The sequence below is a fragment of the Python bivittatus genome, unplaced genomic scaffold (genome assembly GCF_059951505.1).
Source record: "Python bivittatus isolate LINGU-HERP-01145 unplaced genomic scaffold, Pbiv_v1 ctg000700_np1212, whole genome shotgun sequence".
NCBI lineage: Eukaryota > Metazoa > Chordata > Lepidosauria > Squamata > Pythonidae > Python > Python bivittatus.
Window position 1 is genome coordinate 91,315,386 of NW_028277098.1, and position 72,089 is coordinate 91,387,474.

The 72,089-nt window shown below is 42.3% G+C and overlaps 1 protein-coding gene across 1 annotated transcript; it reads left to right on the forward strand.

Moving 5' to 3' along the window:
- The first annotated feature begins 2,811 nt into the window (after positions 1-2,811).
- RBM38 (RNA binding motif protein 38) lies at positions 2,812-38,938 on the forward strand. Its single transcript, XM_007428289.4, has 4 exons — positions 2,812-3,475; positions 10,335-10,458; positions 15,225-15,279; positions 37,509-38,938. Exons 1-4 carry the CDS (start codon positions 3,308-3,310, stop codon positions 37,810-37,812), a joined length of 651 nt encoding a protein of 216 aa, XP_007428351.1. The 5' UTR covers positions 2,812-3,307; the 3' UTR covers positions 37,813-38,938.
- Positions 38,939-72,089: the final 33,151 nt, after the last annotated feature.

The following is a 72,089-nucleotide window of genomic DNA, read 5'->3' on the forward strand; positions in this document are numbered from 1 at the left end:
GTGGTATACTATAATAAGTTTATAAATAGTTCCGGGTTCTCCAGAATCAAACCCTCTATGAGACGCTTCGGGCAGCTCCTCCCTTTCCCTCCCGGCTTTGCAACAATTAATTTGCAGCTAACGAGGCACGTCCAACAGAAAAGGCGGCGGGAGGCAGCCCCTCCACGCGACCCCCGCCCCGCCAAAATCTGCCCGTTGACCTTCTCCAAATGCCCGCGCTCTGCTTTGTTTGCAATTGTTCAGCGCCGCGGTTCCCGCAAAGATTCCCCCCCGTCCTTCGCCCGCTTCATCCCTTTTTTTGGTTTATTTGTTTTCAAACAAAGCCTCTCGCAAGGCGGTTTCCTCCGGCGGGCTTCTCGACACACGTATTTGCTTTGCAAAATACGCGTTTCTTAGTCAAATTAGGCGCTCCTGCCCCCGTCTTCTTCCCCCGCCTCCGCCCCGAATGCAAATCGCTCGCCCGCTTTCTTTGCCTGCAAAGCGGCAACATTATTCGCGAAGGGGGAAGGAGAAGAGAAGGGGTCTCCCGCGGTGGCTGCTGGGGAATGTAGTTTCAGCGGGAGAGTCAAGGATCCCGCACGCGCAAAATTCCAGCTGGGTTCAAAACGTTTCCAGCGTTAGGCTGTAGATTGGGAGAATCTTTCCCTGCCATTGAGTGTGCGGGTATCTGGCATACTTATAAAGGAAATGACCTCCTATTTTCTCTATTCACATGCCCTTGTCCCGCAAAAGGGGGGCCCTTTTAAGCTCTATAAAATGTGTAACTCTACACGTGTCTGCTCAGAAGGATCTTCTCAAGACCACTTCCTCCACCACCTCCTTAACCAACCATGTGAAGAAGGGGAGGCTCAAACAGTACAGGGTGAAGTTTTGGGGGAGCGAAGGGGAAATGATGTGAAATGGCCAAACCTGGCTTAAGTTTTCAGTTTTTTCCTGTTTTATTTCTCTTCCATTTTTTTCTATCAGTTCTATTGTAGAGCATATGGGTTGATTTACCACGGATCTTCTGCCTTAAATTGTTATTAACTTGGGGAAGCCCGGGGCAGAGGTTTCTCACTCCTGGGTTGAGACAATGATCCAACCAATCATGCTGAATGGATATTGGAATTCAGGCTCTGCTCCCTGATTTTTATTTGTTAGATTTATATCCTGCCTTTCCTCAGGACCAGAAAGCAGTTTGCAGGAACATCTCTCCTCGTTTCATCTCCAGAGCAACAACCCTGTGAGGGAGGCTGGGCTGAGTGTTGACTGGCCCAAAGTCTCCTAGTAAGTAGCACAACTGCAAGGTTGGAAAGTACTTTGGAGATGATGTAATCCAGCCCCCCACCCACCCACCCACGACATCTATTACTACAACATCCAGCCTCTGTTTTAACACCTCCAGTGTAGGACAGTCCACCATCTCCTGAGACAGGCAGTTCCGCTGTTAAACATTAGGAAATGCTTGTCCTAACTGTCAAACCATTAGGAAATTTCCTCACTGTTAAACCATCAGGAAATGCTTTCCGGATTTCTGAATTCTAAATCCTTGCAGTTTAAACCCATTATTTCTTCTGAAACTAAAACAATGGAGCCTCCTCAGTTACAGTCCAACACCTAGCCACAGTACTTCATTATCTATCATTAATACCAGTATTTTTCAACCTCAGCAACTTTAAGATGGGTGGACTTCAACTCCCAGAATTCCCCAGCCAGCCATGCTGGCTGGGGAATTCTGGGAGTTGAAGTCCATTCATCTTAAAGTGGCTAAGGTTGAGAAACACTGATTAATACACTTGCCCTGCTTACTGAAATAACCCATCTTCTGGGTTTGTGCACTACATTGAAACATAAGCATCTAAATAAGGTGTTTTGCACATCAGACTAAGCCATAACCGACCCATCGAACTTAAAGCTCACCAAACTTAGCGCATAGGGCAAATGGAGTCTTTCTTTTTTTTTTTTTTAATTCACCTGGTTAAGCATGTTGGGAAATCCAGCTGCTGGCTTTCCATGAAAATTCTTGGGATTGCACTAAACCCAAAATAGCTGACTCCTTTACAAAATAAACCTCTCCTACTGATAACACACACTCAGGTGGTACGGGCAACAGCCCTGGAGCCAACATGAAGCTAAAGAGATGCAAGAAAAGCAGGATACATCAGCATGCCCAAGGGAACCCCAAATTTGCCAGAACAGTTGGCTGCCTCTGATCATGGGGGCTCCACTTTGCCGTCCTCACAAAGAGGCTGGATTCTGAAGCGCAAGAATAAGCCAACGAATACTTAGCATATAGCTTCTGCACAAAAGAAATTCGGGAGAGGCATAAAATATTCCATCTCATAGTGTTTTTCAAGCTTGGCAACTTTAAGTTGGGTGGACTTCAACTCCCAGAATTCCCCAGCCAGCCATGCTGGCTGGGGAATTCTGGGAGTTGAAGTCCACCCTTCTTAAAGTTGCCACGGTTGAGAAACACTGGTTTAATACGCAGCACTGCAGCCGCGGGGAATGTGCTCAGCGAGAAACAATCGCCCGTCCCCTTTGAGCAGATCCCTTAGAAAGCCCGTTCCCGTGTTCTGAGAACTCCAACAGGCTCCGGAGCTGGGCAGATGCCCCCGAGCCCACCTGGGGGACCCCCTTCTCCCCCGGGAGGGAACGGGGCCGCCGTCTAGAGCGACTCCCTGAAGCCCGAAAGGACCCTGCTCCGCGCGCCGCCCGCTTCATCAGCCCAGCCAGGAGAATTTGGGACTCCAGAACCCCCCACCTCTGACCCACGGGGGCGGGGAACTACGAAGCCCAGGGGCCTCTGCGGCTGCCCCTCCACCCGGCCAGAGCCGGGGGAGGCGTGGTTGGAGCTCGGGCTGGAAGCGGGCGGGGGGCGGGCGAGAAGACGGATGGGTACAAAGCCCGGTGGCTGCGCCCGCCAGCAGCCACTTTCGTCCTCGGCGGCTCGGAGCGGCGACCTTGGCACGCGAGCGGTGCGCTTCTCCAACGGGCGTCGATGCCGCCGCCGCCCCCGCCGCCGGAGCCCGTGCATGGGACGCGGGGCTGCAGGTCCGCCCCGTAAGCCGCGCGCCCGGTCGCCCGGGGGAGCAGGTTTGCCCTCCGCGCCGTGGCCCGCGCGCCAGGGAGCCGCCAGCCGCGCTGCGTAGCGCCCCTCCGCCCTGGAACTTTTCCCTCGCGCCTCGGCTCCCCCGCGCCTCTCTTGGATGCTTTTGCCAGCCTCCCCCCTTCCCCAGCACCCGCCGCCGGCGCTTCTTCCTCCCAGAGCAACAGCCTCTGCTGCTGCCGCCGCCGCCGCCGGGGTTGCTCCGCCAGAGGCAGCGCCATGCACACGGTGCAAAAGGACACTACCTTCACCAAGATCTTCGTCGGGGGGCTGCCCTACCACACCACGGACTCCTCGCTAAGGAAGTACTTCGAGGTGTTCGGGGACATCGAGGAAGCCGTGGTCATCACGGACCGGCAGACGGGCAAATCCCGAGGATATGGCTTTGTAAGTGCGCGGGGCGGAGGGTGGACCAGGGTCGCTCGCGAGCCGCCTTGCCCGGAGCCCGGAGCCGTCGGACTGGCTGGCCCTGCAGTTGCCAGACAGGTCTAACAAAGGGTCCGGCGGAGCCTGTGCCGGGACTCCAGGATCGCCTTTCCCCTCCGGGCCCTCTCTGGATGATTTGGGCTCTAACCCATAATCTCCAGCTTCTCCAGGAAGGGGGTGCATATCAGGCTGGTGCCCGCTGAAAAGACATCCAATTCTTTTACATTTCTGTACAATCTTGCCCTGAAAAAAAAAAACAGTTCAAGAAGGATCAGTCCAGAATGTTGCAGAAAATGCCCTTTCTGAGTCTCCTCTTCTCCTCCCATCTGGCTTAAAGCAACTGCTTTCTTCCTCCTTTACCCCAGCTTGGCTCCCCTGTTTATGTTTATACAGTTTAGGAAAACCTAACTCTGTTTCTTCTTCCCCTCCTCCATCCCCGGTTTGAAGCAAACAGCGTTTTCATTGTGACAGGCTGGTTCAAGGGACCCCCTAGCTGCCACAGCTTAACAACTTCACCGGAGCACATGTTCAGCTCAATTAAGGCTGATCTTGTTCTGGTTTTTTTGTGGCTTAGTTGTGTGTTTTTTGTGGCTTAGTTGTGTGAACCTACCCATTCTGTAGGAACTTGGTGAATTTGATCTGTCCTCAGATTAAACATATTGTCTGAACACAGACACTCTCTGGTACATCTCTTTGTACCCTGACTGTGTTGTGTTTCCTGTCCTGGACTTTAAAACAGGTGGGAAGGATCTGGGGAGGGTGTCCAAAGAGGCAGGGATGGAACGTGAGCCATGAGAAGGAATACATCATGCATTAACATCCTCAGAGCTGCAACAGTCCTTTTCAAGTTTTCTAAAACAGATGGAGGTGAATCTCTAGAGAATGAGTTTCAAAAGTGCCTGTGGTTGGCAGAACAGAGGTAGGATGAATCACTGATGTCGGGTGGGGTGGAGGAGAGAACTGGTGAAGATAGTTGACTGCCCATTTTAAACAGAATAGAAAGTGAACAGTTGGATTCGACAATTGCTGTTCTTGAAAGTTCCTTGGTGTTCAGAGATGGAACTGAAGACTTGAGTTCAAAATGCTGCTTATAGTCCTGCCAGGTTCCCTTTAATTGAAGATCAGTATTATTGTCCGTAATAACAGAAAGGAGACTTGGAGACAGTGTGGGGCAATTTGCTTGTCTAGTAAGTCTCTGAATAAATAGAAATATTTGGTTGGTTGTTGTATCTTCTAAAGTCTGTATATGCAGCTGAGGAGCGCTCTCTATCCCCTGTTGGGAAGGTTGTCTTCTGAAATAGGGTCTCATGAAGAAGTTTAATGTTTCCAAGGAGTGATAGCAACTGAACTCATTTTGCAGAGTGGTAGGATGATGGATCTATGGCCCCCAGTGTAATATATCTCTTGGACAAAGAGATGGGAATAACACCAAGCCTGTATCCTCTGTGATGGCATTCTCCATATAGTTCTTGAAACTTGGTACATTCTTTCACTTCAAAGATGGAGATGCAACAGTAAATTGGTGGTTACTTTCCCTGACCTCTGAACAATAGAAAGGCATGTTTTGTGAGACAGGGATGACTTTATATCCTCCCTGTTGCAATTACATTCCAGTTTTGTAAGCATTGGTGGTGCTGTTCTTCCATTTCCCACAACTGTCAACTCTAAGCCATGTTGTTTTTGTGGGTACAACACTACGTTGGAGATTAGTTCCTTGGCTGTAATTTCTGTTACCATTTTCCACCACTGCTTCAAGAAATTAACAGAGGGATAGGAAAGAATAAACTCTTTCTCCAAAATGACTTCCAAACTATTCAAAACGGTAGAGAGAACTGACTGCAACTGCTCATGTTATTGTCCTATCTCTGCATTGTTGAACTGCCAAGTAATTAATAACAGGAAGGTATTTAGAAGCAATGGTGAGAGAGACACTCAGAATGCCACGAGATGTTAATTTTGGTAAGGAGGTATGTCTATCCATTCAGATACAAGCAGATACAGGAAAGTCTTCTTTGAAGAAAGTTCTCCTGGGGATTACAAGCACAGTCCATATAGTTATCTTGGTGAAAAACACAGAAGTGGTTTCCCATTGCTGTTTTCTGGGATATATTTTCACTTTCTCAGAAGAATCTACAGCTCTGAGATTTCCTAGCAGTCTCCCACCCAAGTACCACCCAAATCCAATTCTCCTTAGCTTTTTGAGGTTGGCCAAGATAGCCAGGTGTTCTCACTTAGCTGGGCAATAAGCAGAGTGGACACTTAATAGCCACTGAATGTTAGAACAAAAGTTCCTGACAGTAGCTTCTCTCTCCTTCTCTCAGGGAAGAAGGAAACAGAAATAGCCAACAGTTGTGGACCTTCAGAAGGGAGGAAGATGCAAAGCATGATTAGTAGAGAAGGAGGAAGCATAGGAAACCATGAACAGCCAATAACAAAGGTTTGCTAGAGAGGGAGGAACATATACTGTACTTATATTTAATTCCAAAGAAACAGTAACAATGGCAATTGTAACAATTTTTTGATAATTAAAGAGTGACTAAGGAAGCACTTGAGATACCCTAAAATCAATTTGCAGATGAAAACACATCACAAATAGGCATGAACACATACAGAATACATTGGGATCGTTTAAGCTCTTTGTTTCCCTTAAATTCACTGTATAAAAGTATTGCAATCAGCCAGCACAGATACTGTCACTTATTGTTGATCCAATCCAGGATAGAAAGTATAGAGCAATTAAATGAAAAGTAGCCATATTACAAAAGTCAGCCTCTAGTACCATCTTCATTTACAAGAATCCTGCTGGAATTCCCCTAAGCGTTCCTAGAAAATAAAAAAAAAAAGAGTTAGGAGGTTTTCTTTGCCCTGTGATTTCTTTGGAAGGGTGCCCATGTGGCCAAGACAAAAAGATCACGGTAAGATTAGGTAGTAAAGAGAATGGCAGGAAGTAAGTTTGCCAGTTTACCTTCTTGATAAATCAGTGTTTTGTGACTGGACATGTCCACCATGATAGCCATTTTGTAAATAGGCAGGCCCCTGCAGCAGCCATTTTGTGAGCACACCCATAGCATTCTCTCAGACTTCCAAATCTGCCCACAGAAATGGCCACACAGTCAAAATTCACCCTTCCCTCTCCCCTGATCAGATGTAAGTCTATAGCTCCATCCTTTATTTCACCTACTTCTTCCTTGGCATAATAATACCTGAAACCTCAGACCTTAGATGATATTGCTGTCATAATGTCTCCATGTAATTATTAGCAGTGAACAGACTTCTCTTTATTGTGAGTATTGTAGCCAAAAGGCCATGCAAAAGAGAGTCTTACTGACAGCCTTACAGGGATGTGGAAATCAGAAATTAAAAGCTCCAGAACATGGAGTTTGATAGGAGTCCCAAATTGTCCAATGGGCTACATGTGCTGAGTGCTGACTGAGTGTCTGGGGAAAACTCAAAAGCATGAAGGCATGAAATGAGTGATGGAGTGGAATATCCTAGGATAGAACAGCAATATTTCACAAGCATCACTTGCAAAAACTGTGTTCCTCCGTGCCCTGTTGTGGCTGTCCCTGGAATCTTTTTACATAGCCAATACTCTCAGTCGGTCATCAGTATCAAAGGGCAAGAGACAGGTTCTTCCATGGAGTTTTGAACTATCGGAGGGTACAAATTATGATGATGTGTTATCCCAGGTTCAAAAATAGCACACCTATGGGCATGAGAAGTTTTGCAAGTGCAGCAGGAGACAAAACATAGCCTTGGGTGCTACTTTTGGGCTTCTCAGAGACGTGCATTGGTTATTACTGGAAAGAAGATGCAGCCCTAGATGAGCCTGGTTCAAGAAAGTATGCTGAGTTAGGAAGATGGAGCAGACTGCAACATCCTTTTTGATCAGTGTCCCATTTTGCTCAGTATTTTCTCTATTAATCTTGTCCACACAGTATGATTAACTCGGTCAGTGAGTAACTTGGTCAAATGTTCTTAAGTTCTGCAGCATTCAGCCCCAGTAACTGGGTCAAAAGTTGACATTTTGGGACCACAGAGCCTTCATCTGTTTTCTCCAGGAAATGACTGGTAGCCTGTCTGATGTTGTGCTTGGACATTATTGGCAAGGTTGCGTTACTCTTCATCAATCACCCCTTCCCTGTGAGGCAGACAGCAGTAGGCATGGCTTGACCATGGGAGTCAATGAATGCTTCAGAAGAGTGTTCCGGGCTGCTCTCTGGCCTCTAACATAAAAGCTTGTTTGTATTCGGCCAGTCCATATTGCCAACTTTTTCTCTTAGAGCAATGTTTCTCAACCTTGGCAACTTTAAGATGCGTGGACTTCAGCTCCCAGGATTCCCCAGCCAGCATGCTGGCTGGGGAATCCTGGGAGTTGAAGTCCACGCATCTTAAAGTTGCCAAGGTTGAGAAACACTGTCTTAGAGAAATGACTGGATGAGGGGTAGAAAGTAGCCCACTTTCGACTGAATAATAATATCCACACAGCATAGGTGACCAGATGAAGGTAGCTTAACCCTGACAAACTCAGGGCTGCTTGGGATTAAAATGAACTCTCTCCTACCCCACTCCTGACTGAGGTTCAGTGATTGTGTGACTCCTCCTGCAACTGATCTGGTTAAGTGTGCTCTGCAGAGAGAGCCAATTTGCTGGGAATTCAGAAAGGAGCATTTTTTTCCACACCCCTTCCTAAAGATGCTAGGGATTGGAAGTGCAAGCGTTTGTACAATTCATCCCTTTCCTGTGCTTGGGTTGTGTTCTTAAAACTCCAGAAAAAGAGGAAATCTTCTGTTGTTAGGAGCAACAGGTGAGGCTCAATTTCCTGACCAGCAAGTGAACTCTTACCTCACCCCTGATGCAACTGTGAAGTTCCACCAAATAAAGTTTCACTTTCTTTTCTTGCTAAGGGACTTGTATTTTGGAGTGAACAATGAAGTGATTTGGTGTTCTTCAAGCCTACCCAATGGAGGATACGTAATCTACAGTACTAATTTTTGGGGGAAGAGTGTTTTGACTCTGTGTTAATTCCTGGTGGCTGCCTGGACAAAGCCCTGCAGTTTTCTTGGCAAGATTTTTGGAAGTGGTTTTCCCTTGCCGCCTTCTTCCTGAGGTTGAGAGAGAGGGACTAGAAGCCCAAGGTGGGACTAGAACTCAGAGTCTCCTGGTTTCTAGCCTGGTGCCTTAACCATTGCATCAAATTGGCTGTCATACATAAACCAATTAGCTGGTTTTAAATTCAAATAAAAGGGCAGAACATCTAACCACCAATGTCAATGTCTTACTGATATAATTTGCATTTCAACAAGAACTTATGAGGTCTGGTTGATGCAGGACTAGCCATAAATCAGGGTTTACAAATGTAATGGTTGGCTTACCCATTGTGCTAAGCTCAGATCAGTGATACACACATTGGAGCAATGTGGGAACCCAGCCAATGTCGTATTGTGCTTTAAATGTCCCTTTTAATTCTCAGTTCTAGGAGCAGACCAAATGATTTTAACTTCTAATTTATTAAAATGTTACTTGGATTTCTCAAGAACAAATTTTGTCAGACTAACCTTACCTGATTTGCTTCATCAGCATCTTTCCTTAGTATATTATAAAATCTTACAGACATAGTATATCTTGATTTCCACAAACTATTTGACAGAGTACTCCATGACATTCCGATTAGCAAGCTAGTTAAATTGTTAAGGCCGAATGGCTTAATTAAATGGATATATACTTGGCTTTAAAAGTATATTCAGAGAGGACTTATTAATGGTTCCTCATCAAACTGGGCCAAAGTACTGACTGGTGCCACAAGATACTAATAAGGTCTGACCCCAGTTAGCTTTTTCAGATCAGCCAAATTAGGCTCAAAATAAGCCATTGAAAATATGTTTGAATTGTTTTAGTAAATCATAGTTTAGCCACCATAGTTGAAGGTTTGGAAATCATTTTGAGCTGGGTAATAAATTCAGTAGGGCAAACCAAAATAGTACAAAAGGGTATACAGGTTTTCAAGTCACAAAATGATATTATGAGTAATTAAAAATGGAGAGAAAAGCTTTTACTTTCTTTACTGAATCAGAGAACCTGAACTGCATTAAATGGTTACTGGTAAACTCTGCCCAACCCCAGCCAATATTTACATGCATGGGGGATAATCAGGTTAGATAGATTTTTTTAAAAACCAAACTGGTGTGATGGGTGTATGGAGACACATCTGATTACTGTACTCTGTCAAGAGGGAGGCACAATGTACCATTCTGTTGACTGTCTTTGATCTTGGCATGGTTTTTGAAACTGACTCCTTGCCACTACAGTGAATAGGTAAGCATGGCTCTTATCTGTAGGTTCTCTCCAGGAGTGTCCTGAGGAGGTCCAAAAAGTCAAGGTGGCGGGTGTAAAAATGGGCAGGGCTTTGATTGTGCAATTGTACCCATCACCTTGGCTTTAAATGTATTTATTATATTTACATGGCCATCCAATTTGGAAGGCATACGGCCATGCATACCCCTCCCGTGGACTCCTCTGGTTCCATCTTATTCCATGGGAGGTACACCTGTGCCACACTATATTCTTTGTGCTGCCACGTTAAAACTTTGCTTGCATTTTACGTTTATCTCATTTAAAACCAGTTTTTAAGGTGATATGTGTAATTTTCATGCTCCTGATTATGCCTGAATTTTAAGGTGGTTTTTCCTGCATCTCGTTTTTAATCCTTGCGTATATCACTGCCAGATCCTTTTGGGGTGAAGCTGTATTAGGTATTTCTGAAATAAAATCTGTGCTTGATCTTGTATCTCTACAAAGGAAATGGTGTGCTTCTTCCCAGGTCACCATGACTGACAGAGCTGCAGCTGAAAGAGCTTGTAAAGATCCCAATCCCATCATTGATGGGCGGAAAGCAAACGTCAACCTAGCGTATCTGGGAGCAAAGCCAAGGAGTATTCAAACTGGTAAGGCCAATAGCTCTTCTCTTACCCCCTGCTCCTTCCATCTCCCTCACTTAAGCTACTTCATGTTCTGTGCAGACTTCAGCTGAGACAATCCAGTACAGAGCTCTAAATGAATATTCCACCTTATGCAGCTTTCAAGTAAATCCTGCAGTCTTTCCTACCACATTTTCCACTGCTAAGCTTGGAGTACTCAAAGCCATAGACAGTCTCTTGGCTATCAGTGGAGACACTGTGAGGCAGGTGTGCTGTGGCAGAATCAGGGAGACCTGATAAATAGCTACAGATTGGGTTCACACATTGCACTACACCAGTGTTTCTCAACCTCAGCAACTTTAAGCTGTGTGGACTTCAACTCCCAAAATTCCCCAGCCAGCATGAATTCCACACAGCTTAAAGTGCTGAGGTTGAGAAATACTGCACTAAATCATCATGGGGTTTCCCTGTTTCTGGCCCAGATTTATTTATTTATTCAAAATATTTATAAGCTGCCATTCTATGTAAAAGACTTTCAAAGTGACATACAAGAGAATTCAAAATGCAACCTTTGTCTACAACCACAGTTAGGAAAATACAGTGTATATATTTGAAACATTTACCAGTTTGTGTGATGCAGACCCTTGTGGTTTGTTCAATAAACCATGATTAATCTTGGTTTAGCATTGTGCACCACTGGCTGGGTTTGCACACTGTCCTAAGCAGTGGCTTAAATAATCCAGAGTAACTGGATCCTCACATTACAGTAAGTCATAAACCGTAGGCCACAAGCCATAGTGATTAGATGTACATGGCAGTAAGCCAAAGTTAACCATAGTTCTTTATTGTTTTGTGTAGATGAAGCCAGTGTATATACGTACATACCCATTGTTCTGCTCCTTATGGGTTAAGTAACATTATTCAATGCATAGAAAAAAGAGTAAAAAGTAATAAAACAACATAAATTAAAGGCAAGAAATAAAAGAAAAAGAAAAAGTAACTAAATCTAAATGCATCTTTATATTTTCCTATTCTTGCAAGCCATGCTTACATCCCTCATATCTATATATTGACTTTTGTTCTTTAAACTTTTCAATTCTGTCTTTTTGAGGATCTTATCATCTCCATCCAACCACAACTTTCTCCATCTTCCCCTTCATCTTGACTCATTAATTCTTCCTTCATATATTTGTTTTGCAGTTTGATCCTTATGCATTTTTCCTGTAGTACCACTTTTCATGCCCTTCATGATGGGATATGTGCAACAGTATGTTGGCTTGTAAGGTAGTCTCTGGCTGAGAGATTCTAGCTTACATACAATAGTATGAGCATGTTTGGGATAAAATTGGGCATTGCTTGCACTCGTGGCATTCTGGGCAAAACTGACACGCACTGTCCTTACTGTTAGTAGGGAATGTTGCATGTTGTAAGGAATGAAGTTGGTAAGGCAGTTCCCAGGTTAGAGAAGCAGTTCTCAGATGACAACATAGATCAGGAGCTTTCCAGGCCATCAAGAGAGCAGCCAGTATCTGTTGGATCAGAAAATTTGGACTTCTGAGTCCTGAAGTGGACAGAGCTTCTCTGTGTATGTGGCTTTATTCTTATTGAAAAAGAGACTAATTCATCCAAATCGTGTCTGAGTACCTTCTGCTGAATAAGCTGTTTCCTGAATAAGAGGTTACCTATCTGGAGATCTGAGATTTACAGTTGAGCCTGGTATGAAGCTTAACAGATGTGGGACAGGAATGACTAAGGCTGGTAACCTAGTATGTATCTTCTCTATTTTACTAATAACCATTATATGAAAGCACAATTGACGAAAACCATGATTGGGGATAAAGATCAATATTCACACAACCAACGTCTGGAATTTATATTTAAGTATAAAAGCTGGGCAAGCTTTTGTAGCAGTTGACCAGGGTCAGGCAGTAGAAGGGATGTGAAAGTTCTCCTCTTTATTCTTATCCAAGGTTTCTCCTTTCATTGTTTGCCTGAATCATAATTGGTCATGATACCCAAAATGGGCACATCCAAAGCAAAGCAAGAATTGGGAGAAGGAATTTGTGCATCATCCCCATGACCTCATCAATTGTATGCTTTAAAATATTTGCATTTTCTTGCTAGGTATAGGCAAACATTTCAAATTTAAAACACATCTTTTTTTTTAAGTATAAATCAGTTGTTTCAGGGGTGTCCCAAAACTGTTTTTTGAGCCCTTTGGACATGTGTCAAGATTGACTGTTTTGAGTGTGAAACTCTGTTGCAAGCTTGAAGCATTTCCATAATACTTGAAAGGGTTGTTTTGTGCTCAAAACAGGGTGTTTTCAATTTGGGATAGTCCAGTTTGAAGTGTTTTGCATATCCCTAATTTGCTGTTCAAAAGAAATTAAAAATCCCTTAAAATTCCATTTAGATACATATTTTAAAATATGCATGTATTGTTCAGTTTTCCCCAACTGTGTGCAGATTTGAAATTGTGAGAGCATGTCACAAGCACTTTCACAAAATGGCTGCCACGATGAGTGTGACCAGTCACCTAACACCCATTAACTGGAAGGCAAACTGGTAAGATTGCTTCCCACCAACTTGTCTAACTTCCCAGAATCCTTTGTCCCACCTCTTCTTCTGTATTCTTTCTCCTGGTAGGGAGAGTAGGCACATTTCCAAATAGAAGACTGCCTGAAAGTCCTCTCATTTTGTTTTTCCAAGAAAGCTTCTGAGCCCAGAAACATTCTTGGAAATAACGATAATGCTTGAGCTGGCATTTTGCTTTGATGCATGTTAGCTTCTCACTTAATTTCTTAAAATTAAAACAATCTTACTGTTGACTTTTCCCCCGCCGGGTAGATGAACACACTTCCAAACATGGTCTTGGGCTGCAACCATGCCACCATTTTAATTTCTCAGAATGCCTCTTGTGGGGGTGGGGGCTTATATGGGCTCTGGTTGTACTTCACTACACAGCCTATTGGCATTAAGGTGCGAACCAACAGGCACCAGTTTGGGAATTGAAGGAACTGGGTATGTTTAGCCTCAAGAGTAAGGGGGGACATGAATGCACTCTTCAAATACCCGAGTGGATGTTATACAGAAGAAAGTCAGAACCTGTTTTTTGTTGTTTCAGATGCAGGACACAGAATAATAGATTTAAGTTTCAGGGGTATAACCTGAAGGTTAGAAAAAACTTCCTTGGAGTAAGAGCAGTGGAACCAGTGACCCAGAGAGGTGCTGGCTTCTCTTCCTTGGTGTGATCATTGAGACTTTAATTTGGATCCTTGCATGAAAGAGGGTTAGATTCAGTGGATTCAATAGCCAGTCCCTTCCAACTCTGTGATTCTGTGTCCCATTGTGTATATGCAGCTGTATTGCTGCTTCATTAATAAAGAAAGTTTCCCCTATGTAGAGTGCCAAATTGTGAGGTTCCTGAAGACAACAGGATTACTGGTAGTTTCACACTTGTAAATAAAGCCAAAGTGAAGGGAAACCATAGAATTTCACACATGCAGATGGAAATAAGCCAAAGAAATCTTGGGCTCTGTACTTCAATTTACATTCTGCTTCATCAGTTTCTAGAACTGTATAAGTTATGAAATAGAAACTATAATGATATAAGCTGAAGATCTTAATTTTTTTTAAGTAAAACAAAATAGAAAACGTATTCAAATATATTGTAGTGTGTACATAAATCTGCAGTTTTGAGCATGCATTAAAAATGTTCTGTAGAAAGAGAAGGAAATTGCACAAAGATGAAAGTGATTTGAATTTGTATACAGAGTTGAAAAATTGCAGCCAAATATTTGCAATTAGGGAGGAGTGGATTTGTATAAATCAGGTCCATGTCAATGCTGCATTTATCTACCAAAGGGTCATTTATCTGAGTATTATTCTGTTCTGTGCAATTTCTTGTTTAATCGTCTTTTTAAAAAACTTCCAGAAAAAAAATAGCATTATGCAGATTTTGAACATGGCTTTCTGCAATATACGGATTTTTCTACAAAAGCTATGCAGCTCCTCTTATGGTACACTCTAGTTCAGTTCACAAAACATATTGAACCTGATTACTGAATTAAACGATTTTCTTGGTGTGCACAGTTTACAGAACTGTGAGCTAACTCAGTGGTCTGGGTTCACAGCATGGTAAATGATTAAGGAAAACCTAACCAAGATTAATGCTAATAAAGCTTAGGATGTGGTTTAAATGCATCTACTGCAGTAGGTATTACTTGACCTAGGAACCATATTTTTGGAACTTTCCTTGCCAAAAATAGAGACCACCAAGGAGACCCTATTTTGAGTTAAAACACTCTTCAATAGATCATACTGAAGTTATTTTTTTTTTAATATTTATTGCTCTGCTTCCAGAAGTTGTACCAAAAGGAAAAAAAATGTAAATGTATTACAATCTCAGGATGAACATTAAGAGAATTGCATTTAATCATAGTCTAAATAAATAAATAAACTGTAGGCACTTGAGTAGAAAGCAGTAAAAGATGTGAACGTGTGTGTTAATATAGATGTCTGGGGAGGCGTGACTGTCAGCGGTAAAATTAGTCTACCCAAGGGTCATGTGGCTAAAAAAAGTTGGTGTGTAAGAGAGGGTTGAAAGTTTTAAAGAAACGGAAGACTTGCAATATCATAAACCATTCTAGCGCAGTCCAAAATAGCCCAGCGTATACTAAAAATTGAAAAATGTGAAAGTGATAAGATGCACGGGCCTATCATTGAATTGCACTGTTGAATAAGCAACATGTTGCATAATCTAGTTTAACTCTGCTTCAACCATTTTTCTCTAGGTTTTACCTTAGGGGTGCAGCAGTTACATCCGGCTCTTATTCAGAGACCCTATGGGTAAGTGGAACTTTTCTTTTTAACTGTGTTCACAGCCAATCTGAAGACAAATTAATAAAGCATCACAGAATGAGGAAATAAGCTCTGAGTTACAGAACTAGATAGCTATAGCATCTGAGACAAGATTTTCCGGTCCTTGCTTAAGATATGAAGCAAAGGTTTTTGAAAAGTTGCCACTTCTACGAATATTGGATTGGGTCATTCATTCATTCGTTCAGTTTGTTTGGCTGCCCATCTCAGTAAGTGACTCTGGGCAGTGAACCATCTTAAAATAAACGAAAAACACATTTGCATCCTGATACAGCTCAAGGAAACCATTTCTATTTCTCTGGTCCTCTTATTATGCCCCGGAGTAGTTAGGGGGATGGATCATCTGTGAGCTTGTTTCATGATCTCCACTTTTGCGAAGTCAACTTCCTCTATTTCGCAAATGCAGGTGGAAAGTTAAAACAGGGCAGTGGTTCTTACCATATCCTGGGAGGGAGAGAGCAGCTAGGTTCATACATACATTATGCTGAACTCAAATGGGGTTGGGTAGTCTTAACATGTTTTGTGAGTCAGGCCATGATATTAAGCTGTGAAATAGTTTATTATTTATTTGGGCATACTGTGTTATATATACTCAACAATTGTGTGACTTACGTTTAAGATTTAATGGGTTGTATGAACCCAGCCAATCTGCTTATAATAATGTTTCCCATACTACGAGTCTAAGACTGGGTTTGGTCAGTGCATTAAGTCATTGTTTGTTTAACTATTGTTTATTTGAATGAGCCACGGTTGGCTGGATTTATACAGAAAAAATAAATAAAGCCATTCACATTGTGGCTTAGCATAATGTATGAATACAGCCTTTATGCTTACATATCTCATGCAAAATGATTTCATTCACATAAAATGCTAACCTGTAATGTGGGTTGCTCTGCTTTAGATTAGCACACTATGTCCTCCCAACATGAAAACTAAACCAGTTGATATTTTTTCGGCCAACCCATGGCTTAGCCTGACATGCGAACTCACGCATGTGGGCCTCTTTCTTATTCTAGGAGTTGAAACAGTCCTTCATATGATTCTCTGAGATTGTGTTTTCCATGGAGAATAAGACATTAGACAGGTGTCCTGCACAAGGTTCTTGCCCTGTAGGACCGTGGTCTTTCTGGGCTCGAGACACCTAAGGACCTCTTATTAGGACATGCCGTACGAGTTCTATAAAATCCAAGAAAGGCTTCATTTGTTTGTTTGAGTTCTAATTTAAATGGGGCCGATGCAGGAGGCCTTGGCAGCGGGTTGCAGCTCGTTGCTTTGGGCCCCAAGTGGCAATTCCAGGCCAGAGAACAAATTGCATTTGGATAGTAAATCTAATATTCAGTGAAAGAAACATTAAGTCAAAAATTGATTCTGGGCAGATGTTATACAGGACTTGAGGAGTTTATAGAAGTCCGCTATTGTCTCCACTTTTCAATAGTCTATCCCAACCCGCTTTGGTCTAAAACATCCTCTTTTTATACATCTAATAGGATCTGGCAGCTGCTTTGGAAAAGCCAAGAGTGCTTAAAGACAACAATAGTAACTGTCATCCTAACTTCATTTAACTGTTTAATGATTGATGTAATTCTTTGGGTCTTTCTCTTTCGCTCTTAGGCACTGCTTTCTGAAAATGGAAGCTTGTGTGTATATGGTGTGTGTTTTAAAAAATTTGGGAAAAGTCGGTTCTCTTTGGGGGGGAAAAAACTTTGGAAAGCTGATGGCTTTAAGAAACAATGCACCATTTTTTTCTTTGCCAAGAAGAATTAATATTTAATCTCACCCCCCCACCCCACCCAGTGGTCCACACATAGACTGTCTTTCTTTACATCCCCCCCCCTCCAACCTTCCTGCTCTGGATTGCTCAACTCTCCGAGTTTATGATGCCAAAGGTGGTGGTATTTTTTCCCCCTTGCTGCTCTGGTAGTGTCATAGTAGGGAAATCACATCTGTATGGTTTGTATAGAGGGTTGAAACATGTTTTTCCACACCACTCTTTAATGCTCATTTTGAAATGCTCATTTTCTTTTGGAAGAGAAGAAATCCTTGTTTTTAATCTTAATAGCCAGCGAAAAAATAATCACATTTGTGATATGCCTCTTATCATCATATCACCATCACCAGCAGCAGCAGCAGCAGCATTTTCTTTAAGTGAAGTCTGTTATGGTGAAAACGTTGCTGAAAATGATAACAAGAGTCCTGTTCAGTTCATTTGGTGCTTTTTGTAGCTGCATTTTTGATAGTAACATTTCTCAATTGTTAGTGTTTCCTAATTCCGCAGTTCCTCTGAAGAAGCCCAGAATTTGCAGAATTAATTTCAGACATTGAATCCTGATATGTGTATGAGTATGTGTTTTTAAATTTACAGCGCCCAGGGAAAAGGAGGAACAGTAAGAGGCTATGAATATTAAACTTGCACTTGTTTAAAAATTCATTTTTAGAACAGCTTTTTATAGCATGTTTGGTGCTGCATAATAATAAGAATTGGCTCGGTCCCAATTTTGAGGACTTTGGGTATATGGCTGATGAAGCAGCAGTGGCAAGAAGGAAGTGCAGAGTAAGAATTGTAGTAAGAGGAGGAAAGACATGCCAAAAGTCACTGTAATTTCCAGTCTACCCTGACATCATCTAGAAATCAGATGCTGCAGGTGGATTTGTTGGTGGGCAAACAGCAAAGAGCTGAAAAAGTCTTTGATGTTGGTGAGCAAAAGTGCTTACAGAGGTAGCTTGCATGACCAGAAAAACCTGGAGAATACTTTAGAGGACCTAACTCTGTTTAATGAAAATAGTGTAAATCTACTTGCAATCAGTAGGAGTGGGATGAATGGGATAGCCTTCCCCTCCTTGTATGACCTCCATGGGTAAGAGGCAAAGGTACACTGTGAGAGCTTCTTAACAGTGAAGGCTGAAGACTCATCCCCTCCAATCCCATTGAGAGTCTCTAGAGCAGTGTTGTCCAAACTTGGCCACTTTAAGATGAGTGGACTTCAACTCCCAGAATTCCCCAGCCAGCCATGCTGGCTGGGGAGTTCTGGGAGTTGAAGTCCACTCAAAGTGGCCAAGTTTGGACAACACTGCTCTAGAGTTAGCAAAGAAGGTACCATGCTTGCCCTTGGTCCCCCTGGATCTGAGAGCTTCTATAACTTGGCAGTCTGGATGTCATTTGCAAATTGCCTTGTCTTTCCCTTCCTGCAAGAATTCCCAATCTGTTTGGTGGGCCTGTGTATGTGTGTTTGTATGTATGTGCAATGCATTGGCACTCTGTGTTCAGTTTCCCTCCAGTGTTCCTGAGACTTCTTTGTTTCCTTTTTGGTTTTTTCCGCCCTCACCTGGCTTTCTGTGGCTTTGCTTATTCCCATATTCCAGCCTTACCCTTTATATATTTTTGCTACTTATCCCAGGATGCATTTAAAAAAAGAGTCTGTATGTTGCCTCTTCCATCAGGCCTTAGCAAAATCAGTATTGTACTTGGTTGTAATTATAGTGCATGTAACTTGGCCTGTCAGTTCTTTGAGCTGCACTCTTCCATGTACTTTGTAGAACACTGTGCACACCAATCTCAGTGTAGAACTCCATGTTATGTATTATGATAGGTTTAAGATGTGGTCATTTGCGAGAGTCCAAGAGGATCAAGTTCTAGCTTCCTAGCAAGTTTCCACATTTAACTGTACTGTATAGATACTTCAATTGGATGGCTTGTGTGGTGAATAGCTCTACCACTGCTCCTTGTTCCTAGTGATTAATGGTATGACAATGTGATAAGGGTGACTCTGAGCAAAAGAGCAGGTGTTACCATTATGGAAATCTCTCATAACAATCGTTTCTTTCAACAGCAGCTTTAATTGGCTCCAACATATACTTTGAATGTAAATAAATAAAGCATAATCAAGCGTTCTTTACGACACAGCGGGAAACAGAATCACCCAATCGTGTAATCCCTGTCCCATCAAATCAATGATATGATATCCCAGGGAGCCAATTCATAATTAGTCTTCCTGCATATTGGGTGATCCTTGTGGACCCTTTCAGTTCTATAACTATAGGCATCTTCAAAATGCCAAGAGTGTGTTGAATGTGATTTAATTTGTCACATTTCTGGGCCACCCAACTCTCAAACAACCCTTCCTTGGAAGCTTTAAAAGTACAGGCTCCTATACCTTAGTGGCCACCCCAAAGGGTGAAATAACAGGGCAGCCAATCTAAGCTATCCTTGCAGCAGGCTTCTTGCCATGGACCTGCAAGGATGATTCAGATCAACAAGGATGACAAGGAGAAAGCGATTGGATATGGTGTAGGCTTTGGAAGAAGTAGCTGCATTGAACCCCTGCAGATTGACTGGGCTGCCCTGACAGATGGTTTTTCCCACCTCCACTTTCGGGTAAGAAGAACCATTTTAGTTGAGCGCAGAGAAGGAACAGCTGAGAGGAAGTACTTACATAAGAAGAATGTGACAAGTAACCACCAATAGCTTTATCCTCCCTGAAATTTGTCTTATACTTCTTTAAAGTTGTCCTAGCTTTTAAGTATTGTATATAGTAGTAAATAGGATCGCGTGGTGCTTCAGATTCATTTCCAAAACGGTGCTTTGGAGCATGTGGGGACACAAAGGTAGTACCTGTCTGCATCTTCTTAAGTCAGCTATGGGATTGCCCAGCTGCCATGTGATCCAGGAAAAAAGCACAGCTGCTGAAGCAAGCTGCAGACAGATACTCCATTTGCATTCCTGTGCAGTTCAAAACATCTTTATGGGATTGAGTCTGAAACATGGCAAAGCCATAGTAGCAAGTACCATAGTATATTTATGCACTGTAGAAAGATATCTTGAGTTTTCCACCCTTCACTGGATGATCCAGGATGACAATTCATGACTTGATACATGTTTTATTATATCCAACTATGGGGAAACGCTCCATGTAATGAAACTTAGGAAATTGTTCTAGTCCCTTGATCTTTTTTCCCAGCTTCTTCTTCAGCCTCTTTGTCCCTACTCCCAAGCACCATTTGGCTTCAAATGCGGGTAGACCCAGTAAGTTCTAAAGCGGCCGCCAGGATACCCTTGCACATGATTGCACAGATTGTTCAGTGTGAGCCTCCGTCAGCCTAAATAAGGCAATCCTTGAACATGCTGAGAATTCACACGTAGTTGCAAACAGATCTCTGCCACCAGATCTTTCTGCTCAGAGGTTCAAGATTAAGATTGAGGAGAGGAACAATTGTCCATTGAAGGAAAAGTAAAATTGCCTTCAGTTGAGCTTGTCTCCTGATGACTTGCATGGACATATTCTTGCAGGGGGGTTGACATGTTGTAGAAGTGATTTGTGACTTCCTTCTTGTGGGATGTGTTTTTGAATTTCCAGTTTAGAAATTTAGCCAACAGGATTGGGATTCCCAGGCGATCTTCTTTTCAAGTACTAACTGGGGTCACCACTGCTTCTTTTTCTAGATCAGGCAGCATTAGCTAAATATGGCCACCTTCTGAAACACATTTGTCCATTTATACACATATAAATTTACTGTCCAAGCTACATGTAGCATGTCATTAGGGGTTTTTGCACACTTTCTTCTAGCCTTGTATGCAGAAAAGTTTAGCACATGAATAAGAACTGTTCAAGTGTGTATGTGTGTGTGCATAGGGGCATGCCCACAGACACGCATACATATATATTTAGCAATTACCTTTCCAGTTTTCAGACATTCACTTCCCCAGTAAAAACCATTCCAGCTACCCTTGATACACTTGACGGTGTTTGTTATAAATTATGTATTGGTTGCTGAGAGATGAGTGGAGGCAAGAAAGGGAGGATATATCATTAGTATATATCATTTGCATCAGTAAACAAGAATTTCACCACATTCTGTTCCAGCAGTGGTTTAATTGTGAGAAATACAGATTGGCAAGACCCATGCCATTTGCTTGAGCAATCTTGGTTACTATGGTGCCCTTTTTCCTAGCAAAGCATCAAACACTCTCCTAGCAACATAGACTTGGCAACTGGCTCTATTCTTGTCCAGTTGGAACAATCGGTAATGTAGGCTTCAACATTAAACCAACATTCCTTGAACACCCAAGGCTTCTTCAGTCTAGGGGAAAAAAGACTAAAATTTCTAAGCATTGTGTAGCTACAGATCTTTTAAAAGAGTGGTTAAGACAAATTTGCTGAAGCAATGCTTTTCTTTTATGGGGAAGGTCAAAAGAACAAGATTTTGTCTCTTTGGAGCATACTTACCGATCCCATTAAACTGTCTTAAATGGTATGTATGTAATATATGTGCATATATTTCCTTTTCTCTTTTGTGAGTCCCTCTGGTGCTTGTTTTAAGACAAGGGCTCAACGGATTCATGATTCCAAAGAAGTAAAAATGCATGTGAAGACAGACAGCTCAATTGACAGAGCAGGGCGGACACAACTCCTGGATCTTTTGTCAGTTGGTAGATTTATTTGCTGCATAAATGATACTGTTTGGGTTGTTTTATCAATAATCAGTGGGAAATAGAAATACTGGAAATTGAGCTCTTAACTAAATAAGCTTAATTCTTAGGAGAGAAGAAAGTTGATCCGATAGCAGTTTTCAAACGCTTATTAGCTCCTAGTAGATTCTGGTTAAATGTTAGGAAAAACTTACTGATGATAAGAATAGTTTGACAGTGAAGCCAATTACTAAGAATGGTGCCAATGTTTCTTTCACTACATAACTTCAAGCAAAGGCTGTACAGTCATTTTCCAGAGATGCTTTCATTTCATCAGAGATGCTTTCATTCCTGTACTGAACAGGGACTTGGACTTGATGACCTTACTAGATTATTCCAGCTATGATTCCACAAAAACCAAATATTTTAACTTGCTTTTCCCAATCTTCACATATGTTGGGCTATATCTTTCCATTTTCCCTGCTAGAATATTCACTGGTTGTGTTGCTTGAGAGGTTGTGAGTGTTGTTGTCCAATACTTTGGAAAGCATTGCTAATGTAGCTTCTCTAGAGCGTATTACTCATAATGCTAACTCCTTAGTGTCGTACATTCAAAGGAAAGTTTGCTACCAACATTGTTGACTGAACTCTGAGGTTAAGTTGAATTTTTTGGTTGTCATTCTAATGTGAAAGTTCACAAGACATACAATAATGGGTGAACATCTGCTTTTTGCTATTGTGTACAGTATATATAAACTGTAGAAGGGGCCGTAGCTCTGCGGCAGTGCATGTATAAAATAATAGATTTAATCTCTGAAGAACTCTAGGAAGTAGTGTGAGATCACATAGAGTTATTACCAGTCAGAACAAGAGATCAGTGGTCCATTACCTTGTGAAGCCAGTGGGCACATCTGGAATTTTCAGAAAATATTGTGGGTCTGTTCCTAAAGTGGTTGCTGTAGATGGCTTGGCTCTTTATAAAATTACTGCATAGTGCTCTGGTTCATATTTTAATTCTTATTCTTATATCTAAATGCAGTACAAGACCCCCATAACACCATCCTAGTGAGGTGGGTTGGGCTGTGGGAGTGTAAAGTCAGAGAGAAATTAGTAAGCTAAAAGAAAATTGACTTGCTAGGACCCTAAGCACAACACCTTCAAAATGCAAAATAATTCTTTTGATCTCTTATGCCTCCTTTTTGCCCTTCAATTTCAAGAAGAGAGACAAATTCTCAGAGGTTCAGAGTAAGCCCAAGAAGCAGCCACGAATACCAACTGTTTGCCTCAACACATTTCCCATTTGCCAGAAAATGGAAAAATACTAAAAGTACTAATACCTCTAACAGTGCACATGTACAGATATTCGCACAAGTTATACACTCATCTAATTCTCTCCTTAGCAAGGAATCAGTCCATGATTGTAAATAGGAAGGGTATTGCCGATGATAATAAATGTGTCCACACCAAAGCAGGGGAACCACTAAGTGTCTTGTTTAAGGCCTTTTCAAACCTTGGAATTGGTATTGTACTTGACCACACATGCATATTTTGAAGGTGTTCCATGTGAATGAATGTATGAATCGTGTTACTTCTTCCCATTCCTGTAGGTGGAAGAATCACATAATCTTGTCCTTGTCCTCCTAATGTAGAGCCATATAACTCTACATATGGAGAACATGTCCATACATGTACTGGAGACTCTATGGCTCAGGTGAACAAAAGAACCACCACCTTCTTCTTAGATGATAATGCATGCAAAGAGGCAGCTGGGAACCATTATGGCATTGTAGATACATTTGGGGGAGTTAGATGTTGGAGGCTTCCTCTCCAGTTGGTCTCACCATTCTTTTAACCTATGACTTCACTGAAATTTTCATACCGCCTGGCTTGTTTCATGGGGTTTTAAGGATTAAAGGTCTATAGTAAAGTCTTTAGAAACGTGGTAGAGTAAAATTGTATGAAATCAAACTAATTATGGCTACCTCTTGGCACTTTGCAAAGTGGTTTGTGACTCAGAGAAGCATCTTTTGTGAAATCTCATACCACTAAGAGAAGTGATGGAAGCTCAGTCATGCTTTACTAGAGATACAGCATTAGCCAATACCTAGCTTTCAGATAAAAATGGATCACAAAAAACTGGTGGCATAATGGAGCGTTGGCAGCTTAAGAGAAGATGAATGGTTTACTGTTTCATACAAGCAGGCACATCCCCAGTTCCTTGTTCAATGGTATGAGCATATGGTTTGGGCCCATCTGGTTATAAAAAAGCTTGGGGGAAAGGGCACAGGAATGTACCCACAGGAAGGTCCACTGGTTCCTGTCAGGCACTGTGACCTACCTGACTTAAAATATTTTAGATGTTTCTAATGTTAATGAAATCAATAAAGAAGCCGGCATGCTATAAAGTGCTAGCATCATCCTTATTTCCATAAACATCTCTTGGCCTTATGGCTAAACTATCTTAAACTAGTATTTTGAAGATGATTCTTTAAAGATTTTTTTATCTCGCCTTTTATTATTTTAAATAACTCAAGGTGGCGAACATACCTAATACTCCTTCCTCCTCCTATTTTCAAAGGTAATATTATTCATACAATTATGCTTATCATTTAATGACTCTGATGGTTGAAACAATTACTTGTTACCACGACAGCAAATTAAATCCTTTAGTTTGCCATTCCAAGTTGCTCATGCTTAAACTTAAGGAGTCAAATTTTCTTTAGTTGAATTACCATCAAACATACAGTTGGTTCAGCATCATTTATTTCCATGCCATTGAAAGAAAGGTTTTAACTGATTGTCTCAACACAGGATTGCTTTGTAATGGCCAGCTTCCACAGTTTTGTAGCCAGTACATTCTGCATTGCAAGTACTAATTTGGAAGCCTCTTGCAGAACTTTCCAGAAAAGATCTCTGGATCAAGCTGAAGATTCAACTGGTCCACGATCAGTCAGATGCTACTGAGAAAACCAAAAACCCAGCTCCACAGCTTGGAGGCAATATCTCATTATCTTAGAGGCAGCTCAACTTAGAGGTGTTGCCTCTACCTTGAGCTGCAGAAGGAAAAGTGGAATACAAATCAAATGGGAGGGAGGGAGGGAGGGAATGATGGCTAATGTAATTCAGTGCTTTGTTTGGAAGTCTGCCCATTTTCCCACTCTTGGGATTGTAGGAGGAGGAACCTTACCTACAGTATTTACCTTCTGGCAAATGGGTGTTTTGTCCAGATATATGCCTCCCTGCCCTAACCCTAAACCTAACCCAGAAAAAAGTGTATCATTTGAACAGATACCTTTTCCTCACATCCCACATGAACCATTTTGTTACATGACAGATAACATGTTCTCAACATTCAAAAAAGGATTGTTGCCTCCCCAGAAGATCCAATAGTACTAAATGTTCAACAGAACCCTAACCTTAGAAATGGAAGAGGGGACTGTCCTACAAACACAAGTTCATAATTGTTTTGAAAGAAGCTGTAGCAACCATCAAGACAATGCACAATGAACCCAGGTAAAACATCATAAAACATAAAGAACTTGCTAGCCAGCTAACATAAAGTATTACAATAGCAATTAAACCACTAAAAGCTATTAAAAGATGCATTCCTAATGCCCTTTCCGAAAACCAAGAGAAAGTCTTTCTGATGAAGACTTCTCGTGCTTTCATTTTCAAAGCCAACCATGGGGAGCTCTAATGCAGATGCTGACCCATCAAACTAACTATGAGGGAGAAAATAAAAGTTGCAGAATTGGAAGAGTTGGTCCAGTCTGGGGATATGTTGGATCTTCTGTCAGAGTGGCCAGTTGCAGAAAGGTATAAGCTATTACATCTGGAGCCCACCAGTTTAGGAAAGCTAAATGGGGTTGGCTGGCCCCTTAGCAGCCCAGTGTGGCCTCTATCGGCCTCTCGGATTTTTTAGCCTTTTTATCTTTCTCTTTGTAGCTTTGGTTTTATAATCTTTTAATTATGTATTGCCAATTTTAGTTTGTTGTAAGCCGCCCAGAGTCCCCCGTTGTGGGGAGATGGGCGGGGACAAGTCAAAATAATAATAATAATAATAATATCACTTCTACAACTTACACAGGAGCTCTCCAAAGGATAGAGATTGACTCCAGCTTCTCATAGATCAGAGTGTACAACTTTTTTTCAGACCCAATGCCTTACTGGGCCTTTAGGGCCGTGCTCAGGGTGGCAAACCAAAACATAACTAGGTCCAGGATGAACTAATGGGAGTAATCAGAGCAAATACCAGTTTTAATTCTATAATACAGGGCAGATTATTTAATAATTTTCTACTTCTAGCTCACAAAAAATGACGTAGTGGCAGCTTTTGGAGGGAGCGTTCCAAAGCATTGGGGGGGCCACATGTACCCAAAGTCTGTACATGCCAAGCTTATGCCACCCTATTAAGACAATCACGCCTAATCAACTCTTTCAGCACCCCATAGTTACTAGCCTGTTCAACCTTCATTTGTGTGATTTTTAAAACAATTTTTTAAAAAAGCAGATGGGACATAGAACCTGGAGCTTGCCAAGGGAAGTACTTCTGGGCCAAGTTAGTGAAATAAACTGCAATTTTGTTCACGATTTCCTGTGTTTGTGGATAGATGCTGTTTTGCTTACATGCAAAAGCATCTCTGTGTGTGTCAAAAAGTCAGAAAGGTGACTGCAACCACAAAATCAAAGTCACCATCTTGACTTTTTGAATTACAACCTCCTCACCCCCACCCCTACAGATGACCCAGGTTGCTCATGTCACTTCTCATAAGCTGAACATTGGAAGTAGAAGGAACAATGAGGATAATGCAACATTGATAGACATGGCAAGTGAAAACTCTACCATCTGTTTGTTCCTTTCTCTCTCTCTCCTCTGTCGTAACCTTGGCTTTGTTGAAGTGTTACACGATCAGCTTCCTCCCTCTATAATGTTTTCTGTCTTTCTTTTTCCTTTGCTACACCCCCACCTACTTCCTGTTTAAGTTTACCTTAAAAAAAAGAGAATAAGCCCTGGCTTCTTAAAAGTTTAAAGTGGATTAAAGTGAAAGGTTTAAAGTCATATGCAACTCTTTTTCAGAGAAGATGCAACCAACTTTATTAAATAGCCAAGGCAAAACGGATGGTTCTTCCACTAGGATCCAATTTGAAAATGCCTGCTTTCATAATTATCTTCTTAATTCTGTGGCTGTGTCCACATTAGGAAATTATTTCTCCTGCCTCTGCAGACTGGAAGAGCCAACCCTGTTTGTTTATTCTCTTCCTTCTAGTTCCATTAAAAAAGGGGACAAGCATTTTTTCCCTTTCTTTCTTTCTAAAACTCCTCAATTGTAGAAACAGTTGCTACCACTTGGCTGACAAGCTGTCTCTTTTTGCCCTTGAATTTTGTTGTTTCATGCCGATTGTATCTTCCCTTCGGTTGCCTAACAACCCTTTTAGACTTCCTAGAATTATTTCTGAGTCTTCCAGGCTTTAAAGTGGCTCATTGCTGCAGTGACACAGATCTAGAGATGAAGCGTTGAATCTGCTGGTGGGAGGGGAGGAATCTATCGATGAACTATTTAAAAAAATTATATATACATACATACACACACACACACACACACACACACACATATATATATATATATATACACACATATACGTGTGTGTGTGTGTCTGTGTGTGTGTTGTTCACATAATGGGTTGTTGCTCTTCTGACTTCGTACTTGTTGGTATAGCTTTGCACATGTTGTCTTTCCTGAAAGAAAAAGCTGGGTGTGTGGCTGGTTTTTTCCCCCCAAAGGTTTTGGCATTCAGATAGCTTCAGTTGCCATTAAAGGTTGGAGAAAAGGGGAAGTTTCTCGGATTAAAAAGATGGCTTTTCAGTGCACATGAGGAAGAATGAGAACTTGGAAACGGCACAAATGGTATGACAGCCTGATGGCTCACAGGAGCTTCGGGCCCCTGCTGTAAGCCCAATGAAAGAATCAAACTTGTACACTATATCAAGGCTGTGGAGGATTCCCCCCCCCCCCATGCACACACACTTTTGTACAGACCTTCAGTTACTTAAACGCAGAGTTTTCGCTTTCAGGCCCAAGCATATACGCCAGCCTTCCCCAGACTGGTGCCCTTCTTGTGCATTGAGTCGCAATTCCCATCCCTTCAGGTTTTGGAGAGGCAGGTAGCTGGCAAAGGGCTGACTCCAGACATTGGGCTGCCTGTGGCGAAGTAGCAAATGCTGCCCACCGTTCGCCTGTGTCAAGCAGCTTAAGTATCTTTGCCAACCCTGGCAATAAAATAACTACTATCAACACATTAAGCAAAAGTAATTATTTGCTGTCCTTTCAAGTTCTCCTAAATCTGCTGCATGAGGCAGTTGCTTCTCTCTGCCTAATATTAGGGCATGCCCTGCCTGGTTAGAACAAATATATCGTACTTAGGTTAAGAGAAAAATCTGTAGAGGTAGTCCTCGTTTAGCAACCGCAATTGGAGCTGGCAACTTGGTCATTACGTGAAGTGGTTGCTAAATGAAACTGCAATTGTGCTTATGATCTTACTTTAGCTTCCCTTTGCTTTACAGACCTGAGAAGGCCATAAATGCAGGCATTGGTTGCAAAATTACTTTTTCATCACTGTCATAACTGTGAACAGTCACTAAATGAGGCAGTCACTAAACAAGGACTACCTGAGTTACCATTTTGGTTAGACTGGTATCTCTCATTTCCCAGTCATGTGAAAGCTAAGGCAAGTGTAATGCTGGGTGGCCCACTGAAATGATAGTGTCCTCCACTTAAAAAAAAAAAAAGCAGTCCAATTCTGGTCTGTCTGTGCTTAGACACCCCATTGACTTCAGTGGGGCCTCATTAGGCTGCACTGCACCAAAAGTGGCTTCATAGCCTGAATCGAACGAGGATGGTAAATGGAGAGTAATGAAAGCCATGCTGGGAACTCAAGTGTGAGTCTTACTGGAAAGGCTTGAGCCACTACAGCACATGTGAAATAGAGTGATTAGGGAGAAGGGAATAGATGTACTTTTGTGCTGCCTTTTCAAGCCACACAGCACTTCACATGATTAAGCAGCCATTTTGCATTGCTTACATCTTCATACATGTCTAGTGAAAATACTTGTTGGAGCTACACTGGTAATGGGGAAGCAGCTTGGAATAGTTCCTTTTCATGTATGTATAGATGTATGGACGGATTATGTATTTAAATGATTTCTTTGGATGCCCAGAACAAAGCAAAATAGAAAAGAACCACAACTCAATATAAAACAGCATAAACAAAGGCCTAAAATAAAACACATTCAAAATCCTAAACCAGTTTTCCAGACAAGCTCGTCCACCATCCAAACTCAGGAGAAAAATCTAGTTTTTAAAGCTTACAGAAGGCCAACAGAGTTGGAGCCATCCGAATCTGTCAGCCTTCCAAGATAGTCCAGATAGGAAGCACACCCAGATGAACTAATTCTACTTCATTGTAAGGTTATATTAACAGAATCTTGCAAGTCTGAAAGTACATTTCTCCCCCATCACCTTTACAGCCCAAGAAGCTAGGGAGGTTCCCTTCTGAAATGTTTGCCATGCCCCTATTCCTTCTGCAGGTTCAGCTGCCTCTTATCCAATCGTTCCCCCTGTGGCTCTTCCCTGTCTCCCAAGGTCATTCCCACATACCATTACATCATCTCAGGAGGTTCCAATGGGCAGGTGCCATGAACAGAGAAGGTGTGTCTCCAGGGGCCCATTATATGGCATTGTTTCATGCAAGGGACCTGAAGCTGGCCCACTCTGTTGGATTTTGTTAGATGGGTGGACATAACTGGAGATAGACAGCCCCCCAAATAACCCAGCCCTGTGCATGAAATTCACCTTGAATCATATCCAGAAGCCCATGGGAAGCCAGTGCAGCTCACAAATAGCTTACAAGACCATGTTGTAGTAGCTTCCAGATGCTCTTCAAGGGCAGCTCTTGTAGAGAGTGTTGCAGTAGTCCAGCTGGGAGGTGACTGCAGTAGTCTAGATGGGAGGTAATCAAGGCATGAGTGTCCACAAACAGGGCCTTCTGATCTAGGAAGAGGTTCAATTGGCATATAAGATGGAGTTGGGCATGGTCCCACTTGGCCACAGCTGCCACCTACTCTTCAAGCAGAAGGCATGACTCCAAAAGGAGCTCCCAAACTGCACACCAGTTCTATCTGAGGAACTACTACCCATCCAGAGCTGCAGATGGAAAGCTTCCAGATTGGGGGAAGGGAGGGGGAGGGAAAGTGCTAAAATCCACAGCTGCTTGGTCTTGCTTGGGGTGAGCTGAAGTTAGTTCTTCTTCTTCCAGACCCCACAACCTCCAGACACTGGGAAAGAACATTGTGTAGTGGCAACACAGAAGACCATTGTTATTTCAAGGAGTTTATGTGGCACAGTTTGATTTCTCCTGCACACATTAAGAAAGTTCACTCTGAGTCATAATAATATTTAGCTGGTTTGTTTTTCACTTTTACTTAGAAGTTGGGGGGGGAGGGAAACCCTCAAGACTGTTTAGGTTAAGCGCTAGCTTATCTATACAGTTCCCAGGCTCTTGATTCACATGATGAGCAGGTATAACATCTGCTCAAGGTCACTGTCACAGCCCCTTACTCAAAACAGAGTCATGGGATTGCAGTGCCAGCCTTTGATAAAAAGCCCTGCCATTGCCCCTGGAGTTTGGAGCGTGGACAGGCCTCGGGGCTAGGTGCTGGATTATCTAAGCCACCTGGGGGGTCTCTCCACTATCGCCTTATGGTAGCTCCCGACAGTAGGGGAAGAGTTTTATCATCTTGCTTGGCATGTCATGCTTTTATACTATGCTTATGTATTTCTGTTTAATTCTATCTGCTAATTCTTATATTTCTGTTTAAATTGCTAGAGTTAACAATAAAACTTAAAATCTCCTTACCTACTGGTGTGTTCATTGTCTCTGGATCTAAAAGAACTAAAAGAACTACTTGTCTTGCACCTGGCCAGTGCTTTGACAATTGGCAAAACACCTTGATGGCGTCACTTGGCCTGCCCGGGGTAGAGTTGTAAATCATCCAGATACTGATGAACCCTAACCCCACGCTAACCAATGAACTCACCCAGTAGCTTCATGTAGATGTTGAACAGGAGTGGGGAGAGAATGGAGCCTAAGGAACTCTGCAAAGCATTCCTTAGAGGGCATTCCCACAGATCCATTAGCCTTATCCTGTAACTTCCTTTGTGGTTGTCCTCATGGCTACTTCCTGGTTTTGGTGGAAGAGGAGGGGAGGGTCATCCACTTCTGCATCCCACTTGTTCCTTTGCTGCATTTTTATAGGGAATTTCATACCTATAAGCACTCCTGGGCAAAAGAAGCCAAGGCCCATGGTGCCTCGACTTTGGGAAGGATGAGAAAATTGCAGGAAGTGGGATGAAGCTATGGGAAGCCCTCCACCAGCCCAGTTGCAGAAGCAATGCTGCAAAACTGCCCTCCCAGTGTCACCCCTGGAGTAGGAGCTGAGCTGAAAAGGAATCCATTTAGCATCCCAAATCCCATAGAAGCTCCATGACACTGTGGAGAGCAGGGCCAATATGAGGAATAGCAGCACTCCTGTATTTATAAGGGTCCTAAGAATTGTCCAGGACTGTTGGCTTTCTTGGAACTCTTTCAGGACAGGAACACATTTATTACATCCAAGTTCTCTTTCAGGAACTCAGAGTGATAAACATAGTGTTCCTTCTGCCTATTTTTTGTGGCAACAACTTTCCTGTGAAGTAGGTTAGACTGAGAGGAAGTAACTGGCCCAAAATCACCAGGTGAACTTCCATAGCCTGGACCTTCCCACTCCTAGTCCATTGCACCACATCTCTTTGGTGGACTGCAGCCCATTTTGTCAGATGCTTAAAATGTTACCAAGTTATATCTTAGATTTGCATATGGTTGGAAAGGAATAGTAAACAGTGTGGTTGTAGGCCAATAAAATGCAAAAGGCACATGGACGGAAGTGACTTTGGGCCAGTCGCTGTCAGGCCAACCTGCCCAACCTGTCTCACAGGGTTGTTGTGAGGGGAAAATAAGCGGGAAGAATCTTTAACTCCTGCATGTAAGATGGGATAGAAGTCGAACAAGTAGACAAAAATCCAGGCTAGGATGTCCAGCAATTCTCCTTCCATGTAAGTTATGCACTGTGGCTTTTGGCTAAAACTAGCATGATTAAAATAAAATAGAAGACATAACCTGGCATAAATCTCTACAACAAGCCACAATGGTTCTAATTTTAGGTTTGAATATGGTTTCTGGTATGTGCTCAAAATGTTTGTGGTCTTGGCCGGGGGTTAACCAGTAATGCCATGAAAAGCCCCCAAGCTCCCATTCAGAGGGTAGATCTGATGTGTGGTGACCGTTTCAAGATGGATGTTTTTCATAATTGCATTTCAGGTGAAATTTTCTTCTGGCATTTAGAGTTGTTATCAGGGGCCTGTCTTGGATTCCCACACATTTTAAACAGAATTGCAAAACAGGGGAAGTTCATACTTTCATTTTTAAAAGATAAAAAATAAAAAAACAGCTTTTTCAAGTTTTAGGAAAAAAAAATCTTGTAGTTTTAAAACATTATGGTGCATCTTTAAATGATTTAGAATTGGTGTGTTCTTTTGGTCAGAAAAAGTAGTCAGAACTCAATCAGCCTAGTATACCTGTGTGCATTTTCTTTTACCCAAACAATCCAAATTTAATTCAAAGAATTGCTGCTGTTCTAGGAAACTTTTAGCTTGCCATGTGTGTTTGATAATTTATTTTCTCCATTTTAAAATGGAGATCACTTCCAGCATTCATAGGAAGCATAACTTCCTTCAGCCTGTTTTAAAAGCAGAAAAGCTTTGAGATTTGGGTCATATTAAATGAATATCTAAGATAGATGTAAGAAGAATTGTAAAGGCTTATTCCAAGGATAGGCACTGGAGATCACTTCCAGCGTTCATAGGAAGCATAATCAATGGTGGGAGATGCCAGGCTAGCACAGTAGCATTTGGAGTACTGCAAGTTATCTAACTTGATTATAATATTTGCTTGACTAGAGGAAAAGATACATAATCGTTTTAGAGCAATATGTGAATTGCTATGGTATATGACTGTGGAATAGAAGCTAAAACAAAACTAACATCCTAGACTTCTAAGGCAAGGGAGGTGAGGAAGCCTTTAGATACATAAAAATAAATTTATTATGTTGAATGTAGTTCTAAAGAAATTACAGAGACGTTCCTGGGCACAAGTAGTTTCTACCTTTGGCTCCGTCTCTGCTGAAAACGATTCTTCTTTCTCTATTCCCCCAGCAGGCTAAATATAGATTTGTTTAAGTGCAATCAATATAAAGCCACCTGTCTTAACTATGGCTAAAGGAATTGTTTGCTCATTTCTCTGTCTGGTCTAAATAAGCCTCCCATTCCCCATTCCTTAACACTATTTATGGCTTAGTTGCCAACATCCATTATTCATTGCTAAGGGTTGATATTAAATAAGATATGGAAACCACCTTTGAAACTACTGTACTTAACAGCAAGTCCAGGTTATTCTTTATTATCATTTGGGACAGCAGCAGAATCAATTTCAGATTTTTTGGAGGGGGGTTATATGTGTGCGGGGAAACCTCATAACCCAGTAGTGTACTTGCAATCAGTTGTCCATGATGAAAAAATCTAGACTGGCCTACCAAATTCTGGGTGTCCACCAGCTGTTTATCAATTCCTAATATTGCATGGACACTATGACCATAGCTGAGAAGTCTTGCAGTTGGTCCACACATCAGAATGGCACTTATATTGGAGAAGACTGGACTAGAATATCCATCCCCAACCTGGTACCTTCTACAGGTAGTCCTTGACTCACAACCACAATTGGGACTGGAATGTCTGTCACTAAGCGATGCGGTCATTAAGTGAGTCACCCTTGATTTTACCTTTTTTGATGCAATCGTTAAGCGAATCACCATGGTCATTAAGTGAATCACGTGTTCATTAAGCAAATCCAGCTTCCCCCATTGACTGCTTGTCGGAAGTCCCTTGGAAGGTTGCAAATGGTGAACACGTGGTCCCAGGATACTGCAACCGTTGTAAACTCGTGCCAGTTGCCATGAGCCCAAATTTTGGTCACGTGACTGCGGGGACCCTGTGACAGTCATAAGTGTGAGGACAAGTCGTAAGTCACTTTTTTCAGTGCTGTCGTAACTTCAAATGGTCGTTAAACAAATGGTCATAAGTTGAAGACTACCTATAAATCTTTGCAGCTTAGCTCCCATAATTTTCAGCCTTCTCTCCTTCTCTTCTTTAGCCTTCTCTCTCCAATTATGGAAGTTGCAGCCCTAATACTTTTGGATGGTACCATGGTAGGAATGGGTGAACTGCACAAGTGTATGCAACATGGATAATAAACTGCTCAGAGTCATAAGAACAGGAAACACACTTTTGCAGATCTGTGAAATTTGCTTTTCTCAGGGATTTGGGACTGCCCAAGAGAACCTTGTGATAAATGCCACATTGGTACAGATGAAAAAGTGTCTTTCTGCCCCATCTAGTGATTCTTGCCCATTAAAATGCAAACATATATGCCATGTAGAATTTATTAAATTGTACATATTAATAAATATATAGCTGCTGATTATCACCTTGATTATCAAATAGTGAAGAAATAGATGGGACTTTAGCAACTGAAATAGTATTTCAAGACCTGTAGAATAATTGCCTTTTTCCATGAGTGATTCAAAGGGTTTGGTGCAGGTAGGCACCATTTGGGGGCATTTGGAAATCTGAGGGTATGTGGGTCATTTCCTCAGAATGGCCACTTGGAGGGAGGAGCTTGCCTGTTGCAAAATTAGTCAAAATATACTATTTAACCAGAAAATATTCTGGTGAAGATCTTCTCTGCCATCCCTTCTAGCCCCCTGAGATGCCCCTTCCCCCTCCAGCCTGCTTTTAGTTATTTCTTCTAAAAAGGAATTAATAGAGCATAGCGCTAAATGCTCAGCTGCACTCAGTTAAGTATTTCTCTTTTTTTGGTGCCCTTTCAGCTGAAACCTGTACAAGTCCCAGCCTGTAGAAGGAATAAGAAGGGTGCTTGTTTGGTGACTTCAGAGAAATAGGAATAGGAGGTGGGAGGAGGAAAAATAAATAGAATAAGCATTTCATGCTTGACAACAGATGACCCCTGAAATCACTGCTGTCCTGTAAAAAAAGCCTTCAGCATTGTGGCAGTACATGTCTAAATGTGGAGACCTTGACAACAGCCTGACATGTTACATAAACTTGAAAAAGGCCCCTCCTATGATTTAAGCCAGAATAAATTAGTCTGTGCCCATCAGATAATAGACAATATTGGGAGCTTTGATGCTATTACCCCATAGGTATTGCGAGAAGAAAATGGGAGACAGCATTTGGGTGGAAACCTCAGCCTCAACCCATCATGCCTTTTCCTTTTTTTAACATAATTTTTACTGAGAAATAATTTTATGTGGGATTAAAAACTACAGAAACGTAAAAAAAAAAATTAGAAAAAAGAAATGAAAATATAAAAGAAAAAGTGAGAAACAGTAAAAGTCAAGGAAAAAAGAAGAAAGAAGGAGAAAGAAAAGGGGAAAATTATTTATTAAGCAAATTATTAAGCAAAATATCTAAAGAAGTGACCTCCGATCTTCTTTGCAGCAGCTACATAGTTATTATCATTTCCACCCTCCCAAATTACCTGTCATGGTTTCCTTCTTCCCATAAACAACCCTTTTTAATCACTAAATCCCGAGATCATCAATTCATTTTTGTCCATTTTCAGCAAAGCATCCCATCATGCCTTCCCCAAACCAGCATCCTATTGTTGGAATGGCAGTCTTGACACCTCTGGCGGGATGGTGGATTGGAGAAAGTTGACTGATCTTTCTGACCACTGTTTCAAAAATGGGGAGTGTGTGTGTGATTTCTTTGAATACGTTGTCATATACCATGATGACTTTAGGCCTTGCTGAGGACCCATCTTGTCTGTGCATATAAACTGTGCGTGTATATTTGTATTGGGTCCTTTATCATAACAATTTGTTGAAAAACTATAACAGTGTTATTTTATTTACTCTCTTCCTCCCCCCCCCCAATAGTTTCTGTGCTTTTAAGATAAGGAATAGATTGTATAACTGAATATGGCAATAGCAGTCAAAATGCTCTAAACAGATACAATTGTCCATATCTTTCTTAAGTGGCTTCTATAGATGTATATGGCAGATCATTGTCCTGGCTAGTGCTGGACACTTCTGGTTTGGCAGCATGTTTGTGCTGCCTAATGTCTGCACATAGCACACAGCCAAGCACACAGCACAATCCAGTGAACTATAGACTTCTCAGATGGGTTGGGTTTGCCCAACATGTTAAGCCATCAAAAAAACTAATCAAGGGTAACAGTGAAACTTACCTTGTTCAGCGTATTGTGCAAATGGGCTTGCTAAGTCATTACCTAACTCAAGAGGGATGGAATTTCCTGAGTGAGGGAACAATAACTATTTCCAAAATGTTGCAGAACAACATCAGATGGCCATTTTGGGGTTTCAAATAAGCCACTGTATTAACATCCACCCCATTAAAGCAAAACTCAGTTGGAAAGAAGATCAAAGCCAACAGAGAGGCCTTTCCTTAGCATACTCAGTAATAAAAGGAGGCCACTCAGTTCCAAGATTTTGAAATTAGCCCTTTTTTCCTTGCAGTAACTCTGCCTAGTTAGACTCGGTATGAGAATCTTGCTTCCATGATTGTGGGCTGCTGCACAAGGCTTAACACTAACTGCGATGCGCACATTTGGCTGCTTGGGGGTTGGGGAGGGGGGAATCTCTTCCATAAATCCATTTTCAGAGCGTTCCTCATAACGGGGATAGAAATGCAAACCAACATTTGTGTGAAAAGTATGGCACGCCTTTTGCAAGTCCATAGCAGAAAAATGTGGCCTGATTGTGAGGTGCAGGTGAATTAGGGAGTAAAATAGGGCAAGTCTTTCAGAGATTCACATTTTACTGCACATACCCCTGAAAATCAAGCCCATTTTTGGTCCCATCCAGACTGCTGCCCAGAACATGCTATGCAAAGCCAACATGGGTCTCAAACCAATAGAAATTTTGCACCCCAGTGTAGAACAACCATGTGAACATGGCCCTGAGTTAATCAACAAGAATTTCCCTTCCTTTTCAGCCCTGTTCCCAAATATTCCAAAAACAAATGTCAAGTGCCCGTGGGGGCTTTCTAGTGCCAGCATTGGCAGTGCAGAAGGAAAATAATTAAACATCCCATCCCTGCATGTGTTAATTATGATCACTTAGACCCCCATTTGATGTGTCATGTAGTTACACCCTGGGTTTCTCAATGGTCCGAGATTGGTCATGAGGTTCACTGAGTCTGGATCTTGACAGGGCAAAAACAGAACTCTGCTCACCTAAACAGGCTGAAGGAAACACTAAGGTTTGAAGAAATCCATGTGTCTTGACATCCCAGTTAAAGAATAGTCTCTTTTGATGAATATGTGGGGAATACTAACTGTTGTGAAAGGGAGTGGTGTAGAGTACTTCTGAAGAGGTTGGCTAATTGTAAGTTTGAATAGGAGCTTCTGTGTTACGTTATTCATGGATCCATGTATTCTTAAGAATGTATCAGTCAATCCTGCCATGATTTCAGTAATCCTTGTTTCTTAATTAAACCTCAGTTGTGCTGTTGCTTTCCCATTTCATAGTTATGGCTGGACTCACTATTGAGTGAAACAATCTGACTGTTTCTCTCTCTCTCTCTCTCTCTCTCTCTCCTTACAGGCTGGCCCATCACTTTATCTATCCTCAAGCAATTGTTCAGCCCAGCATGGTGATCCCAACTCCTGTCCAGTCCATCACTTCTCCTTACATAGACTACACAACTGCAAGCCAAGCCTACTCGCAGTTCACCACTGCTGCCTACGACCAGTATCCCTATGCTCCTTCCCCTGCTGCTGGCTTTGTGGGATATGGGTACACGGGTGCCGTTCCTCAACCTGCCACGGCTGCCAGTCTACCAATAGCAACACCCACAGCTTTTGTGCAGTATCCACCTACACAGCTGCAACCAGACCGTATGCAATAGAAACCCATCTCCAGAAAGACCTTTCTGGCTATGAAGGAATGGAAAGATATGGAGGGGGCCAAGAAAGCAAAGGAAAACAAATAATAATAATAACAATAATAATAATAATAATAATAATAAATCAAGCTTTTTTAAAAAAGAAAAATCAACCATATTAGGAAGGATGCATATCAATACCTAAGCTATTTATAGTGTTACAGACATTTTTTTTTAAAAAAAACAAATCCTTGCAAAAAGACTTATGCGTTGGAAAGCTCGTTTTCCAACCCTCCTCTCTCTCTTTTAATCAAGACAGATATTATTGCAAAGTTGGACTAAAATGATCCCCCTGCTCTTACAGTGAAAACTGCGAACTCTTGAACACTTCATAGCAGTTTACTTTATTGCCAGTCATTTTCTGCTTTATCACTTAAGTTGCTACTGCGCCATCAGACTCTTGCCATCTGTTATTTAGCCTTGCTGCGAAAGGTAGTTGGAGAATACAAAAATGGGGGGGGGGGGAGGAGCGGGGGGGGGCATCTATTAAAAACTTTGTAATACTCAAATGCCTTACAGGAAAAAAAGAGCCTATTTTAATATTTATTGTGATCTCTCTTTATTCACAGGAGCTGTGAATTGCAGGTGAAAATATAATAATATCTGCCTTGTCTAATACTCAAACCTAAATTATTGTATGTTGGGGGGAGTTCTGAATTGCTTTCAACATGCAAAAGTAATATTGGCTTTAAGGACAGTGCAATATTCAAGTCAATGCACTGTATTTTTCTTATTGCAATTGTTACTCTTTTAAGATTATCTCAAAGTTTTAGGTATATTTTTAAAGCAAGAAAAGCAAGAAAAAATATTGAACATATTGTCTACTTTAATAGATCTTTTGTTTATGATGCTGCAGGTCTAGAGAAATTTTACAGTATTTATATAAAAGCTAAGCGGGGTCTTAGACCAGCACTGTTTAGGAGAACGTCAGGAATAAATCAGAGTTCTAATATGGTGTTACACACTTGAACAAGAGAGTTGAAAAAGTTACATTTTGACACCCAGTGGTACAAAGTGCTGATTAGGTAAAAGGCAGTGTAAGAAGTGCATTTTGACAAAGAAGAGCAATAAACTATTTTGAATTTTAAGACACCGTTGTGTTGTGCTTGGTTACCTTATGAGAGACTGGGAGATAGCTGTGGGTTGCTACATCATTGTATAGGATGTCCTGATGTGTTTGGATTAGAATGCTCTAGTTTCTGACTCCTGGACTATGTTAGGAGCTAAAGTAGAAGACTTTACTAAAAGTCAGCCTTTGTGGACCCTGCTGGGTGTAGCAGTGACATTGTTCACTCTTTTTACAGGGGGTGGGGGAGTTGGCCTTAAGCAGAACAGGCCCACTGGACCTATCTGAAGCCTAACACATCTGCCCTGTTCAACCAAAATGAAGACAGGCCAACCAAGGAAAGTCAGAGAGAAAAAATACCTGTCTCCATTATGGAATTCTCCAAGAATGGAAGAAGATTCATTTTAAAGTTACTTGATTTATATCTTACCTTTCCTCCGAAAGCTCAAGGTGGGGAATCTCCTTTTTATCCCAACAACAACCCTGTGAAGTAGAGAGAAAGAACGAGAGAAAGAGAGAACAACTTGCTCAAAGTCACCCAAGAAGCTTCCATGGCTGAGGATGTACTTGAACCTTTTCCCCAGTCTTAGTCCAATACCTCGACAACTACACCATTCAATCAATCAATCAATCAGTCAATCAATCAATGAGGGGAAAGCATCAATTTCCTTTCAGATAGAGAAAAACTGAAAAAGGCACCACTAATTTTTTGCATTCTGCCAGCAGATTTATATTGCATTATTGGGGATTGCTGCCAGGGCAGGAAGGAAGAGAACAAACCATGACTTAGTGTAATATGTGAGTAATTTACGATATAAGCAGATTGGCCCCAGATAGTATGCAACAGGCTACACATGAATCCCAAAGAGTGCAAGTAATATATTCCTGACAGGATATATCTGGCTGAGCTAGGAGGAGCTTCCTGCACAGTCTTGCCCAGATCCAGATATTGCAGAAAACCATAATGTTGTGGTTTTACTTTAGTGCAGCGTTTCTTAACCTTGGCGACTTTAAAGTGAATGGACTTCAACTTCCAGAATTCCCCAGCCAGCATAGTGCTTTAGTGTGTTATCTGAAACTAGCCACAGTCAATATGTGGTAGTAGTCATGATTTATGACTTTGCGCAGGAAAACAACTAGAGGTCCCAGATGGGCATCTGCTTGGTGGTGAACACCATCTTGGCTTTTTTGACACCCACCCCTAAAGACACCTCTGGCCCCCAGGCTTCATGTGGCCCTCAGTTATCCAACTGTAATTTTCAGTATGGCAGAGGATGAACATTGTTAAATACATGAGTGGAGAGTAATCATATTAATATATTCAATGTTAAAATCAGTGGAATTGAATTTAATTTTCTCGTTGACTCACCTACTGCTTTTGGAAATACGTTCCTTAGTACATCATACCAAACCCCAACTTAGAAAAAGTGTATTACTTCTGATTTAGGGTGTAGTACAAATTCAGCTAATGATTTACTGTTTGGTATGCCTTGGTGGCTGCCTAACTCATTGTAAACCAATTTATGAGAATATGCTTTATGCTACCTTCAGTTAACTTGGCAGGAGGGCAGACTACAAACTAGGGGCAACATGAAAATTATTCCCCAGCACTGGGGAGCCCAATCATTCAAATCCCCAGAAATGTTTGGTCACAACCATCCTGTGAAGTAGGTTGGGGCAAGGGAAAGCAAGTAGCCCAAAGTGCTCACTAAGTTTCTGGGGCTGAAGCTGAATTTGAATGTAGGTCTCCCCAAATCCTAGTCTACTTAACCACTATGCTATTCTGGATCTTATGTATACGACTGGCTTTAAAGATCCAACCACCCTCTTAAATTGGGTGCAGAAATATACCAGCGATTGGAACAGTAACAGCACATCGGTAACCGAAGGGCTGTAAACTTAACCCCACCTATAAAAGATTTTAAAAATAATCTTTTCATAGCTTGGTTGGGCTTCAGTGAATCTGGGGGGAAGGCGCTTTTACAAGTGGAGAGCACTCAAGAAGGAAATTTCTCCATGCGCTTTGTGTGCTGGGATATTTTGATGGATGGATTTGTCAAAAGACCATTCATGATGAACAGGAAGATTATACTGGAATGAAGAGAACAATGTAGAAGGAATGCTTATCAGGCAGTAACAGGGCATTCTGGCAAGGGCAACTCTAGCCTGAGATGGTTGGCAAGTGAGCAAGCTACTGGCTGCAGAGGAGCTGTTGATCAGCATAGTTTCGAGTCATAGCTTTTCAACAATTCTGTGGAACAGAAACTCCCAGCACAGCCTGAGCTGGCAAACGAAATGTGCTTCCCGTAAATGTCTTTTATCAAGGTAAAGTCTCCAAATCATGCTCAACTTCTGGTGACTTTAAAGGCACAATCATGCAATTTTCTTCCAATGATGTGATTTCTCATGGCCATGCTTCTCAGCCTGCAGTCCTAGGATGACCTGATAGTCTTCCATCTAAGTACTAACCCTGCATAGCTTCTAAGCTCATTCAAGGCTGTCCAGGTGCTACCACATGATGAGACCATAATCTTTTATAGTGGGATCTCAAAATAAACATTACTGGATTTGCCTAATTGACACAAAGCTTGGGGGGTGGGATTGCTAACACTCCAAAAGAGAGGCTCAAGATTCAGAAAGATCTTGATAGACTTGAACACTGGGCCCTATCCAATAAAATATTGTTCAGTGATGAGAAATGTAAGGTTCTGCATTTAGGCAGGAAAAAAACAAATGGGCATGTACAAGAAAACATACCTGGTTTAGCAGTAGCATTTGTAAAAAGGATCTGTGTGTTTTGGTAGACCATAGATTAGGCATGAGCCAGCAATGTGCCGCAGTTGCCAAAAGATCCAATGCAGTTTGCATCAATAGAGGTATAGTGTCAAGATCATGGGTGTGCTCACTTCGGCAGCACATATAGTAAAAAAGTGGAATGGTCCTGGGAAGTGATAGTATTGCTCTAGACTGCACTGGTCAAATCACACCTGGAATATTGTGTCCAGTTCTGGTCACCACAATACAAAAAGGACAATGAGGAGCTGGAAAGAGTGCAGAGAACAGTGACAAAGATGGTAAGGGGTTTGGAGGTTAAATCCTACCAAGGGCAACTGAAGGAACTTTGCATGTTTAGTCTAAAGAAGAAAAGGAAGACATGATGGCATCCTTCCAATATATGAAGAGATACCACAGGGAAGAGGGTGTCCATAGTGTTGGAGGGTAAGACCAGAAGCAATGGGCGGAAGCTCTGCAGTGAGAGATCCACATTCGAAATAAGGAGGAATGTCTTGTCTATTAAACAGTGGAACAGGCAGCCTCCTGAAGTTGTGGGTGCCCCATCAGTGGATGTTTTCAAGAAAAGATTGGACAGCCATTTGTCTGGGATGGTACAAAGATACCTGCACTGGGCTGGGGTTGGACTAAAAAACCTCCAAGATCCCTTCCAACCAGTGTTTCTCAACCTTGGCAACTTTAACATGTTTAACATGTCCAACTTTAACAAGGATGAGAAACACTGCTTCCAGCCCTATGATTTTATGATTCTATGACTTATGGCTACCTTATAAATAAAAGTGCATTCATCCAGAAGAATGTTTCTCAAATTCTCTTTTGTCGTGAAGGAATTTTTGAAGTCCACTCTCTTCCATATACTGAATGAAATCTTATTAAAAAAAAATGTGAAAGAATTTCTATGACCAGCACCAAAGCTTGTGGTGTTAGCAGAGAGAAAATGCTAACAAAATTCCCTCCCTTCCTCCCTGCCCTCCTTGTATCCTATACACATTGGCTAATCTAGTGATTTACTTGTTCCAAAGCAACCCTCCCGCTCTTAAAAAAAAAAAAAAAGTTACTAAATAATTTGAATTACAAAACCAACTTAAATGAAATGGCCCTCCTAGAGCAACACAGAAAGAGGGATAATTTGTGCACGTGTGTGTGTGTGTGTGCGCAACCGGATCATGCCTGGAAGTTTCTGCTTTCTCTGATAGAATACTCTGTTACTCTTATCTATCACTTTCCAGCTCATAGTAGGATGTGTTGATCTCTGTCTGGTCAGGAGTTGTAACATGACTAGACGGCTTCCTTTATTTAATCAAAATAAGCATGTAAAAGGCACAAACCACTAGCAAGGTGGTTGTAAATGTGATATGTGGCAAAATAACTTGGAAAAGATCATTTGAAAAAATGCTCTGGAGGCCTAGAATTAATGCTAGGCTGGACACTTTGTTATTACTATTATTTTTTGAATTAAAACTTCCATACTACATTTCCACTAGAATAAGAATGGTTATGGTAACTTACTGTAAGTAGGGTTTGTTTGTTTGGTGTAAGTGGATTATGCATAACTGGGGCATGGTCCAATGGTCTAGGGAAGGGCAATTACAGCAAGTGGAGGCTGTTAACATCTACCGGCCATCAACACCTACCGGCCATACGTTGATAGCTACCATGTGATAAAAAGGGATGATCTGGGGAGAAAAAGGAAAGGTAATTTTGGATCTCCCCTTACCACCACCAAAACCCCCCAAATTTTTCCAGCTCAAGGAGTCCACTTTGTTTCCCCTTCCAATTTCCCCTTGCAGTGGTTTTATCAGCAGGGGAAGTCAGAAGAAACACCGATTTAGAAAAAGAGGAAAATTGCCCAGACTGGTAGATAAAGAAACAGTTGTGCTACAAATCTCCCCTGTCATGGATGCCTGCAGGGTATGGTAAAGAAGTCAAAATGGTAGCCACGATGGTGTGGTTGAATCTCCACCTGTTTTCTATGTGGGTCTCATATGAAATATAATGAAATGCTACTACTAGTTTTACTACTAATAAATAATAAAGGATATGCAGTTTCAGATTTGATTTTGGAAAAGGTGTTTGAGAATATGCAGGACTTAGGAGCAACTCATTAAAGCAGCTGTCTCTTTATCCTGGGATTCTGGATTGCAAAACTCAGCATGGCCACTAGATGGCAACCTAGTTTTCTGCATATCTTTGCTGCACCTAGTGGTCACATAGATTTTTTGCAGCTCAGATCTAGTAGCCCTAATACACCCATCTCTGCTTATTCCTTTCTCATATTCTTTTTTTCCTTAGAGCTCTCCCTCTCTCCCCCCATTTCTTACCATGAGTGAGTAAATGCGTCATCAGTTTTTAAAGACAATGCAAATAGCTGTTGTCATCCTCCATACTTGTCACATTACCAGAAAATTCCTAAACACCTACTTATACTCCAGTTAGAAAGAACACTGAGAAACTAGATCATTGTTAAAATGAAGACAAATATTTCAGAAATTAGTTTCTCTGTCTCTTTTTTTTTTCCTTTTTACCACTTGAAATTCATCTGATATCTGGCTCATCAGAAGCTAGGCCTCCACATCCCACAATTAGCTTTATGCCATTCTAGAATCTGAGCTGTCATTTGGATGTAATCCAGCAAATGCTCTCCTTGAACATGGCCGGAGAAGAGAAGCAGCTGGTAGTTTCTTCCATCTGTCTCCACTAAAGGAATTTGCCAGATTTATATCCCATTTTTTGTATAGAAGCACAAGAGAGGACTCTTTGGAAAAGACCCTGATGCTGGGAAAGATTGAAGGCAAAAGGAGAAGAGGACGGCAGAGGATGAGATGGTTAGATAGCATCACTGAAGCAATGAGCATGAAACTGAGCAAACTCAGGGAGGCAGTGAAGGACAGGAAGGCCTGGCGCAATATGGTTCATGGGGTCACGAAGAGTCAGACACGACTTAACGACTGAACAACAACAACAAGGTGGCATCCATCTCTCCTCCTGTTTTTCCCCATAACAAACAACCCTCTGAAGAAGTCTGTGGCTCAGCGTCTGCTTTGAATGCCAAAAGTCCCTAAGCCACTTCCAGGAAGGGCTAGGAAAAGCTGCTTTTCAGAAACTCAGGAGAGTCAATGCAAGTCATGATGGACGGTCCTCTGATTTGATCTAGGATCAGGTAACTTCAAGTACTCACTTGCCAAAAAAGTCACTTGGTCCTTTCCATCACCAAACAGATGGTTGTGCATTAGTGAGCCATGGAAAGCAGCTTCTCTTCCTGTTAATAGCAACTTCTTATCTCTCAGAGATAAAGAGCAGTAGCTTTGCTGCAATCTCAATGCCTCTTTCTTCCATGGTTCCTCATTAGGGAGACTGATCAAATGGAGTGGCACTAGGGCTTGTTTGTGATGTTTATTTTATTTATTTATTTATTTATTTATTTATTAAATTTCTCCCCGCCCATCTCCCCCCAAATGGGGGACTCTGGGCAGTTCACACAAAACATTAAAGCCATAAATACATATAAATACATAAAACATAAAAATTTAAAAACATTACTGAAAAAGAGAAAGAGAGTCCAAGAAGATGATGAAGGATCTGGGGCTGAAGACAGCAAGCCTCTATGGGGCTAGCCATCCCCACGCTTGAAGTATTCCTTCCTCACCCCAGGCCAAGTGACAGAACCAGGTCTTCAAAGCCCTCTGGAAGGCCAGGACTGAGGGGGGAATCTCATCTCCGGGGGCAGAATATTCCAGAGAGCGGGGGCTACCGCAGAGAAGGCCCGCCTTCTGGACTCCGCTAATCGAAGTTCTCTTACTGCAGAGAGCCGAAGCATGCCCTCTCTGTGTGATCGAGTGGGACGGGTTGAAGTCATGGGGAAGAGGCGGTCCTTTAGGTAACCTGGTCCCATGCCATGTAGGGCTTTAAAGGTGATAACCAACACCTTGAATTGGACCCAGAAGCAGACTGGCACACAATGCAGCTCGCGGAACAACAGTGTTACATGGGCCCTCCTTGGGGCTCCAAAAATAGCCTGAGCAGCTGCATTCTGGACCAGCTGTAGCTTCCAGATACTCTTCAAGGGTAGCCCCATGTAGAGTGCATTGCAGTATCTGGGAGATAACAAGGGCATGAGTGACTGTTTGAAGGGCATCCCGATCCAGGAAAGGGTGTGACTAATGCACAACCCCTTGTGCAAAGGCCCTCCTTGCCACGGCTGCCACCTGCTCTTCAAGCAGGACCCGTGAGTCTAGGAGGACCCCCAGATTACACACTGGGTCTGTCTGGGGCAGTGCCACCCCATCCAGCACCAAAGATGACAAAGTCCTGGATACCAAGGAGCCATTAACCCACAGCCACTCTGTCTTACCAGGGTTCAGCTGAAGCCTGTTGTTCTCCATCCAGATCCTTACAGCCTCCAGGCACCACGAAAGGGCAGTCACAACATCACTTACCTCACCTGGGATGGAGATGTATAACTGCGTATCATCAGCATACTGATGATACCTCATCCCATGATGGCAGATGATCTCACCCAGTGGTTTCATGTAGATGTTAAAAAGGAGCGGAGAGAGAACCAAGCCCTGTGGCACTCCATAGAGGAGGGACTGAGGATGGGACCTCTCGCTCCCTATCACCACCAATTGGGATTGGCCCTGAAGAAAGGAGGTGAACCAGCACAAGACCGTGCCACCCACCCCCAATTCCCTGAGTCGTCCCAATAGGATACTGTGCTCAACAGTATCGAAAGCCGCTGAGAGAGCGGCTCAAGGAGAGCAAGGATGGTCGCACTTCTACCATCCCGCTCCTGCCAGAGATCATCCATAAGTGTGACCAATGCTGTTTCTGTTCCATAACCGGGCCTGAAACCTGACTGGAAGGGATCCAGATAATCTGTTTCCTCCAGAACCCTTTGGAGCTGTGATGCCACCACTTTCTCAACCACCTTCCCCAAAAAGGAGAGGTGGGACACTGGACAGAAATTGTCCAGTACAGTAGGATCCAGGGAGGGTTTCTTGAGGAGGGGGTGCACCAACGCCTCCTTAAAGGCAGCCAGAAACACTCCCTCCTGTAAGGATGAATTAACCATCGCCTGGATCCAATCATATGTCACCTCCCGAGCTGCTTTCACCAGCCAGGAGGGGCATGGGTCAAGATGGCAATTGGTGGCCTTCACAGTCCCCAGGATCCTGTCCACTTCCTCAGGTTCAACAGGATCAAACTGTTCCCAGATAACACGGTAAGAACAGTCCCCCCAGTATCTTCCCAGACCCTGCCCCACGCTCGGAGTCTAACTTGGAACGAATCCAAGCAACTTTGTCCTGCAGATGCTCCGAAAATTCCTCCGCGCAGCCCTGCAAATTAACCCCCACATCCCCCTTACCAGGGAGGGACCTAGTGATCCCAAACAGGGCCGCCAGGTGGCATTCTGTGGATGCGATAAGAGCGGAGAAGTATTGGCACTTCACTGCTCTTATTGCCACAATGTAGGCCTTGATAGCAGCTCTAACCTGTGTCCAGTCGGATTCGGTCTTTGTCTTCCTCCAACAGTGCTCTAGATGTCTCTTGACCCTCTTCAGCACCCTCAATTCCTCCATAAACCATGGGGAGTGTCAGGGCTGATGTGGCAAGAGAGGTCACATAGGCGTGATTCTGTCCAAGGCCCCGGCCACCTCCCTATTCCAGGCAGCAGCCAAGGCCTCCGCTGGACCGTGCAGCAGATCCACGGGAATACCCCTCAGCTCCCTCTGAAACCCTGACGGGTCCATCAGGCGCCGGGGACGGACCAATCGCATGGGTCCTGCCTCCCTGCGGAGGGAGGTGGCATAGGAGAAACTCAGGGTCACCAGGACGTGATCTGACCATGACAACGGGGAAAGCTGTAAATCTCCCCTTAGATCACTGCCATTGCTCTGACAAGAAGACCAAATCCAGCATGTGACCACTGTCTCGGGTTGGGTCCCGCACAATTTGAGACAGGCCCATGGCTGCCATGGTAGCCATGGACTCTGGAGCCACCTCTGAGGACCATCCCAGGGATGGCAGGTTGAAGTCCCCCAGAACCATAAGCCTGGGGAACTCCACTACCAGCCCCGAGATGGCCTCCAGCAGCTCAGGCAGGAAGGCTGCCACATGGCAGGGAAGCCGGTACAGTAGCAGAACTCCCAACTGTTCACAGAAACCCAACATAAAGAACAGTGTCTCACAGCCAGAAGCTTGAGGACCAATGGCCCTGAAGGCCACCAGAGAGTCCCGGATGACAACAGCCACCCCTCCTACCCTGCCCTGGCATCTCAGCTAGTGCCACACCATGAACCCAGCTGGGCACATTTCCGAGAGAGGGACACCCCCCTCAGGCCCCAGCCAGGTCTCGGTAATGCATGCCAGGTCTGCCCCCTCCTCGGTGATCAAGTCACATATGAGTTGTTGTTAACCAACTTGGCATTAAGCAGCAGTAGCTGAAGGCCAGGGCCCCTACAAACCTGCAGACCAGGGCCTAGGGATGAGCCAGGAGGGCCAGAACACCCCACTGGTAACACACACCAGGGGCGTCTTCCCCAAAGATGGCCTGCCCTCCAGCTCCCACAATATCTTCCCCTACCCGTCACTACCTCGATACTGTAGCCCACCACATAGTTCCCAGGGGTTCTGGGCCCAAGTACCTCCACTCCTGGACATCCGGTGTCCCTAATCTGGGGTAAAGGTCCCTCCTCCCAATCAGGCATCCTTACTCTGAACCAGACACCCCCAGGTGAGGGAAGATCCTGCCTGTGCACCAGCTCATGCTCTCGGTGCTGGCTAGGACCCACCCCCCACCAGACCTTACACTATTATCACACTCTGCCCCCCTGAATGACCTCTCTTACTAGTTGGCAGGGCAGGCATCCCATGCACTCACTCACACCTCCTGTCTCTCACCCAGTAGGTGGATCCTCACACACCCCCAGACTCCCTCCCAGACCCTCACTCCCAGGAGGGAGTCCCAGACTTACACTGGAGGGACCCCATGGTTCTTCACTGACACTGGGGGGGGGGTTATATGGGGGTGGCTAGGTCCTAAACCCCAGTTCACAGTCTTAAAACCAAGGGCTGTTGGCTTCGTATGCTGTCCGGCTGCTCCCCTGTCCAGCTATTCCTCCGGATCCAAACGATCTTCCTTCACAGCCGGACTACAAGTCCACTGCAGCCTCGGCCTCCCCAACCTGCCCCGCATCTTTGTGCCAAACCACCAAGCTCCCAGGACTCCAGCCGCCTGTAAGTTCCCACATCCCTGGAGTTTGCCGCGTTGCTCCGGGGTTCACTAAAGCACAACATGTAGCCCCAGGGTTGTTGGAACTCGCAGCACTGCTGCAGGGCCCCCTAGGGCTTGTTGTGCCACGTAAGGGCCTGCTGAGCCTGCTGGACCTGGGGTTGGGTGTACTGTGTCCGAGGCTCACTGGGCCTGCTGGGCCTGGGGCTCGGTATGCTGCACCGGGGCCCGTTGTGGTTCGCCACACCGTACTGGAACTCGCTGGGGCTTCCCACACAGCACCAGGGCTCACCAGGACTCACAGCGGCTCGTTACACCCCCCTGGGGCCATGTCGTCTCCAGGCTCACCATAGGTCACCACCCACGCCAAGGTTCACAAGGGCTCTCTCTGCCGCTCCGAGACCAGGTGGGATCAATAGGCTTGTCGTGCTGTACCGGTGCCCCTTGGGGTTTGCCACGCTGTCCCAGGGCTCGTCAAGAGTCACCGCTATGCTGGCAACCAACAAAGCTCTCCGCTCTGGGGGCTTGCTGCACCATACAAGAACTGCGCCACTCCAAGAGGCTTGCCCAAGCTGCTGCTCCCCACCATGTCCCGCCGCGTTCTGCCAGCGCCTTGCCCCTCCGCCCAGGGGTTGCGCCTGAGTCGACACACCAAAGGGGGTAAAAGCCCCCTCGTGGTCTCCTCTGCACCCAGTCCACCCCAAAAGAGGGTAAATCCCAGGAGAGAGGGATCAAAACTGCAAAAAACCCCAATGCAGCGGCAATGACCGGCGTTCACTGGCGGCTGCCATCTTGGAACATGAACATCTTGGAATGTTACTGAGATTGCTCTGATAATAGGGCCATGTTCTCTATTTTCCAGACAATTGCCTTTCTCTAGCAAGGCAGAGGCAGGTAACCAGCACTTAACTGAGCAAGGGAATTGGAATGATGGTGCTATTCTAGTCCTTTGCTGCCAGAACTTCCAGGGATAGAGGGCTAGAATGTTTTAATTCTGCCAATTATAGACAATTCAGATATTCACTTTATATTATACATCCCTACTGTTTTAATCTCACAAAATCTGCATGAGGTATATATGTATGTATGTATGTATGTATGTATGTATGTATGTATGTATGTATGTATATGTGTCTTTGAGTCAATGTTGTCTCTTGGCGACTGCCTGGACAAGGCCCTGCAGTTTTCTTGGCAAGATTTCAGAAGTGGTTTTCCCTTTTCTTCTTCTTCCGAGAGAGAGGGACTGGCCAAAGTCACCCAGTTGGCTTTGTGTCTAAGGCGGGACTAGAACTCACAGTCTCCCAGTTTCTAGCCTGGTGCCTTTAACCACTACACCAAACTGACTCTTCTGCATGAGGTAGATTGGGTTGAAAGTCAGTAGCTGTGTTCATGCATCAAATGTATTTCACTAAGCCCCTGTTTCTTTAGTGGTGGCTTTTTGAATTAAGCCTACTATACCTGGGCTGCAGGTATCCAGATGATCCCTAGATGGCAACAAAGTGTTGAATTTTATATACCTCTCTGCTGCCATCTAGTGATCACGTGACATTTTGCAGTCCATGTGCGCTATGCTCAGCTGAATAAATCAAAACTGGCGAAGTTCATGCAACAGTTTAAGCCATAAACCAAACATACCACATTAAGTGATTTGTGAATGCAGTTAGTATTTGGCCCCAAGTCACACAGTGCGCTTCATGGCTCATTGAGGATTTGAAGCTGAGTTTCTGTAGTCCTAATCCAAAGTTTTAACATTTCTGATACTCAAACTCAACAAGTTTTCTAGCACTCATAGAATCCTCCCTCCCTCCCTCCCTTCCTACCAATGCAGTGCTCATGGAATTTAGGTTTCTCCCTGTCTTCCTCTCTAGAAGATTTCCTAAAATGAAAACAGGCAATCAGATCTTCCTATGTGCCATGTCACTTTTTCAGCCTTTATGAGGAATAAAACCCACTGAATCTGATGAGTCTTACTTCTGTGCATGAGTAGACGTGCACAGAATTATGCTGCATGGAAGGAGATGCGCATAAAAAAAGCAAGCAAAGCTTTGATCGCATCATCGTGGCTGCAATCTTGAATTTTTTAATATCCAAAACACTCATGGAGGAGAAACTCCACCGAGGAACTTTGCCCAAGACCCCTCAAACTTGTAGCCAGCAAGGCTTTTTAGTGACCGGATTCACACATTGCACTAACCCATTGCTTGCTTAACCATGGCATACCAAATACGCCACAACTGGCAACGCTCACCTTGAGCCAAAGGAAATTAAATCCCACGAACCCAACCTAAATTTTGGCCAACTGGAAAGAGAGAGGCTGTTCGTGCTCCATTTTAGATAAGTAAATATATATTGGACTGATGATGGATCTAATGACATTCTTTCCTTCCTCCCTCTGTTGAACGTTGGAAGAGATGTTATGTTTGCAGTGGACATTCGCAAGAAACTGTCCAAAGGATTTGACCTCCAAGCTTGCCAGGTCAGATCATGCAGAACAATATTTTGGTCCTAAGGGTCAAACAGACCCCAGAACTGGCATTTGCAACAAAGAAATTAGACCTCTGGGCCAGTGTCATTTGGCTACTTTCACCAAAACCGTACAAAGTTGTTGAAAGGAAAAGCAAGCTCTGGCTGAAAGGATAAAGCTCAGGACTGGAAAAGAAAACTGAAAGAAGCGACATTTAAGATGGGAGAACATTTTTACAAAATGTAAAGCCACCCCCTTTTTTCTCTGTTTTATGTATCACCATACTGACACTCTCTTAGCAACCATGTTTTTTGTTTGCTGGGATGAATTGCACAAGTTTTGCCCAGGCACATCAGTTAAGCGGCAAGCACTGAATGCCGGTGGAGAAGAATGCCAAAAGGAAAAATCCAGCCTCTTCTTTGAAAGGCCACCTCCAGCTTGCTTGCAGCAAGCAGCCTGATTTTTAACTCCCCCATGGCTGGCTGGCTGTGAAGGGGTCATCAACCTCTTGTTTTATATGTAGCTGCAGTAAAAGCATTGTAGACTTTTGAGGTGACAGGCTGAGCCACCTTTGAGGAAGGAAAGGGCATGCTTGATGCCAGGAGTCAAAACAGGTGTGGCCACTTCCTACTTGTAAGCAGGGCTGGATATTAAAAGAGCATTTAAGAAAGGGGGGGGGGTTCTTTGTTTTTTAATTGAGTTATGCATAATTTATGGCTTACACCTACAGTTTTCATTGGCTTTCCACCTCAGAATTGAGAGAAGCTGTCTGTGGGGAGCTTTAGCCATTCATGGTTAGAGGGGTTCCAAAGGCTGGTTAAAGGCAGACCTGGGGCCACAGGTTGCCATGCCCTAGCTAAAGTTTTATGTATTTGTTTCTTTCTTTTAAGTATTTTGAATGCCGCCCTTCAAAACTGAGTTTTCCCACTTATCATTTGATATCCATTTCAAAAAACTGATATAGTAATACAATATGAATAAGCAGATAAAGGAATTACGGAAATTGTGTAGTTAGTGCTCAGTATACGGTCTCCCAGTTTCTAATCTGATGCCTTAACCACTACACCAAACTGGCTCTCTACAATATTTATAGACATTACACATTTGTGTGTGTTTCTGATTTCAGTTCTTTAGTCAGTTCTTTTTCCCTTTAAAAATTGTACTTTAAATACTTGTATTTGCCTTGCTGTGTAATGTATAGTATGTATGGAAGCTATTCTTGCTTAAAGTTGGTTAAACTTCTGTTGTAAATATAAGCTATTAATTTTGTCATTACTGCATATTCTCCGAGTTTAAGTTCCCGGTCTGATATCTTTGGTAACATATCTCTTTTCCAATGTTGTGCTAAATTTATCCGTGCAGTTGTAAAGATGTATCTTAATAAACTGTGATTTTTTTGTTAATAGATTTTGGAATCATGCCTAGGAAGAAGAATTATGGTTTAATTTCAAATTTTATTCCTAAAATTTTCTAAGTGGTATATGTCTTTCCAATACTTTGGGGGTTTTTTACATGTCCATCACCTATGGTAAAATGTTCCTTCTGTTTCATGGCATTTTCAATATATATGATTTGTTTATTCTGGCAATTATTGATGGAGTTATATACCATCTGTAATATATTTAATACTAGTTTTCTCTTAAGTTGTATCTTGGGGCAAATTTTATAAATTTGTTCCATAATTCTTCCCACTGTCATGTGGTGACTATTTCTTTAAAGTTTTGCATCCATTTTATCATGCCATTTTTTATTTGTTCTGTCTCTGTGTCACATCTGAGTAACAGTTTATATATATGCCCTAGTAGGTGGTCTTGATTCTGTATGAGCATGGTACACATTCTTTAAGGGTACACTTGGAATTTTTTAATGTGCAATGTGAATAATAGTAAAAATACACATTATAACAAATTGAGATCTCTGAAGGCTTATAGGATAATACATTTATTAGCCTTTAAGGTGCCACCAACACTATTTTTTTTTCTGTGAAAGTTTCATTTCCAGATGAAGGTTCCAGTCAGTCATGGCATCTCTGTAAGCCTTCTGCTAGTCAACTAATGCTGTAGATGGCACATTGTGAAAGCAGTGTGGTGGTCCTATTACTTATGTCATTCAAGTAAGAGCAGTGGAAGAAGCTGGTCCTCAGATGGCACAAATGGTCTTTGTTCTCATGGATGGAAAGTCCGACATGCCTGCCTTCCAGCTCCTCCATATTCCTGCCAGTGTGTGCAACACATTGGTTTGCAAAGGAGCTGAGATGCAATGCTGCATTTGTAGAAGAGGAGGTGGAACAGCCCAGAGGTGCAGGAGAAATTCCCGATAATACTTCCATTTCTTTTTTTGAAGAGTCAGAAATGAAGAACATGGCAAATGGCAAAGTCAGGGAAGACAAGGATACCAGTGGCTAAACCTGCCCATCCCAATGTCCAAAATAATTGGAACATCCTATCTGATATGCCTCTGTTATTGATATGCCTATTTAAGGGCTGATACTATGTTTTCATCTCCTTTCTCAGAATGATGGGGAACCATATTGCTGCAGCTGGTTTTGGAAAGTGCAGCTTGGTTGTATGATATAACTTCAGTCAATTGTATTACCTGTACAGAGAAGTCATTTGCTTGAGGTTATCTCGCTATTTTCCCTTTCCTAAAATACTAGAACCAGAGGTTGTCCAATGAAATTGAATCCTGGAGGAATCAGGACAGACAAAGGGATTTTTTTTTTTTTACATAATATGTAATTCAACTTTGGAATTTGCTACCACAACATTCAGTGCCGGCTTCAAAAAAGGATTGGACCGATTCATGGAAGTCATGGAGATCTACAGCAGTTAACCTTGATGGCAGTGTGACTGCCTGTGTAGGCATCTGCTGGGAGACCAGTGGGCTTCCTTGTGCAGTTGGCTGGCCTCTGTGAGAACAGACTGATGAACTAGATGGGCCAGAGATCTGATCCGGCAGGACACTGCTTATGTTCTTATGTGGTAAATTCATGACTGAAATGATTTGAAGGGGAACTTCGTAATTTATGGCATGGTCTCTTAGAATCTGGCCAGTCTGTGTGTGTGTGTGGGTGTGTGTGTGTGTGTAATCTTGGAGAGGTCCATTTGTAAGATTGCAAAACTGTCTGAAGCAACTTAGTGAGTACATGTTTAAACTGCAATGCAAGTACTATTTTAATTTAAGGAGTTAAATTATTTTACATTGCCACATCTCAAACACCCTAAACAGAAGTGCTTTGCAGCAGCCACATGATCCTGGGAGAAATCACAATTGCTTTAAGGAGGTGGTACATCTGTGCCTCCATCGCAGCATCCACAGAGGGGCTCAAAAAAGTCAAGATGACAGCTGCAATTGCACAATTGAAGCCCTGCCCCTTTTTATATGCAAAAGGTGTGGCTTCAATTGAGTGGTTGGAGCCACCATCTTGACTTCTTCTCATGCACCCTGAAATGTCTTTTGGAGGTTGAACTTGAAGCACAACACAGTTCTAGCAAATACTGTATCTGAGAGAAAAGATTGGCTGGATAAATCTATTGAATATGCAGACTTAATATACTTCTATTTTTCTTAAAAAGATGGAACATACATTCGTTTGTGCTGGTACTTGCTGTGACATAGTGCAAACTTGGGCATAGATTGCATTTCTGAACACTCAGACTCTACCATGGAGTGTATCAAGCTGTTTCTTTTCTCAATCTTTGTTCTAATCTGTAATCTGGAAATGGTTTCCTAATTAGGTGAAACATTACAAACGTTGACATGGGAACTATCCATCCAATTTCATGGCACTGTGGTAGACTGAATATTCTATTGAGTTATATCCAACTACTTTAACTGATATATGTCAATGATCTTTTATTCCTTTTACAGTTCATATTGTAGATTTATCTACTCCTTTTGGATATGTGTATTCATTTCATGAGGTTGGCTGATGCCAGTAACTAAATAACGTGTTATTTCATTTAAGCCTGAGCATTTGTAGACAATAGGACTGTGCAAAACACTTTGTTGTGCAGGTTGAATAGGAAAAGCATACCTTCTTGAAGCACAGAGAATCTCCAGGAAAGTTGGTTGAAGAATGGCTTCATGGGCCACCCTGGGAGTAGCAGTGAAACACAGACATTTATTTATTTCTTAGATTTATATCCTGCCTTTCACTCAGGAGATCAAGACAACATACACCATTCTTCCTCTTCCTCCCCTGGCCCCCTAAAAAAACAGCAGCCTTTTGAGATAGGTTGAGCTTAGAAAGAGTGACTGGGAGTCACCAGTGAGCTTCTGTAGCTGAGAGAGGACTAGAAGTTGAGTCTCTCTGTTCATAGTCCAACATCTTAACTTCTAATCTCCCCATGTCAGTGCTTTCAAAGTAGCAGCTATTCCTGCCTTCTGGAGAACACAGTTGCTTCAATGCTCTGAGGAGGGTTTTCATTCATGCCACTGCACTTTGCAAAATTGGCCTTCTTCAAGTGCTTTATCCAGCCTAGTAGAGAACCAAGATAAAATTGTAAAGTACTTGGCAATTTAAAACTGCCTGCAGGTGTGAAGACTGCTGCAAGCTTTCTGCAAGCTTTTTCTCATTTGGAGACAGTGGTTCATCATCTAACTGAGCAGCTGGGCTATTTTTATTCCCTTCATATTTAAGGCTGTTTTTGTCGCATGTGACTTAGCTGCAAGGCCAATATAATAAAAAGGGCACAGAGCTCTTTTACAATAATTATACAGCAGCTTCTAAAATATTGATCACACTACTTCCAGAATGGAGAATGGTGGCCTAGTTGATCTGTCTATGGGCAAAGATGGGTTTTTTACAATCATCCATTAAGAAGAACAGAATCTTCCAAGTTTGAGGCTCTACAGAGATGGCCATACTCAGACTTCAATGCTGAAAGTCTTAGCGTTTAGCATGTATTCTCTTAGAACACAATTCAAAGTGGGATAGGTTTTTCTCAGTTAGGTATAGATGGTTTTACCTCCAGCCATCCCCTCTCATCTTAATGGGGATATTCTTACTGCAGAGGTCACTGCATTTGGGTCAAAATGGTTATCATCTTCATCCTACCATGGAGACTCTAACCACATTCAGCCCAACTGGATTGCGCTCATGCTACAGAATGTGGAGATGGAAATGGTGGGACTAGAAGAGACATTCATTTCTCCTATCCATATGTAATGAGCACCAAGTGGAAAGTTGGGGAAATGACTACCTCTACCATAAAGGTTTTCTGTTTGAGAGTAACTTACAGGTGGAACTAATGTCTGTGAGTTTGTAAGCTTGGTTACCTTGATGTCTTGAATCCTGACTGCTTGAATGTTCTTCTAAACTGACTGTTTGCCACCAAGGCCCTGCCCTTTGACATTTTCTTCATCTCTGGTACCTTGACAAAGACTTGGATTGTTGGGCTGCTGACTTCTGGGCTGACTTGCTAATAACTCTTCCATGTGTTGCTTTTCTTGGCATTTGACTTTGGATTGCATTGATGATGCTTTTTGAATTCTAAGGGCTACTCTGATTCAGAAAAACAATAGAGCAAGGCTGCTGTCAGATGGGTGTCACATATAATTAGTAATTATTGCCCTTTTTTATTACCCATCACCAGAATTGCAGTTTCAGACTACTGAAAGGGATTACAGTCATTCTGCTACTTGGTTTGTCTACACCATCAGATAGAATACAGCTGCTTCAGGGACATCCGTGGAAGAGGGGGAGGCAGTTAAAAAAAAGTCAGAATGGTGGCAGTGATCATGCAATCAAACCTTAGGCTGGTTTTTGCATGTGTTGCACGCAGGGCATCAATCACATGCTCATGGTCACCATTTTGTCTTTTTTGACCCTCCTGTGGACACCTCTGGCTGCTTTCCACGAAGAGGCAGCAATTTGAAATTCACTATTTTTATCGCCTTATTTGTATTTTCATTGATCTTTAAATTACTGAGTTCACACACTCACACATGCAGCATATATATCTGAATGAGAGTATTAAAACATTCTAACTCCACAGAAGCATAAAGTTGGGAGGAGTCAGTTAGGTCATTGAATCTAACCCATTCCAGAATGGGTTCATTACAGGAATCCAGAATGGAGCATCCCAGGCAGATAGATGCCAACCTCTTCTTGAGACACCCAGTGAAAACAATTCCACCATCTCTCTGGATAATTTTATCCCGTTGCCCAGTATAGTACATACTACTGTGGTATACAATAAATACCATTTTAAAAATGATTTAGCAATACCTTTTTGATTACTGTTATTACATTACTAGAATAGCAGTGATCATAATATGGTAACTTTTTAAAAAAATATGAAAAAACTATATGGTATATAGTGGCATTCCATTAAAGGGAATTAAACTTTTTTAAAAAATAAGCACTTTAGCCCTGATTAAAGAGTCTGTTTGAAAGATGAGTTGATGCACTGGCACTCACTGGAAAGACTGTATTGTAAGTCATTATAAATCTACCTGCTTGTTATGTCAGTGAATTTATTTGAACGGGAATAAGACCAAATGTTGGTCTGTACTTCTGAATAAATATGCATTGGACTAAAATGCACTGCTGTCATTCTATTTCCCTCCCTCCTTGTCCTTCTCTGCATGTTGATCATTGTTGTTACTGTAAAACATATAACATATATTAAAACATTTTAGCTTTCATTGTTTGTCACCAACTATAAACCCATTGCAATCGTTCAGTCCAAAAAGAATCACCTAAATCTTGAAGATGACTCATATCCTTTTGAAAAAGCGGTTGACATGATTTGTGTTGATTCTGGCCCATGCAATATTTCATGCTTTTTATCTTTTGCATATGTTTTGCAAAGTACAAAGGGTAAAAAATTATGTTTTCATTCCTGTGCTGACAATAAGGCTAGAAAAAGTCCATGGTTGCAAGAACAGAAGACTGGAAAACAGGTTAAAGAGAGATGGGGGCAAGTTCATTACCAAAAACTGAAGGGCAGACTGAAAATGAGGAGCAAAGATTGTGGAAAAGAGAACCATTGTTTGCACTTGCTGGATGTGCTAAAATTTCCCTGCACATGAAAACTCTGCTGCTCAAAGATGGACTTTACAGATCTTTCATTTCTGAATAAAACTGATGGTGTGTGAGGAACCCAAATAGTTCCCAGCATTTCTGGAGAATGGTGGATTTTCTGGAATTCTTTCAGTTAGGATCCTTCTGTGGAACTATGATGAAGAATAATTTGCCTTTAGTGATCTTTTACTTAGATGTATTCAATACTTTTTGGGCCAATTGATGCATCTGGTATTTTACAAACATGTTATGGACAACTGTAATCTCTCAGTTTCCAGCTTAATTTAGCAAGCCCCTAAGATATAGTTGGAAAGGTGCCACCTGAAATATCAAAATTCCAAACTGTTTTGGGCTTTCAAAGCATCATACACCCAGACTTGAACCTGAAACATGTGGTAGCTGATGCTGTTCCTTTACAACCGGTGAAAAATAGTTTCTATAATAGGTTGCCTACAGTCTTGTAGCTGCATTCTTTCCTGGATATTGAGGTGTCTGCAAGGGATGGTGCCTGCAATCAAAAATGTGTGTCAACTACATCTGATACCTGAAATAAATCCATTCATCCTTTCCTAAAGAAATGGCTCTCATTTATTTATTTGTTTTGCAGCATTTCTAACCTGCCATACTCCCAACAGAATCTAGCTAACGGACGGTAGAACAAAAACAATACAGTTTAAGCAACCCACAGTTAATACAGTTCTGACTAAAAATTACCACGCTGCCACCATTCAGTTTGGGCCAAGATCACAATGAAATAAAATTGTTTTAACCTGTTGCATATGAACCCCTAGGAGAGCTGGAGCTGCATATGATCCGAGAGAGCCAGTGTGGTTAAGATGCTGGACTAGGAGCAAAGAGACCCAGATTCTAGTTCTCTCTTCAGCATGGAAGCCAACTAGGTAAATCTGGGACAGTTTCTCTGGGAAATCAAACAGTATCTCTCCACCAATCCACCTTGACCCAGTGTGGTAGATTATACTCCATAACCTTCCATGAAAAGGCCTCCACCCTGCAGTGGATTGCTTTGGGATAACAACAACAATAATTAGAATAATGATGATGTCTATGGGCTTATTGTTTGTATCAACCTTCCCCAGCTGACACCCTCAGAAATATATTGCGATTGCAACTTCCATCCCCCTCGGAGCATGTGCCCAACAGTTTAGATCAGTTGAGGATAAACAATGGCAGATAAAATGAATAGGGCAGGCAGGCTGAATGGAGCCTTTAGCTTGTAAAATCCTTTGGCTTTGAAGGTTTTACAGCAGTAACAGCCAGTCTCATTCTGGTTTTAAGCAGTAGATAGTCACTATACCTAAAACTTTTCTTTTTCTCCCTGAAACCTCCCCTCGTTTGCACTAACTCCCACTTCCTCTTGATCGTCTGACCAGTAACTTATTTTTGTAGTTAAATGGCCAAATATAGATGTAGGGGGTAAGCAGCTTTTATTCTTCTTTTTACTCTGTTTCCGAAGAATTTAGATTTATGACATCAGGAGCTCGTCATCTCCCTGTCTCTCTTCTTGAAAAGTTTCCTTGGCTTTGCAAGCTAGTGGGCAAAGTTGGCATTTTCTCTCTCAGCCAATGTGTTCTCGAAAGCAGTGTTTCTCAAGCTCAGCAACTTTAAGATGTGTGGACTTCAACTCCTAGAATTCCCCAGCCAGCAAGGGAATTCTGGGAGTTGAGAAACACTTCTTTAGACAGTCGTATCTGAAAATGGTTCAGCCTGCTTGTTTCAAAAGATTGCATTTTGGAAAAGCCTCTTTGCATTTCGTAGAGCCCAAAAGGCAGCGAAAGTTTTATCCCTCTCTACTTTAGGTCCCAAGCATCATCATAACAGCACAGGAATTACCAAGAGTTATTAAGGATCTGTTTCCTTTTTCATATGTGACTTCTTTAGTTCTTCCTCTTTATAAGCTTGAAGCTGGTCCATCCCTTCCCAAGAGTGAATTTTGGGGCAAATTGGGTAGAAGCAGCTTTCAGAGCAAAAAGTATTTCTCTTGCACTGGGGAAAATTTTGAGGGGCCAAAAGACTCCTGTAGGTTTTTCCCCATAGCAGGTGTGATTTCCTTCCCTTGAGATTGAATAACATCCTTCTTACAGTTATTTGGAGTGGAGGAATCTGGCCCAGACCATTTGCAACCATTTTCCTCCCAGAATACTTACTAGATAAATACAGCATTTGGGAACAAATAAAATTACATTTACCTGTCATGAGGAGTAAGTGGTTTAATTCCCTTCACCCCATCCCCCAAATTTGCTCTCACCACAGAAAAGTACCCTAATGCTCAGAATAACCCTCTATTTTGTAGGAATCAAGGCAGTTTTTCTATTCCCATCCTAATCCTGGTTTCACAGTCTGTATCAAACACACATCTGCTTTTGTTGCACCATAGGTCTATACTACTGCCATGTCCTCCTCCAATGTCAAAGAGGAAAGTCCTGCTGAGGAACTGATAACCACCAACTTATCCATCAGGTTCACCTATCCTTCCCCAACTTGGTGCCTTCCAGATGTATTGAACCACACCTCCTAATACTTAGCCAAAGCCAATATAGGCTGCAAATCTTGGGAACTGTCATTCAAACACATCTGAAGGCTACCTGTCATTCAAACACATCTGAAGGTTGGAGAAGGTTAATCTACAGGAACAGTGAGGCTGAATCTGCCCGTCCAATGAAATTGGGAAGAAAAGGCTTGCTAAGGGTCCCATTTGCAAGAGAATTCCAGCTCCAGGGACCCTGTAACAAAGACTTCTCATTGGTGGTCCCTTTCTATGGAACAGATTGCCCTTACACATCTTGGACCATTACCTCCCTGGTGAATTTCTGTTAAAATATGGGGCTTTGACAGAATGCTTCAGCCTCGTAAGGTAACCTGGATAGGAATCACAACCAGATGAGCTAATTCTACTTTATTGTAATGCTACATTAACAGAATCTTGTAAGTCTGAAAGTACAATCCTCCCCACTGTCTCCTTTACTGCCCAAGAAACTAGGGAGGGTCTCTTTTGAGCCTCTTGCCCCACCCACTATTCAGCTGCAGGCTATGCCGTCTCTTATCTGACCATTCCCTTGGCGGCATCTCTGGGCCCAGTCTCCCAAGGTCTTTCCCACATTCTATTACAGATCATTGGAGAATGCTGAGATTTGAACTGCCCTGATGGAGGGAGTTGATACTGCTGTTTAGAGTTTAAATGATTGTAATGCTATGGGGTTCTTAATTCCTTTTCTGGAGATTGTAAGCTTCTCAGTCCTTGAAGGAATGGAGCGGCATAGAAATATTTGATAGATGACGGAGAGACAGAAGAAGAATGAAGAAGGAAAGGAAGGAAGGAAGGAAGGAAGGAAGGAAGGAAGGAAGGAAGGAAGGAAGGAAGGAAGGAAGGAAGGAAGGAATTTTTGGAGGTTTTGCAGGAATAATGAGGCAGATACAGTGTCCTGGGATCACTTTTTCAGCTTTGAGAGCAGAATGCAAGAGCACCTCAGCCTACTAAACCTTCTTTGCTTAAGTGTTCTAATTTCATATGCCGCCTACCCTTAGTCATGTGAAGGCCTGCCAGTAAAGCAAAAAGATCATCAGAGAGTTTAAACTATTTAGATTAGGGCTATTTTTTTCAGTTCTATTTTTGTAGCAATGCTAAGATTAGGCAATGGGGTAGAGAAACTTTTTAAAAAATTAAGCTGTGCCGGCTTCTACCGTTTTGGCTTCATGGAATTCTTCAGTCATCCTCAGTGGGAAGCACCATCCTCTGTGTGTGTGTGTGTGTGTGTGTGTGTGTGATGGGAAAGTTAATAGTAAGATGGGGCAAACTGACTGGGACCACTGAAGCCATCTACCTCTCTGTTCAAATTAATGCATCCCAGACAGATGGCTGTCCAGCTTCTTCTCAAACAAATCCAGTGAAGGGGAATCCACCACCTTTCTGGGTCATTATTGAATTTTCTGATTCTACACTTTTTTTTTTTTTTTAGATTGGGATGGGCAACCTTTCACCATCTGGGGACCATACCAAGTTGGCTGTGTGTATGGAATAATGAACACTGCAACAGACAAGGCAATGATACAACTTGTCAGGGATCACATCACAAAGATGGTGGGGTGTGGTTTTTTGTTTTTTGCTTTGCTTTTAGTAGACAGGGTTCCTAGGGTTGGAAAGGTCCACTGAAAACCTAGAATCCAACCCCTGCTTGGTGGAGAAATCCAAAGGAAGAATTCCAGACAAATGGCTGTCTAGCTTCTAATTTTCCAGGGAAGTTAAACTATACACAGGGAAGCAAAGTGCAGTCCCTGACATGGAAAGTAAGATTGAGGGCCTTTCCCCACTGACACATAACCATAGCCCAAACATGCTGTGGCAAATCTCTTTTCAGCCATGACCCAGGGCACTGCAGATGTCTCCACGCTGTTCATCTCGTCCCCAGCCCATGAGCAACACAGGCTTAAGTTGGAAAAATGGTTTCTCCCCCTTATTCCAACACCATCCAAGGACAGTGTCAAAATATGTAAAGTCTGTTAGGCTTTGTTACCTGTTAGTATTATAGTAGTAACTTATTAGTAACCTATTAGTTTGTGGAAAAATTAGGGCACTGTCAGTGACTAGCTACAGAAGCATTAGAGGCATGAAAAGGATTGGCAATGAGAACAGCAAATTTCATGCTATGATAGTTTTCTGCCAACTCAAAGATTGATGGAGAAGTCAAAGATGGATAGAGAACACTTTGACTCAGCAGAGGGTGGAGAAAAGCTCTTAAACAAGTCACAGTGAGCAAACTGTATCTATAGGTGTTCTCTGTATATAGTCCTACAGCAGCATGATTGGAAAAAAAATGCTTACCATTTTGAGAGTGAAAACCTGCAAAACTGGTAGTGTGAAACCTATAGTAGACTTAAGATAAGGAAAAAAATTTACCCTGCCCATGCATGTTATAGCCTATATTTCACATCTAGGGCTACTGGATCTGGGCTGTCAACATCTGCATGACCACAAGATGGCAGCAGAGAGATACTGACAACTTCAAATCTTTATCGCCATCTATGGGTTGCCTGGATCTTTGCAATGCAGATCTTGTAGCTTTAATGTCTGCCCATGACCGGGAAAGGGATTGCAGCAAAGGCTGCATTTACACAGCAAATCAAATAAAGGCACAGCCTGCATTTGCTAAGCTTGGTTATCATTAACCTTGCTTAGTGTTTGTGTCTGAGTATGCATGTCTGTATGCATTGTACAAACCCAGTCAGGTTGGTTTATTTATGTTTCAGCATAGTGTGGAGGTAGAAAACAAGTAAGTTGAGTAAACAAGTTTTGTTTGTTGTGTAAAAGCAATCACTGAATTTAGAAGGAAACTGTAGACAGGTTTGTCTAGTGCCCTGGGTTTTGGGAAATGTGTCTCAAAGCCATACAAGACTATGCCATGCCCTAAAGTAATTTCCAACCAGTCATTGCTTCATATTTGAACGTGGTTCCCAGGTTCCTGGTGAGAATTGTGAAGAGAAGGAATCACCTATACCACCTGAACTCCTAAAAGTGTAATCTATAAAAAGAAATAGACTCTTAACAGGCACCGTTCACAAAATATTTGCAAGTGACAACAAAAAACATTCTGGCCCACTGATTTTTGAATAGTTGCCTTCCCCCTCAACAGTTTTTCACAGAGAGGAAGACCTGGTTGCCTTTAATAATACATACTGTAGCATGTCTTTTGAACTGACGGAAGACATAAATATTTTCCTCTCTATATTTAGAGATTTGCTTTGACCGCCTGGCCCTAGGGAGTTTGTACAACCATCATGGACACAGCACTGTGCTCTGCTCCGCTCCGATTATCAGCTTCTCACCACAAGCCTCTGCACGCAGTTGCCAACAGCCGACTGCTTTGGGAAAGGATGTCCCCCTGCTGTTTGCTCAGACTGACTGAGCAGAAACCGAGTGGCAAAGCAGAATAAAAAAAAGGGGGGGGGAGCAAGGAGAATGTCATGTTTTGGGAGGGCTACCAACATATTTTTTTAAAAAATAATTTTTACTTTTTAGATCTTAAAAATAAAGTGGCCCCAAATCCTCAAGAGGATGATGTTATCTGAAATGTCCATCTCCATGGCTGGTGGCCTGTGAAAGGGTTGGACTTCAATTCCCATCACAAAGAGGTTGCACTTCAGGTCTGGTATGGGTAACTTTGGGGAAGGCTGATCCGAAACAGCAGCGCAGCGTCCTCGCCCCCACACCCAGCAAACCAAGCCTACACATTCTAGTTAATTTTACTGAGAATTCGCTTCAATGCTCCTCCTAAATCGTGTGGAGCTTTAAGGACTTCTTTGGTTGAATCCTGTCCAAAATGCAAAGTAAGGAGAATGGGTGGAGAGAAGGAAATAAAAGCATGTTGGTTTTGGTTGCTCTTTTCAGACAGTGTCCTGAGAGTATCAGCATTTCATGGAAGTTTCCCAGCTGCTCTTACATCTGAGTAATGGCAACCAACTGAACATGAGGCACTTCAGATGTTTGCCTCAACTCTCACTGTCTCTCTCACACACACGCGTCAAATTTCAACAGCAGCAAGAAGTCCAGGGGGCACAAATTGGCAGGGGTTGGTGGTCCCAAAAAAGTCAAATTGGCAGCTACAACTACCTGATTGAAGCTCTGTTCTTTTTCTACATGAGGCACGGGTTAAAAAAGAGTCAGGCTTTCCTTGCCCCGGCCCGGCCAGCCTCCTGATCTTTTAAGCCCCTCCTGCAGATGCCCCTGGAGTTACTGGCTGTGAGTTGTGGATTTTTCACCCGTACTACAAGAGCTGCACCAAGGGCTTAGGACTTTTTGGGGGGACAGGTAATTCTAGGGATGATCTCATGAAGGTGTGTAGATTTTAGAAATGGAGAAGGAGAACCATTCACTTACTACTGTCCAAGGCCTCCTTATCCTGATATCTTACTTCTTTCGTGTTTCGCAGATACTAGATGCTGGCATAATAAACCATTCTAAGTAACGTCGATGAGTTGAATTCCTTTGAAGGTTCTTTCATCTGAATTACTCTTTCATTCTCTAATGAAACTGGCACCTGTATTTCTCTTCGTGTCCTAAGAGATGAATAGAGCACTAACCCTTGTTTTTGTGGACATGTCTCAACCTGCTTCCTCAACAATAACACACTTTATTCCCCACCCAACTCCTTTTCACACTGGCTGTACCTTTGACATTTATTGTTGAGAAACCACCAGCCTATTTACCCAGAAGCTGAGCCAAAGATTCTCTAAAAGGAACTGAACAATTTGTTGGAGGCTTGCTAGAGTTAATTGACTCTAGTGTGTGGCCTGGGTGATGTGTGTGTGGTATGTGTAGCGTGTAGTATTGTGCAGCAAATTCCATTGCTCTTTACAGGAATTGGATAGCACAGAATTCTAAGTACCTGATTTTATCTCTGCTCCAAAGTATACCATGGCAACAATTATATCTGCAGTATTGGAAATACTTCCCTATTCATGTACCTACAGTACTTATTTAATTAGTTGTTTCTTCCTGTTTATGAACATCTCATTATTAAACTTTAGCAAGTATCCTGGCAGACACTTTTTGTCATATTTCATATCAACCTTCAGAATCTGATGGACATTTTGGCTTATATAGGTATTCCTAAACGGCTGACCTCATTTGAGTGACCTTGGGGAAGACCTTTCACACTGAATATGCTTTTGTTTAAGATTACTATATATCTAGTCTGACCTGGATTGTCCTGGTTTTGCACTCCAGGCTAGGTGTCCTGATTAGTTTACAAAAAAGTCCTGGAAAATGAGGCTGTACTTTTCCACAAAGGGGGACCACAAGTTTAGCCATCTGTTGCAACTTACTTCAACCTTGTGCGGTCAAGGGTAGTGAGCTTAAATGGTTAAACATGCAATATCCCTTTGTCTAGTGGAGAATGAGTTTAGCGATCTGTCAAAACTTGCTCCCCCTTTGGCTCTTGCAGGGCAAGAGGGAAAGAGGTCTGAAAGAGTGCCTCCCCCCCCCCATTTCCGTCTCCTTGGTAAAATCTGAGGTTACATTATTTTTGTACTTTTGTTTATGTATTAATCTTTCGTTTTCTTTTTGTTATTTAAAAAGTAAAAATAGAAACATTCCACATTGGGTTTCCTTCTTCAAGTTGGCATTTAACAGGAGCAACGTCATTACTTCAGCCTCTTGTTAAATGCCAGCTTGGAGAAAGAAACCTAATTCTGCACACTTTTTACGTTTCAACAATTGGCTGCAATATAACAGAATTGATTTAAAAACATTTACAATTTATATGAGAATGACAGTTGTTACAGAGATGTCTCTAACCCTTAAATCAAACTTAATTAAATGGAATTTTTTATTCAATTCAATGCTCTTGCAAAGAAATGATGGTACTACTTAATATGATGACCTGGTTTGCACAGCTATATGTTTCAAACGTGATGCTCGCCCCACTCAGTCCGGCAGAAGGGGCATATTGCGGACCCCACCAGTCAAGGAACTTTAGCTGGCGGGGTCTAGGAAGAGGGCCTTTTTTGCCATGCCCTCCTGCCCCATGGAACAGCTTACCACCTGAGGTGCGGTCCACTCCCCCTCTCCTGGCCTTCTGGAAAAGTGTGAAGACATGGCTATGCCTGATGGGTGCTCACATTGTTGGAATTGCCTGGTGAGGTAATCGTTACTGCTCCCCCCCCCCATCATCCTGAACTGTATATAGTTCTTTTATATAGAATTGTCTTCACTAATTTTAATATGGATATTTATATATTTTTTATTTTTTTTATTGTTTTGGAGTTAATTCTGAGCCGCCCAGAGCCGCCCTTTGGGGGAGATGGGCAGCATATAAATTTAATAAATAAATAAAAATAAACTAAAAAGTGGTAAAATTACTCTGTGCAAATATCATGACTCCCAAATAAAGCTAACTATTTAATTGGAATTAAAGCTGGGCAAGAAATAAATATACCACTTTTAATAATTAAATGTTGATCTATAAATGGAATGAAACAAGAGAATCTTACAGCTTTATAAAATAAAACCAATTCATTCAAAATAAGGGGGAAAAACCAATAAAATTTAAAGTCTTGTTTTAAATGGGAAGAATGAATTTGTTTACTTTTGCATAATTCCTGAAATCTGGGCTTCATTGCATAGACAGCCACTGTTATATACCAAATTCAAAGAAAGGAAAGGAAAGGAAAGGAAAAGTCTCCTTTCTTTAAACCAGCTTCTCTTAAATTGCTCTTAAAATGCTGCAGCTTGTAAAATACTGGTGGGCCCTAAGTTGCTTTTGGGACTCTCTCTCCCACCACAGCCTTTTTTCTTTCCCTTCCTGCCTGGTGCTTATAAATTCATCCCCTGCGTTGTAATTCCCTCCTGGCTGCAGCCTCACAGCCTCTCCTTTTGCAGAGGGAGGGTCAGGTAAGATGGTCAGAGCTTTGCTTAGAAACCTCCTGCCCTTCAGAAAAATTACTCTTAAGCTTTATACAGCCACTCTTCACTTAGCAACAACCTTGGTTAGCGACTGTTTGCAAATACGATGATAATAAAAGGTAGTAAACAGTAATAAAAAAATAATTTTCTGACCAATGGGTGCACTTATGATCACATTTCTGTGCCTGGCAACAACACATGCTGGAGTGAGAGTAACTCTGGCATTGCTACATGAGCGTAATGGTATGTGGTAATGACCTCAGGAGATGGGAGGAAGGGCCACAGCCAGGAGAATGGTCAGATAAGAGGCAAATGAGCCCGTAACAGGAATGTGAGCCTGGCAAACATCTCAGAAAAGACCCTCCCTGGTTTCTTGGGCTGTAAAGGCGACGTGGGAGAAATGTACTTTCAGTCTTGCAAGATTCTGTTAATGTAACCTTACAATAAAGTAGAGTTAGTTCATCTGGGTGTGCTTCTTAACTCGACTACCTCACAAGACTGAAAATGACAGAACTTTGTCTGAATGCGATGGCAGCAAGCTGTGATCTTTGCAGCATCTCTCCCTCTCTCTCTCAGTCACATGGTTTGCTTAACAACCATTTCACTTAATGACAAAGTCACTGGAATGGACTGACTTTTAAATGAGAAGAGGATGTACAGAGTTCTGAAACTACTGCATGGCTTCACTTTCAGTATACTTTGACATCAAACTGTTAAGTCTGCTCAAAGGACTTAGAGTCCAGTTACCTTCCATCTACAGCATGCTGGCTGGGGAATTCTGGGAGTTGAAGTCCACTCATCTTAAAGTGGCCAAGTTTGGACAACACTGATCTACAGTATTTAGTCATGACCATCCCCCCTCAGATTTTTATAAATGCGGTGCTAAGTCAATAGCTGGACTCCCAAGACATACAGAACCACAAACACTTTTCTTCCTATTTTAATGCATTGTGCAAACCCAGCCATAATGATTTTGCCACAGCAAGCTACAATATCAAACCAATGCTCTACATCATTAGAACATTTACTGAACAATGAATCTACCCTTAGCTCCAGATAATCTTGGACCACTTATACCTCAGTTGTCCTACTTCCAAGTCATGCTGTGATGATCAAAGGATGAGGTGGGGTGGGGGGCGCGGAAGCATATTTATAAATCTAATCCCCTTGGAGGAAGTTATTATATCAAGAATCCATAAGCTACACTTGTTAAAACCATGGAAGACATCATGCCTTAGGTTATGTTTTTGAACTGGGTTGCATTTATTTTCTTTGTTATATTGTGAGCCACCCAGAATCATTTGGAGTTGGGAAGTACCTAAATCAAATAAATTAAACAAAATTAACAATAGGTTGTTGGGGGGGGGGTGCCTTTGAGTTAGTTTTTGACTCCTGGCGACTGCCTGGGCAAGTCCCTGCCATTTTCTTGGCAAGATTTTCAGAAGTGGTTTGTCATTGCCTCCTTTGTAGGGCTCAGAGAGAGTGACTGGCCCAAGGTATTCCAGATGGCTTCATGCCTAAAGCAGGACTAGAACTCCTGGTCTCCTGGTCTCCAGCCTGGTGTCTTAACCTTTATACCAAACTGGCTCTCTAACAATAAGTGAACTAGATGTAAATTTCTTTGCCTTTTACCTCAGGTTCTTTTCTTGATTAAGTGCAACAGTTCAAAAGGGATCTAAGTTCTGTGTGTGGTGTCTCAAAGCATGCTTTAAATAAAATTAAGTGGAAGCTGACATCTGAAAAATGCTTGTAAAGTCAGGGAAGGATCAATGTGCGTTTCTTGCACCATCCATAACATGCTGTTCCCAAAGAGATGCTCCAGGCAGTAGGAGAATACAGGCACTGATCAACTAAGGGGAGAGAACTATTTAATTCCAAGGAACTGAAGCCCACTGACACACCACACGTATCCCTGTTTTCCTTCTGTGCCATGTGGCTGTATTGCTTCAAACAGTTGCCTAGCACAGCTTGAGAAAGCAAGTAAAGGGTGTCAAGAAAGGTGTTATTTTAGTAGATGACATCTGCCTAGACAAAGTTAGGAACAGGTGGCGGAAATCTTTCCATCCTGCTTTGCAGAATGGCAGCAGCTTATAATCAAACATTCTCAACAATGATTGTTTTGTGACTAGGCCAGTTCCCCATGGCAGCCATTTTGTGGGAGTGTCTACAACATGCATTTAAAATCCCAAATCTGCCCAAATGAACAGAGGACCCTACATAAGTGATGGCAGACATCCAAGAATATTCAACATACTGTTTTTACTATAAGCTAACAGGATATGTCAATGGATACTCACAGATGGCAGGCCCAAACTCAGGGATTGTGTCACATACAGCACAAGATTTAAAGATAAGTTTTCAGAACTTGAAATTAATGGAGATGGGCTTACAAAAGGATATTATTCAAATCTAACTGTGGCCTTAATCTATCTAGGATAGGGATGAGTAATCTACAGACTATGGGTTGGGTGCAGTCTCCCAGCCCCAAAAGGTCTCAAGATTGTATCACTGAAACAGATTCAGTAACAGATTGATTTTCAGCTTTGCTATGTTTTCAGTTGTGCTTGTTTATTTATACACATTTTTAGCCCACTTTCCACTAAAATTAATCCCCCAAATTTAACTCAGTTAATAATATTATATGGGATTACAAAAGTTAAAACCATCCATAGAAGAATCTGAGAGAAGTACACTAAATGCCATAACAACAAAGGTTCAGCCCAAAGTTTGGGCAACTACCTGGGTCTTAGTTGATGCTAAAGACTAAATGTTGGCTCAGTTTGGATCAAAAGAAAATAAGGAATAAAATAGGTGCATTATCTGTAGTGGTGGTTTAATGCACCCGTCTGTATACTGAGGCCAAAGAAGGATTGGCTCTAGGTGATCTGATGACTTCACTGAGTCACCATCATGCATACTGCAATGCCTGGAGGTCTAAAAGTCAATACAAAATAAAAAATAAAGTGTACCCCGCAACAGGGAAAAAATTCGGCTCAAACATCAGCACTAGTACTTCCATATGAGTGAAGCTGGAGGATATAGTTAAGCCCACACCTAGTTATTAGCTAGGTCATCTTTCTTATATGCAGAGACTACTTGGCAACAAGGACAGATCTTCAAGAGTTATGCAAGACTTTGCTTAAACCTACAGGAACTTGGTTGTTCTGTCATTATTCAACACGGGAAAAGAACTGCAGATGTAGGACACAGGGCACTGAGATGGAAATACACTCAAACTAGGAGCCAGCATTGCAACTAGACGCTCTTGATCTAATTTAATTTCCAGTCCATATTTAGGCAGCCAGTGTTAATAGATTGAAAACCTACAGGGAACTCAGGGATGTCTGAGGGGGATGAGGGTCTAAAAAGTCAAGATAGCTTCTGTGGCCACATGATCAAAGCTCCACCCCTTTTTTGTACAAAGAGGTGACCCTGAATGCAACCCCAAAAATAGACTAAAATTCAGTAAGCATTAATAATCTCTCATCTTGCAGGAACAGTTAGTTTTGGCTTATATTAGTGGTATGGTAGTTAGCATAAACAGAAATGTTTTCAGGATTCTGTTAGGCAGAGGTGGGGAGTCCAGAAAGAGGAGTCAGGATAGCAGTATGAGGTGGCTCCAACTAACGCCGCAAAATATGGGGTTTCTTGCTGTTTGCTTAGCACTGCAATTTGGCACAAAGTGTGAACAAGCTTGTAGCTTTTTTTTTGTCCTTTATTGGGGTTTTGGGGAATCCAAAATATTTACAGTGAAAAGATAACTATCTTAGTCTGGTTCTCTTCATTCCCCTCAATCAAGTTTATGTCACTAGTTAAGAGGAATGGTATTTTTTTTAAAAAATGCTGCAAATTATCATGTTCTAAAGCTGTTCTGAGTCACCTGTGTCTATCCATAATGCCAATTGGCATGAATTGTTAGTTATCTCTTGGGCACAATAATCAATTTATCAAGTTAACAACTACTGGTCATAACGATCTCTTATGTGTTGAAAGTAACTAGTTAATAACCTGTCAAAGTTAAGTCTTATATCCTCACAGTATTTTCAAACATTATTATTATTTGTAATGTAATTTTTGCTGGAAACGTCTCTGCCCCAAACCATTCACAATTCACAGGTCATTGTAATTGGTTCACATATATTTATGTTTTATATTGGTTCTATTTGCATACTCTTTTACATTCCATCCTTACTGTTGTTCATGACTTGTGGTTATACATTTTTAGAAAATATATTTCAGGTG

What these genes read in the sequence shown, in the direction of transcription:
- RBM38 (XM_007428289.4), top strand. Translation starts at nt 3,308, where the DNA reads ATGCACACGGTGCAAAAGGACACTACCTTCACCAAGATCTTCGTCGGG. An exon ending in AATCCCGAGGATATGGCTTT is followed by an intron (nt 3,476 to 10,334) that starts GTAAGTGCGCGG and finishes GCTTCTTCCCAG; the next exon opens with GTCACCATGACTGACAGAGC. An exon ending in GCCAAGGAGTATTCAAACTG is followed by an intron (nt 10,459 to 15,224) that starts GTAAGGCCAATA and finishes ATTTTTCTCTAG; the next exon opens with GTTTTACCTTAGGGGTGCAG.